Genomic DNA, 72,089 nt, shown 5'->3' with positions numbered 1-72,089 from the left:
TGCATATCCATATGGTTGTAGCAGGAAAACAGTCCTGTATTAAATTGCCACTTACCTGGCCTTGAGCAGGTTTCTGACCCTCTCTGAGGCTCTCCTCTAAGGACTGAGTATGATAATACAGCAGCTTCAAATGTTTCTTTTTTCAAAGCTGTGGAACCCTGGTTTTAAATAAACCCTCAAGGAGAATCCTAATACTTGAGTGGAGAGAAAGGGAGAATGGCTTTGGGTGGAAGCTAGTTGGAATGGGTCCCATCTAGAGTCCTGTCTGCGTGGCCTCTTGGCTTCACCTGCACCCCTGCAGGGGCAGCAGGGGGAGGCCTGGCAGGAAGCCATAATCCTTCCCCCAGGATCCAATGACTCTTACATGTAAGGGTGCTTGTCACCCTGGGTTCTGGTAAGGAAAGCAAGATTCCAGTCCTAGGACTTGGTTGAGTCAGTACACAGAATGGAATCTGGGACCACACCATAAGGTGCTTCTAGAGCTTGGTGAGAAAGAGATTGCTCTGAGGGCTGAAAGTGGGGAGTGCAGAAAACAGGGCAGGAGGTTTCTTGGGGAAGCTGGCCCTTTGCATTTCATTTAGCCCAACTCTGCATTCACTGTTGTGCCTTTTAGAGGCAGTGAAACTGGGGCCCTAAGAGAAGCCATTCACCCAGCCCCTGGAGTGAGCTGGTGGCTCTGTACCATGGCCCCTTGCAGCTCCCAACTTTGGCTTGTCTTTGGCCGCCAGGTGAGGACTTCGAGGCTGGCAGCATCACTTCTGTGTTCAGCAACCGGGCGGTGGTGAAATACAGTCATCTGGAGGATGTGCTGCATGGCTGCTCCTGGAAGGTCAACAACAAGCTGGATGGGACGTACCTGCCCCTGCCTGTGGACAAGATCATCCAGCGGACAAAAAAGATGATCAATAAGATTGTGCAGTACAGCCTGATCGAGGGGAACTGCGAGCACTTTGTCAATGACCTGAGATACGGCGTGCCCAGGAGCCAGCAGGTGTGGCATTCCACTCTCGGGAGTCCTTGCTCTGGTGCTCCAGGCTCTGTGGGCCCTGGTATGGGAGGTCTCCTGTCTCACGAGCAAAAAAGAAGATGCCAGGGAGCAAGGGGGGTGATAGGAGGTCCTCCCAAGGAGCCTGGGCCAGGCATTCAGGAGACCTAAGCCCAGGTCTGTGTGAAACTGATCCCTGTGTGACCGTGTCCAAGGGAGCTCCCCTCCCCACCTCTCAGACTCCCTGTATGTAGAATAAGGGACTCAGTGGCTGTGCCCTTCTGACTGCCACACTACAGGCAGATCCTGGGCTGAATGGCTCTGGGGGAGGAAGAGAACTAGGAGCCCAGGTTGCCTCCTGGAGGAAAGGGCTCCCCCCTGCCTCTGATGTCCATCTCAGGCAATCCTGGCTTGTCCAGGTCTCTCACGGCTCTAGCATCTTTGGGATGCTTCCTCCTAGACAGGCCAGTTCCTGAAGAGAGTGGTGAGGTAGGGGTGGGGCAGGGCGGGGTCCTAGGAGCCTCACCGAGGGTTCTGTGAGCTGGTCTCCTTTGCAGGTGGAGCATGTGCTGATGGAAGGAGCAAAGGCAGCAGGGGCAGTGCTCTCAGCCATGGTGGACAGCATAAGACCCAAACCAGAGACAGCCTGAAGGTGCTGAAAACCCCAGGCAGAGGAAGAGCGGCCGAGCTGGCAAAGAGAACCCAGGCCTCCTTCCCTCCCCTGCCTTCCTCTCTCCCTGGCCCCTTGTAAGAAAATTGTGAGCTTCTGGAAGAATCTAGAATGTACCCAATTGCCCCTCCAGAAATACATCCAATATATGTGCTCATAGGCCCCTGGACTCTGAGCATGGGAAGAACCTAATATTTGTTATGTATCTATTAGGCACCAGGCACTGTGCTAAGCATTTCACATACTTCATCTTAACTTTTTTTTTTTAATAGGAAAGGGGCCTTACTTACTTCTTATGATGAACCTAGTCTGTGATGCTTTTTAACATCCTGGAAGATCTGCTGAATGTTCCCAGGAGCAAAGAACTCTTTTCAGAAGTTCTCTTTACTGCCCTTTTCAGACCCCTCCCAGAGTGGTTCAGGGGAGGAAGCCTTTAAGGAAACCTGTAAACCTCACTGCTCAGGGCCAACTGTGCCTTCATCCAGAAGCAGGTTTCCCAAGAAATATTTTCTTTTAAAAATTATACATCAGCTTTATTCTTTATTGTCTAAAAAGTGTCCCAATGTAAAGTTTAATTGATGAGACCATTTATCTTGCATTTATGCCTCATAAGCACTAGAAAATTTAGAAATTTCCATCTTCACCAGTTTCAGAGGAATATTTAAAATAATTTAATCAATGGACTTTGGTGTGAATGAGGGAGAGAAAGGAGTGATTTTTGTGCTTTGAAGAATGTGGCCATGACAGTAAAGCTAAAATGATGGCTAGAGATTGTCGGTGCTAGCAGAGAGTTGAAGCCACCCCAGAAAACCAGAGAAGGACTCAAAATGCCTAGGAAGCATGAGAGTTTGGAAGAAATGGGGATGGAGCCCCCAGAGCATCTCAGATCAGGTCCGTTAGGATCTTCTGTGAGTCTTTCTCCCATTTGGAAGAAATAGACCTGTGGTGAAAGCATTCAGTTTCCTCTGCTCTGTTCTGTTCTTAGCCACCCAAGCTTGACTGACTCCTCCTGTCTCCCAGATTTTGGAGTCTGGATGTGTGTCTTTGATTGATTCCCCTCTGCCCTTCGTGAAGGGCCTCTCTCTCTTTGCTTTGCACAACAGTTTCAGGTGCTGGTGAGTGGAGCTCGCCCCCATCTCTGTGAATCAAGACTAGGATAAAGTCGTTGCCCCTGCTGCCATCTCCTCCTCCGTGCTCCCCGACATCACCGGAGTTCCCAGTATCCCTCCCTTCAGTCTCTTTATTCATGATATGGTCGAGGTTGGAGACTTCCTTTAGAGGACAACCCAAGTGCCAGGGTTATACTTTATACATTTTAGCTTTGAATGAACTCAGTGATAGATTAGTAAACCTTTTGATCTGAAGGTCACTTTGAACTCACAGACCATATTAATCATTAATCGAGAGAACAGGGTGTTGTTTGATTAACAAACAACTCTCTCACGCCAGGATGTATTAGGTAACTTTGAAATAAGGCACTTCTCTATTTCTTGCTTATGTTTGGAACAGAAAGACACTTCCCTGGGTCCTTTCTGGGTTGTACTAGGTGGGGCAGAGACCCTCCGAAGTATCTTCAGGGCTTATGTTCACTCAGTTCACCCAACAAGCATGTTGGAATGTCTGCCATGTGTCAAGCCCTGGCCCCGCCCACCTTTGTCTGAACCCAGGAGTGGTGGTCTGGGATGGAAGTGAGTAGTTCTGAGATGGTTGGAGGGATGCAAGACACAGTGGAGCATGGGTTGGAGACCACCTACTGGACAGTGGGCTCCCCCTGCTTCCAAGCTGTCCATAAAGTGGTGAGCTCTAGGAGGCACTCTTCACACTGCAGATGGGGAGGGGAGAGTTTCTTAAAGTGTCATTAAAAACTTGTAGCAGTTGCTGCATTCTAGGGTAAAAAGAACTCTACTTTGAGTGGGACCCCCGTGTGTGTGTGTGTGTGTGTGTGTGTGAGCGCTCCGTTGTGTCCAACTCTTTGCAACCCCATTTGACTATAGCCTGCTAGGCTCTTCTGTCCATTGGATTCTCCAGGCAAGAATACTGGAGTGGGTTGCCATTTCTTTCTCCAGGCATCTTCCCAACCCAGGGATTGAACCTGCATCTCTGGCGTCTCCTGCCTTGGCAGGTGGATTATTTACGACTAGTACCACCTGGAAAGCACTTGGGTGAGCCTGTTTAGTCTTGTAGATATAAAACACATACCCACAGTTGGAGAGGAGATCCCAAGGGAAAGCCATATGAATGCAAATATTTCTGAGATGTTAACTATTGGTTGTGTCTTTTTTTTTTTTTTAGTGTCTGTTCTTTTTTGCCTTGGCACGCGTGGGCCAAGTGGGGACAGTGGTGGCATTGGTTCGCTTGGCCTATCACGTGGAGCAGAGAACACCAATGTGCTGTGTGGTTAATGGTGGGGAGGCCCATTCTAAGTGACTCATGGGCTGGCAGCTCCTAGGCACAACCCAGATGTTTTGCTTAATGACGGAGGAGAGACGGACTTTGGGAAACCCTGAATAACCTCTGCAGAGATTACTGTGACAACAAAGGAATCTGGTTTTGCTGGCCATGCATTGGGAGATAGGAGGGGAAATATGCCAGTCAGGCGTGCAAACTGACACAATGGGAATGAACGCCCACCACTGGGGCAGCAGGCCAGAGCCTGAGGGGAGAAATGGAGGGGACCCCCTGAGTGATAGTGGGAATAGAGATAAGCTGCTCCCAGGTTCCTGGTTTTAAGTTTTTGTCTTATGCCTATAATCACCTATTGTTATCCACAAGCCTTGTATTTGCTGTGTTTGACACATGAAGGGGCCGGTATGCACGGTTTGTAGCACCTGAGAGGGCTGCAGCTAAGGGAAGAAGAGTCTCAGGGACCCCCAGAGGGAGTGCATTAGAAGCAAGCTGACCAGAGATTCCGTGGGGGGTCCTCTGGAATACTGTGGGACAGAACCGGATTTCCTGCAGGCCTGTGGGAAGGGAGCTCATTCAAAAAAGTAAAGATTTTAAAGGGAAAGTTGACTCAATTCTGCAGGACTAGGATTTTTATATCACACATAGTCAAGAGCAACATAAGGAGTGGGGGTGCTGGATACAGTCTGACCCCAGGCTGTTCCTACTGAAACTTCTGTTAACGTTGTAACAGAACAATACACGGTTAAACAAACTCTAAGAAGGCTGAGTTCAAACTCAAAGTTCTGTTCCCTGTGCTTTTGAAGCCAGCCAGCCCGTTGTCAGCCAGCTGAGCAGATGCTTTAATGAGAAGGCAGCTATTTGTTGACTGTGCCGGTGATGTTTCTTGGTGCAGAGAAAGTGGTTCATTTTTTAAAATTTGTTAAATTATGGTGGTGGATATTGAAAAGCATTTAGTTTTCTAGGTTAAATATAAAAAAGATAATTTTTATGTTTTGAGAAAAATTGCTTCAAGTTTCACTTAAAAGGTAAAGCATATGTGAGTTTGTAGCAATGTGGGGGGAATGCCTTGTAAATGAATAATTTTGGATTCTTCCAGGTGTGTTTCAAAAGAAGGGTGTTTGAAAAAGACAATCGACTGAGAAAAAAAAAAATTCGACCGAGGCCACAGCTTCCTGGCCTTTCCATCTTGATGCAGGAGGGCTCGCCCGACATTTGCATGAGCCTGCGAGCTGTGACCAAGGTGGTGGGGAGACAGTCTGAGCTGGGAAAACAAGGGAGTTCTGTCTTCAGGGGATTTTCCAGAGCAGTGCTTTCCAAGCTTTGCCTGAGCAGCGGAACCCTCCCTACAGGCACAATATCATGGAGCTGCTGAATGCCAGAAACAGACAAAATGGAGCAGCTGTGGGTGAAGCAGAGTCCAAAACTTCAAGACTGGCTAGCCTTGGAGGAGGGCATGTGCTACACCCGAAGCCTTCAGGGACAGGCTCCCAACAGTTCATGGGAGTAAAGTAATAATGCCAAGGACAGCAGTGACAGCAGAGTGCTCACCCTGTTCCAGGCACTGTTTTTTTTGTTTGTTTGTTGTTGTTTTTTTAAATTAGAGTGAATTTTATTTAATTTTAATTTAATTTTGGGGTATAGTTGATTTCCAATGTTGCGTTTCAGGTGTACAGCAATGTGATTCCCTTATATAAAATACATGTATCTATTCTTCTTCAGGGACTCGGGTTCGATCCCTGGGTTGGGAAGATCCCCTGGAGGAAGGCATGGCAATTCACTCCAGTATTCTTGCCTGGAGAATCCTATGGACAGAGGAGCCTGGCAGGTTACCGTCCATAGGGTTGCAAAGAGTCAGACACGACTGATGTGATTTAATACACACATTCTTTTTCAGCTTCTTTTCCCATATAGGTTATTACAGAATATTGAGTAGAGTTCCCTGTGCTGTATAGTAAGTACTTGTTATTTTATATACAGTACTGTGTATCTGTTAATCCCGGCCTCCTGATGACCATCAGTGACCCCGTGGGTCTATGTGTTCATTATCTCAGAGTCGCAGACTCTGTGCCCACCGTGAACAGGTTGCACCCACTCACCCAGCTTTGCCCAGTCCTTTAAGTGGATAAATGTTTATAGCAGTAATGTCTCCACTTGGCAAAATAAGGACTTTGGGATCAAGAGCTGCATTATAATGAAATTCGGGAAGAGGTAATTAAGGCCAGAAGATGCATAATGAAGAGGCCTATGTGGGGCAGGGACAAAGGGTTCCTCACCCACAGCCAAGGCAAAATCAATTGCGCATAATCTTTATATCAGACTTTGGCTGTTGGATGAATATTAACAGATATTCATGAGTAGGATAAATTTTTGAGCTGATCTATGGTAATTTTAGGCTTCCTTGGTGGCTCAGCCCATAAAGAATCCACCTGCAATGCAGGAGATGTAGGTTAGATTCCTGGGTTGGGAAGATGCCTTGGAGAAGGGAATGGTTATCCACTCCAGTATTCTTGCCTGGAGAATCCCATGGACAGAGGAGCCTGGAAGGCTACAGTTCATAGGGTCGCAAAGAGTCAGACATGACTGAGTGACTAAGCACACAGGCATGATGCCTTTGGACAGGAAGTCCCTGCAGGATACGGACATTGACAGTATCTCTCTCAGGGCTGAAGCAACAAAGTGTGTCCTCTCTACTGGGAAGTGGTGGGAGAAAAGTTAATCTTTTCTTTTTGTACCTCTTTGATGCAAATCCAGGATTGATGCTGCAGAGAGTCACATGTCACCCCCATCCCCGGCCCCTTGCCTCTCGCCTGACCTCCTGTGGCTGTGGCAGAGCTTGCCTGGGTGCTCTGGAGTCTCAGGGAGCCCATTCTGGCACACTGCATCAGGAGCAGGCTTCACTACCATCTAGGCTCAGGGATAAAGCAAGAAGTTGCAGTATGTCTTGCTCACATGCAGACTCTGAGGGTTCTGTTCTTCCATATGTCTGTGCCCGGTGGGTGGCTGTCCAGGGCAGCCCTGGAACTTCACAGGGCAATAGGAAAACAGTGCTCTAACAGTGAAGAAATTACCTTTTAGGGGCTCACACTCAGGATTTCTAATCAGCAAGGCTGGTCTCTGGAAGGGTGGGGCAGGGGTGGAGCTAATCAAGCCTCATCTAAGAGCATTGCCCAGACGCCAAACAGGAGGACCTGGCCAGATATTAATATTAAGAAAAGTATGGAAAGGATATTTGGTGTGGTTAAGCCGTCATCTTCCAAACACAGGTAAGTAATCCTGGAGTGTGAAGTCAAGTGGGCCTTAGGAAGCATTACTACAAACAAAGCTAGTGGAGGTGATGGAATTCCAGCTGAGCTATTTCAAATCCTAAATGATGATGCTGTGAAAGTGCTGCACTCAATATGCCAGCAAAATTAAAAAACTCAGCGTGGCCACAGGACTGGAAAAGGTCAGTTTTCATTCCAATCCTAAAGAAGGGCAATACAAAGAATGTTCAGACTACCACACAATTGCATTCATTTCACATGCTAGCAAGGTAATGTTCAAAATCCTTCAAGCTAGGTTTCAACAGCCCCTGAACTGAGGACTTCCAGATGTACAAGCTGGATTTAGAAAAGGCAAAGGAGCCAGAGATCAAATTGCCAAGATCTGTTGGATCATAGAAAAAGCAAGAGAATTCCAGAAAAATACCTGCTTCATTGACTACGCTAAAGCCTTTGACTGTGTGGATCACAACAAACTGTGGAAAATTATTAAAGAGGTGGGAATACCAGATCATCTTACCTGCCTCCTGAGAAATCTGTATGCAGGTCAAGAAGCAACAGTTAGAACTGGGAATGGAACAACAGACTTGTTCCAAATTGGGATAGGAGTATGTCAAGGCTGTATATTGTCACCTTCCTTATTTAACCTATATTCAGAGTAATTCATGAGAAATGCTGGGCTGGATGAAGCACAAACTGGGATGAAGATTGCAGGGAGAAATATCAATAACCTCAGATACGAAGATGATACCATCCTAATGGCAGAAAGGACTGAGGAGCTAAAGAGCCTCATGATGAAGGTGAAAGAGGAGAGTGAAAAACCTGGCTTAAAACTCAACATTCGAAAAACTAAGATCATGGCATTTGGTCCCATCACTTCATGGCAAATAGACGAATAAACAATGGAAACAGTGACAGACTTTATTTTCTTGGACTCCAAAATCACTGCAGATGGTGATTGCAGCCATGAAATTAAAAGATGCTTGTGCCTTGGAAGAAAGGCATATTAAAAAGCAGAGACATCACTTTGTTGACAAAGGTCCATAGAGTCAAAGCTGTGTTTTTTCCACTAGTCATATATGGATGTGAAAGTTGGACCATAGAGAAAGCTGAGTGCTGAAGAATTGATGCTTTTGAACTGTGGAGAAGACTCTTGAGAGTCCCTTGGACAGCAAGAAGATCATACCAGCCAATCTTTGCCACCCTACGGACTACAGCATGCCCTGCCTTCCTGTCCCTCACTGTCTGCTGGAGCTTGCCAGCGAGGTGGCAAAGAGCCAGATACAACTCAGCGACTGAACAGCAACAGCAACTATTATATTGCCTACCAGACTAGTAATTCCATTTTGGCAGCAGTACCACCATCTTTGACTATACAGCAGAGTTTGTGCACTTATAAGTCCACCCTTTGGACTACAGCATGCCAGGCCTTCCTGTCCCTCACCATCTCCCAGAGTTTGCCCAAGTTCATGTCCACTGAGTAGGTGATGCTATCCAACCATCTCATCTCATAATAGTTGCTCAGAAGAGCCAAATGCTTAACCATTGGTGTATGAAGAGCAGCCTATCAAAAGTGAATTTTAATGTTCTAATACATTAAGATTGTATGAAACCCAAATGCATGGAAAATGAAGCTGTTCCTGCCCTGTTAATACAGCATCATAATAACTACCCAGAAATGTATTAGTCCTTCCAATAGGAGGAAGTGCCAAAGAGTTGATGCTTTCAATTTGTGGTGCTGGAGAATACTCTTGAGAGTTCCTTGGACTGCGAGGAACCCTGAATATTCATTGGAAAGACTGATGCTGAAGTTGAAGCTCCAATATTTTTGCCACTTGATGCTAAGTGCTGACTCATTGGAAAAAACCCTGATGCTGGGAAAGATTGAAGGCAAAAAAAGAAGGAGGTGGCAGAGGATGTTTGTTAGATAGCATCACCGACTCAATGGACAGGAATTTGAGCAAACTCTGGGAGATAGTGGAGGACAGAAGAGCCTGGTGTACTGCAGTCCATGAGGTTGCAAAGATTCAGATACGATATAGTGACTGAACAACAACAAAAGGAGGAATTGACGGAAGGACATTTATTCAGAGAGAAAAGAGCTTATACCCTGGCTACTTATAAAAGAGCTGTGTATTCCTGGCCATGGATGAATAAGTTTGAACTAAACTGACCTATCTTAAATGGGATATCCCTGCCCTTGGATTTATCATTCACAGCTAGGGTCAACCAGATGGGAAATATGTATGAGGTTGCCAGAGAATCATTCTAAGCAAACATTTCTCTCCTGGGAATTTTAAACTTGGCTGAAGAGATGCACAGAAGGTAAACTGTTGGTCTGAGTCATTTTAATGGGTTCAGCATAAAAATTCCCAAATTCCTGCTTTTGGGGCTCCAGAGGGACCCCCACCCCTGCCTTTCTGAGACTTGCTTCTTCAAATCTTCTTTTGATTTTCTAAGTGCCCCGGGGCTCAGGGAGGTAGGGTGGGAGAAATATGGCTCCTCTTTGCCCATTGCTGGTCCTCTTCTTGCTGGAGAGTGGGGCCAGGTTCCCAGTGGGCTACAGGAAGGATTTCAAAATTCTTTGATTGTACCAGTTCCAGTGTTACTGAAATAGAACAAGCTCCCCAAACTGACTGCTGCCAGTGTCTCCAGGGGGGAGTCCCAGTTCCCTTTGCCTCTCCAAGAGGCTCTCCAAGATCAACCAGGCTCCTTTCAAACTATTGCCTCTGTGCTTCTGTGATAGGACTTGGGGCTTGTGAGATGTTGCATGCCCCATTTAAAAGCAGAGTGTCTCCTACAGCTCTCTGATTCTTTTGAATATAATCCTGCTGGTTTTCAAATGAGATGTTTTTGGGGCCTTGTTTTCCTGGTGCAGGACCCTTGGGCTAGGGAGCCTAATGTGGGGGTTGGACCCCTCAATCCTTGAGGAAGACCTCTACAATTGTGACAGTCCTCCCATTTGTGACAGTCCTCCCTAGGCCCTCACTGATCTGGGGGTCTGCATCCTGACAATATTATGTCTCTGTCCCTCCTCCTGGCTCGCTGTAGTTCCTTCTTTATGTCTTTAGTTGTGGACAGTCTTTTCTGCTAGTCTTCAGAGTGTTCTCATAGATATTTGTTCTAGTAGTAATTTTGGTGTGTTCATGTAGGAGGTGAGTTTTGGGTCTTCCTCTTCCACCATCTTGGTCACCTGCCAAATCATTGAATATTGGATTTAGGAATAGGAAAATGGAAGAAATCAAACCGACTCCTCAGTTTCTTTTTTGTGCATTGGACTGACATTGTCTAAATTCAGAATAAAAGAAAGGCAAATTTTTGCTTTCCTTTTTTTTTGATATCTATGTAGGGTTTTCTACTTGGGATTTGAAACACTTCTTTAGACAAAATAGTGAGTCTAAGCCATAGACATAGCAGGTATAATTGTTGTTCAGTCACTCAGTCATGTCTGACTTTTTGTGACCCCATGAACCGCAGCACACCAGGCTTCTTTATAGCCCAATTCTCACATAGGTACAGGACTAGTGGAAAAGCAATAACTTTGACTATATGGACCTTTGTAGGCAAAGTGATGTCTCTGCTTTTTAATACACTGTCTAGGTTCATCACAGCTTTTCTTGCAAGGGGCAGATGTCTTTTAATAGCATGGCTGCAGCCACCATCCTGCAGTGATTTTGGAGACCAAGATAATAAACGTCTGTCACTGTTTGCATTTATATAGCAGGTATAGCTGCAGACCAAGTACCTATCAGTGTCAGGAACATCAGAGAAGATCATATAAAATGAAAAGAGAAGAAGGCTAAGGATGAGCTTTTAGAACTCTGATTTTAAGTAGAGCATTGAGAAGATAGAGCCAGCAAAGACGATATCAGGAATGGCCAAACTAATAGGAGAAACAGAAATGTATCTTCCTACTGTAGACTTAAAAAAATACTTGTGAAACTTCCCTGGTGACTAGGGGTAGAGAATCCACCTGTCAGTGCAGGAGACACAGGTTTGATTCCTCATCCAGGAGGATCCCACATGGCACAGAGCAGCTAAGCCTGTGCGCCACAACTATTGAACCTGTACTCTAGAGCCTGAGAGCTGCAACTACTGAGCCCATGTGTCCGAGAGCCCATGCTCCAAAACAGGAGAAGCCATTGCAATGAGAAGCCTGTGCATAACAGCTAGAGAGTAGACCCCGCTTGCCATAACTAGAGAAAAGCCCACACGGCATTGAAGACCTAGCACAATAAGCAAAATTATTTTAAAAAATCCCAACTCAGAAGTTGAGAGTTATGTTTTATTTGGTGGGAGTTTTTAGGACTGCAAGCCTGGGAGACAGCACTTCAAGTAACTCTGAGAGAACTGCTCTGAGGAGGTGAGGGGAGGAGCCAGGTTATGTAGAAGTTTTGCAACAAAGGGCAGGTAGTTGAAATGTCAAAAGTTTTTGTAAATTAAAGAAAACCAGATATGAAAGGATCTGAGTTCACTGAAATCATTCCTTTGATATGCACCTCAGCTATCTGAGGCCAGTATCCTGCAACTCCTTTGCCAAAACCACAAGAGATGACTCTACACATGGACATCACCAGATGGTCAATACCGTAATCAGATTGATTATATTCTTTGCAGCCAAAGATGGTGAAGTTCTATATAGTCAGCAAAAATAAGATCAGGAGCTGACTGTGGCTCAGATAATGAACTCCTTATTGCCAAATCCAGACTTAAATTGAAAACAGGGAAAACCATTAGACCATTCAGGTATAAACTAAATCAAATCCCTTATGATTGTACAGTGGAAATGAAAAGTAGATTTAAGGGACTAGATCTGATAGAGTGACTGAAGAACTATGGACAGCGGTTCGTGACACTGAACCTGGAGGCAGTGATCCAGACCATCCCTAAGAAAAAAATGCAAAAAGGCAAAATGGTTGTCTGAGAAGGCCTTACAAATAGCTGAGAAAAGAGAAGTGAAAGGCAAAGGAGTATGGGAAAGATATACCCATTTGAATGCAGAGTTCCAAAGAATAACAAGAGACAAAAAAGCCTTCCTCGGTGATCAATGCAAAGAAATAGAGGAAAGCAATACTCTGGAATGTGAAATCAAATGGGCCTTAGGAAGCATCACTATGAACAAAGCTAGTGGAGGTGATGGAATAACAGTTGAGCTATTTCAAATCCAAAAGATGATGCTGTGAAAGTGCTGCACTCAGTATGGCAACAAATTTGGAAAACTCAGCAGTGGTCACAGGACTGGAAAAGGTCAGTTTTCATTCCAATCCCCAAGAAAGGTAATGCCAAAGTATGCTCAAACTACCACACAATTGCACTCATCTCAACACACTAGCAAAGTAATGCTCAAAATTCTCCAAGCCAGGCTTCAGCAGTATGTGAACCCTGAACTTCCAGATGTTCAAACTGGATTTAGAAAAGGCAGAGGGCCCAGTCACTGAGCCGCCGCCGAGGACTCAGCAGCCTCCCCCTTGAGCCCCCTGGCTTCCCGACGCTCCATCCCCCCTGCCCGCCTTCTCCCGCCACCACCTTCAGCAGGCCGTTTCCACCGAGGAAAAGGAATCCTATCGTATGTCCGCTATCCAGAACCTCCACTCTTTCGACCCCTTTGCTGATGCAAGTAAGGGTGATGATCTGCTTCCTGCTGGCACTGAGGATTATATCCATATAAGAATTCAACAGAGAAACAGCAGGAAGACCCTTACTACTGTCCAAGGGATCACTGATGATTACGATAAAAAGAAACTAGTGAAGGCGTTTAAGAAGAAATTTGCCTGCAATGGTACTGTAATTGAACATCCAGAATATGGAGAAGTAATTCAGCTACAGGGTGACCAGCGCAAGAACATATGCCAGTTCCTGGTAGAGATTGGACTGGCTAAGGACGACCAGCTGAAGGTTCATGGGTTTTAAGTGCTTTTGGCTCACTGAAGCTTAAGTGAGGCTTTCCTTGCAATGAGTAGAATTTCCCTTCTGTCCCTTGTCACAAGTTTAAAAACCTCACAGCTTGTATAATGTAACCATTTGGGGTCTGCTTTTAACTTGGACTAGTGTAACTCCTTCATGCAATAAACTGAAAAGAGCCATGCAAAAAAAAAAAAAAAAAAGAAAAAGAAAAGAAAAGGCAGAGGAACCAGAGATCAAACTGCCAACATCCATTGGCTCATCAAAAAAGCAAGAGAATTCTAGAAAAATATCTACTTCTGCTTTATTGACTGACTACTCCAAAGCCTTTGACTTTGTGGATCACAACAAACTGTGGAAAATTATTAAAGAGATGGGAATACCAGACAACCTGACCTGCCTCTTGAGAAATCTGTATGCAGGTCAAGAAGCAATAGTTAGAACTGGAAATGGAACAACAGACTCGTTCCAAAATGAGATAGGAGTATGTCAAGGCTGTATATCGTCACTCTGCTTATTTAACTTATATGCAGAGTACATCATGAGAAATGCCAGGCTGGATGAAGCACAAACTGGAATCCAGATTGCAGGGAGAAATATCAATAACCTCAGATATGCAGATGACACCATCCTTATGGCAGAAAGTGAAATAGGACTAAAGAACCTCTTGATGAAAATGAAAGAGGAGAGTGAAAAAGTTGGCTTAAAACTCAACATTCAGAAAACTAAGATCATGGTATTTGGTCCCATCACATCATGGAAATAGATGGGGAAACAGTGACAGACTTTATTTTCTTGGGCTCCAAAATCATTGCAAATGGTGACTGCAGCCATGAAATTAAAAGACGCTTACCCTTGGAAGAAAAGTTTGACTAATCTAGACAGCATATTAAAAAACAGAAACATTATTTTGGCAACAAAGGTCCATCTAGTCAAAGTTATGGTTTTTCCAGTAGTCATGTATGGATGTGAGAGTTAGATTGTGAAGAAAGCTGAGCACCGAAGAATGATGCTTTTGAACTGTGGTGTTGGAGAAGACTCTTGAGAGTCCCTTGGACTGCAAGGAGATCTAACCAGTCCATCCTAAAGGAGATCAGTCCTGGGTGTTCATTGGAAGGACTGATGTTGAAGCTGAAACTGCAATACTTTGGCCACCTCATGTGAAGAGTTGACTCACTGGAGAATACCCTAATGCTGGGAAGGATTGAGGGCAGGAGGAGAAGGGGATGACAGAGGATGAGATGGCTGGATGGCATTACCGACTCGATGGACATGGGTTTGGGTAGATTCTGGGAGTTGGTGATGGACAGGGAGGCCTGGTGTTCTGTGATTCATGGGGTTGCAAAGAGTCGGGCATGACTGAGCGACTGAACTGAACTAAACTGAATTGATGTTAAAGCTGAAACTGCAATACTTTGGCCACCTGATGCGAAGAACTGACTCATTTGAAAAGACCCTAATGCTGGGAAAGATTGAAGGTGGGAGAAGAAGGGGATGACAGAGGATGAGATGGTTGGATGGCATCACTGACTCAATGGACATGAGTTTGAGTGAGTTCCGAGTTGGTGATGGACAGGGAAGCCTGGCATGCTTCAGTCCATGGGTTTGCAAAGAGTTGGACTCGACTGAGCGACTGAACTGAACTGATCCTGTTTTCACATCCTGAACTTCCTTTCTCAAGGCTCACAGTATGGAGTAGCTACAGTCTGATGGCTGCTAGATGGCAGGTATTCTTTTCTTCCTGAATTCCCTCAGGGCTCACCGGCTTAATTGCTGATGACTGTGACAGCCTTGTTTACTGATATGGCAGGAAATATTTCATTCCTCACTACTGTCTTCTTCTGATGTTCCACTTCTTGCTATCACTTGCTCCTCTTGTTTATCTCTGTAAATAGTACTCCCTTCCACCCAGTTATCCAGTCAAAAGCCTTTACAATATCTTCTGACTATCCTGTATGCTCACACAAGGCTCAGTCAGTTCCAAATCCAGTGAATTCTACTTATCAAACATCTTTCTATCATCACAATAAGATCAGAGAGAAAATTTTAGTGCTACTTGACTTAATATGGTTCCAGCCCAAAGCGAAGTAATCATGTTCATGCTAACTTGGGCTGCTTCACTGCAGATTCATGGATACCTTATTATTAACATTTGCCTTGGGTTGTGTTGTAGCAGTCTGAGTCAGAAAGACTCAGATTTTCTGAAAAAGAATTTCCAGACACAGAATATTTCAGAAGGGGTGAATTTATTAAGAGCAATGAGCAGAGGTAATGAAGACACTGCAAATGCAGTGGACCAACCTTCTGACAGACCAGGGAGAGTTGACAGTTTTTGTGGGTTGGTGGTGGTGGTGGTGTAGTTGCTAAGTCATGTTTGACTCTTGCAACTCCATGGACTGTAGTCTGCCAGGCTCCTCTGTCCATGGGATTATCCAGGCAAGTATACTGGAGTGGATTGCCATTTCCTTCTCCAGGGGATCTTCCCGACCCAAGAATCAAACCCAGTTCTCCTGCAATGCAGGCATATTCTTTACCAACTGAGCTACAGGGGAAGTCTTTTTGTGGGTTAGTAGCCAATTTTTATAGCCTCAAGGCAAAGAAAATTCCTGCTTCAAGGTTGGCATTAGGTGATTGGTTAGGGTACTGTAGGGTGACTATTGGGGTGGGCATTTTTGCCTAATTTGGGGCCAGGAAACCTGCTGGTGATGATCAGGGAGGGGGGGGGGTTGGCAATGCTTACAAGGGGCTCAGTCAGTGCTGTAGGTGACACTTGGTTCTTGGCTTTGCCTCAGTGGCCTTGGTGAAAGGCCTCACACCTGTGGCCCTGGGCCAGGACTCCACAGGCTGGTTTCTGGAGAAAGAAGTTCCAAGGTACAAGTGTACACACAAGTTTATTACAGCATTCTTTTAGAACTACACTCCATAAGTGTGCGACAGAAGCCTGATTGTTGAGAGGTTCATGTTCAATCATGATAGACAGTTCTTAAGTCATTTCGTGGGCAGATGGAATGGCTCTTCAGAAATGTCTGGAATTAAACCATAGTGGGAACCTTTGTAACTACACATTGATTAGTCAATAGATACAGGTTTCCCCTCACTAGATGGGTGTAACTTTGGGGATATATTTCCCCTTGTGAAGTGAAGTGAAATTCGCTCAGTTGTGTCCAACTATTTGCAACCCCCATGGACTATACAGTCCATGGAATTCTCCAGGCCAGAATACTGGAGTGGGTAGCCTTTCCCTTCTTCAGGGGATCCTCCCAACCCAGGGATCAAACCCAGGTCTCCCGCATTGCAGGCAGATTCTTTACCAGCTGAGCCACAAGGAAAGCCCAAGAATACTGGAGTGGGTAGCCTATCCCGTCTCCAGTGGATCTTCCTGACCCAGGAATTGAACCAGGGTCTCCTGCATTGCAGGTGGATTCTTTACCAACTGAGCTATCAATAGTTCCCCTTGACCTAGGTCAATTCTAATGGAGGCTATAAGCTATCACTTGCCACAACTCACAGCATTTGGGAATTGCTATTTTGGCCCTGAAAGGGAGATCTAGGTGGCACATCACACCTATCAGAGCTTCCATTACAGTCCACCACTTGTGCCACACAGATCCACTTGATTTGTAAGAATTCTTCTTACCAGGGAATAGCTCCTTTAGGGAGAACTTATAAGAGAGAGTTAGAGTGGGGTCTAGTGGGATCTAGTGTGATCTAGTGTGATCTAGTGTGACACACAGATCCCTCCATTGTAGCTCGTCTCAGGGTTGCAAATGTTACTCACCATCTCTCTCCTGCACAATTCATTTTAGGCATCTCTCAACCTTCTGGTCTGGGCTGCATATGAGGAGGAATGATACAGACCCAATCCCTGAGGCATCAGGGGTCCTACTCACCATGCTCTTTTCAGGTCCTGGCAAATTCTCATGTCTCTCTATAGTCAAAATCATGCCAGGGCAAACTAAGAGATGTCCCAATGGAACACTGATAGCAGAGAAAAATGATGTAAACACACTGGGAAGATCAGCTCTACCTACTGCTGCTTATTAGGGTCTGTTAATCTAAATTGGTGACTACCTTCCCTGCCTACTAGCCTCTTAGTCCAGAAATCTGATGTGAATTAGGGGTAGGCATAACTTTACGTTTGAGTTTCTCCCGGTGTCTCCTGGTAGAAATGTTTCCATTCTGTATACCACGACTTATATACTCACAGATCCTTGATTTGAAGTGAGAGAAAGAACAAAGTTCCCAAATGGGGAACTGAGAATTTGATAAATCGAGCCATTTCAACTTCTGCCATTTTGTTCTCAGGGTAAATACCTGTGGGCGAACAAAGCACGATATACTGGTCATTGATTTGGAATATAAACTACATCCTGAAAAAAGTTTCCCATTTTGGCAGAATATCATCTCCTAATTGGAGTCTCAACTGCAGTTTCACAAAACTGTTCCACTGCCCTTGGGACTGGCACCTTCTGGGTAGCAGAGTGGGTGATAGAACTAGGGCGTCCCATGGTCATGAATTCACTGCTAGGCTTCTTTTCTTTCTATGTGTGTCTCTTGGTTCAATGAAATGTTATCAAGAATCCAGTATTTGGCTGACCATCCATTCTCAATGCCTTCAGATAGTTGAGGGTTGATTGAGGACATGAAGGTAAGAAAGAGAAATCCTTAACCCAGAATACAAGTTAACTTTATTCAAGGTGTCCCCTACTCCTCTAGAAATGAAAGGGATCTAATCTAATCAATTTGTCATCAAAGTACTGGTTGGTCTCCTTGAGGAAAAGTGCCATGTTGGTGACACACTGCTTATCTCTATTGCTTGCAGTTTAGACATTTGGCAGCAATGACAGCTAGTTCAGAGGTAGTGGGTGGGATCCCACACCATTGGACCTGTACCTAGTCTCAATCCCTGCCTCCAGTTGGAAGCCAATTTTGCTTACACTGGAGAGGCTGGTGACAGAGAATGGTGGGCATTAACTCTAAGTCAGTTGGTTACTTTGTTGTTTAGTGCCTCATCTATCCTGTTTGGTGTCTAGTGGGTGATAAAAATGATACAAAGACCTTCACAACTCATGCCACTCCCATAAGTGCCTCCTGCCCAGTCCTCCTATTCATCTATCATCTATTCTTTCTGTGTTTAGGCCCAGACTAACAGCTCAGTTGGGAAGGAATCTGCCTGCAATGCAGGAGACTGGGTTCAATTCCTGGGTTGGGAAGATCTCCTGGAGAAGCAAATGGCAACCCGCTCCAGTATTCTTGTCTGGAGAAACCCATGGACAGAGGAGCCTGGCAGGCTGCTGTCCATGGGGTCACAAAAGTCGGACATGACTTAGTGACTAAATCACCAACAAGCTAAGCCATTTGAAAACCTCTGTAATTCATATACAATGTATCTTATGCAGGCTACTTTTCTTTCCACACAAAGTGGATGATCAGGTGTCATGCCTGAATCTCTGCCCATTTAGAGAATTTCCTTGAGGCCAGCCAGTGTGGGCCAATAGTTCAGTAACAGTCAGTCTGTGGTTTGTACACATATTTGAGTCATTCCACATGTGAACCTAGCTCAGTAATCTTCTTCCACTGTTTTCCAGTCATGACAGATACCTGGGGGCAGGGGGGCAGAGTGCTTGGTGTGAAGGGAAATGAGGTGTAATAATTGGTAGATGACTGGGGCTTTGAACCACACTCTTAACATAACTTATATGTGTCCTCTGTCTCTGTCTGTGCTTGTCCCTTTCTTCAGAATTCTTGATCCTCAGAAACTGTGTAAGACAAATGTTTCTTGTTTTAAGCTGCTAAATACTGGAGTGATAGTTTTGCAGCAATAGATAACTCCACATCTCTACCAATACATCCTTTTTCTTTTTGGTAACAGTCACCCTAACAGGTGTGATATCCATTTGCAGCTCCCTGATGATTAGTGATGTTGAGCATGTTTTCATATACCTACTAGCCATTTGTGCGCCTTCTTTGGAAGAATGTCTATTCAGATCCTTTGTACATTTTAAATTAATGTATTTTATTTTGAGCAGCACTGGATCTTCATTACTGCACATGGGCTTTCTCTAGTTTTGAGTGAGCAGGGGTTACTATCTAGCTGAGCAAGGGCTTTTCATCATGGTGGCTTCTCTTGTTGCAGGGCATGGGCTCTAGGGCACACAGGCTTGGTGGTTGTGGTACTCAGGCTTAGAGCACGATAGTGGTGTGGTACATGGACTCTATAGCAAGTGGGCTTTAGTAGTTGTGGTGCACAGGCTTAGTTGCCCCATGGCATGTGGAATCCTCCTGGACCACGGAGTGAACCTGTGACCCCTGTATTGGCAGGCAGATTCTTAACCACTGGACCACTAGGCAAGCCCCCTTTGCATGTTTTTAATTTGGATTTTTTTTTGTTTTAAATATTATTGGTTGCACAAAATCCTCACATTTTCAATATGGTTGCTGTATTTTTCAGCTCCAGATTTTCTGCTTGGTTCCCATTTATAATTTCTATCTCCTGCCCTTAACTTGTTCATATGCAGTTTTCCTGATAGCGTTTAGCTCTTTCTCCATGTTTTCCTTTAGCTCTTTCAGCATTTTTAAGGAAGTTATTTTAAAGTCCTTGTCTAGTATGTCTGATGCTTGTGTTTACAGGGGATGATTTCTGCTACCATTTTCTTTCTTTGATTGTGCCATGTTTTTCTGTTTCTTTGTAGAACTTGTTTTGTTGAAAATTGGGCATTTGAAGAAACAGCCACATCTTTAAATCTTTATGCATTGGCTTTCTGCTGGTGATGTCCTTCACTAGTTAGAGTGTGTGTTTTGAGCCTTAAAACCAGCTCAAGGGGAAGCTTAAGTTCAGGTCATTCCTGAGAATGTATCCTTTGTGGGTCTTCATATGGCTTTATCAATCCCCTGTATACACTGTGGAAAATTCTGAAAGAGATGGAAATACCAGACCACCTGACCTGCCTCTTGAGAAATTTGTATGCAGGTCAGGAAGCAACAGTTAGAACTGGACATGGAACAACAGACTGGTTCCAAACAGGAAAAAGAGTACATCAAGGCTGTATATTGTCACCCTGCTTATTTAACTTATATGCAGAGTACAGCATGAGAAACGCTGGGCTGGAAGAAGCACAAGCTGGAATCAAGATTGCCAGGAGAAATATCAATAACCTCAGATATGCAGATGACACCAACTTTATGGCAGAAAGAGAAGAGGAACTAAAAGCCTCTTGATGAAAGTGAAAGTGGAGAGTGAAAAAGTTGGCTTAAAGCTCAACATTCAGAAAACGAAGATCATGGCATCCGGTCCCATCACCTCATGGGAAATAGAAGGGAAAACAGTGGAAACAGTGTCAGACTTTATTTTTGGGGGCTCCAAAATCACTGCAGATGGTGACTGCAGCCATGAAATTAAAAGACGCTTACTCCTTGGAAGGAAAGTTATGACCAACCTAGATAGCATATTCAAAAGCAGAGACATTACTTTGCCAACAAAGGTTCATCTAGTCAAGGCTATGGTTTTTCCTGTGGTCATGTATGGATGTGAGAGTTGGACTGTGAAGAAGGCTGAGCACCAAAGAATTGATGCTTTTGAACTGTGGTGTTGGAGAAGACTGTTGAGAGTCCCTTGGACTGCAAGGAGAGCCAACCAGTCCATTCTGAAGGAGATCAGCCCTGGGATTTCTTTGGAAGGAATGATGCTACAGCTGAAACTCCAGTCCTTTGGCCACCTCATGCGAAGAGTTGACTCATTGGAAAAGACTCTGATGCTGGGAGGGATTGGGGGCAGGAGGAGAAGGGGACGACAGAGGATGAGATGGCTGGATGGCATCACTGACTCAATGGACATGAGTCTGGGTGAACTCTGGGAGTTGGCGATGAACAGGGAGGCCTGGTGTACTGAGATTCCTGGGGTCGCAGAGAGTTGGACACGACTGAGCGACTGAACTGAACTGTATACACTGCTGCTTTTAAATTTTTTAATTTTGCCAAGAGTCTCACCACAGCTTCCCCTCAGAACTTTGGGTTGGCCTATTATATTTCTCCACCAGTGATCTCTGCCTCATACATCTATAGATCTGTGGGCCTCCTGAGCTTCTATAACCATTGTCCATCACTTTTAGTTTCTTTTTTCTCAGTTTGAGATCTGAGTTATACTCTTTTTCCTGCCTCAAGATCTTTGGTGAATCAGAGACCAGTACTTCAGGCAGCCCCCAGACCAGTTCAGTTCAGTTCAGTTCAGTCACTTACTCATGTCCGACTCTTTGTGACCCCATGAATCACAGCATGCCAGGCCTCCCTGTCCATCACCAACTCCCAGAGTTCACTCAAACTCATGTCCATCGAGTCAGTGATGCCATCCAGCCATCTCATCCTCTGTCATCCCCTTCTCCTCCTGCTCCCAGTCCCTCCCAGCATCAGGGTCTTTTCCAATGAGTCAACTCTTTGCATGAGGTGGCCAAAGTACTGGAGTTTCAGCTTTAGCATCAGTCCTTTCAATGAACACCCAGGACTGATCTTTTTTAGGATGGGCTGGTTGGACCTCCTTGCAGTCCAAGGGACTCTCATGAGTCTTCTCCAACACCACAGTTCAAAAGCATCAATTCTTTGGCACTCAGCTTTCTTCACAGTCTAATTCTCACATCCATACATGACCACTGGAAAAACCATAGCCTTGACTAGACGGACCTTTGTTGGCAAAGTAATGTCTCTGCTTTTCAATATGCTGTCTAGGTTGGTCATAAGCTGGAAGCACAAGCCGGAATCAAGATTGCCAGGAGAAATATCAATAACCTCAGATATGCAGATAACACCACCCTTATGGCAGAAAGTGAAGAGAAACTAAAAAGCCTCTTGATGAAAGTGAAAGAGGAGAGTGAAAAATTTGGCTTAAAGCTCAACATTCAGAAAACGAAGATCATGGCATCCGGTCCCATCACCTCATGGGAAATAGAAGGGAAAACAGTGGAAACAGTGTCAGACTTTATTTTTGGGGGCTCCAAAATCACTGCAGATGGTGACTGCAGCCATGAAATTAAAAGACGCTTACTCCTTGGAAGGAAAGTTATGACCAACCTAGATAGCATATTCAAAAGCAGAGACATTACTTTGCCAACAAAGGTTCATCTAGTCAAGGCTATGGTTTTTCCTGTGGTCATGTATGGATGTGAGAGTTGGACTGTGAAGAAGGCTGAGCACCAAAGAATTGATGCTTTTGAACTGTGGTGTTGGAGAAGACTGTTGAGAGTCCCTTGGACTGCAAGGAGAGCCAACCAGTCCATTCTGAAGGAGATCAGCCCTGGGATTTCTTTGGAAGGAATGATGCTACAGCTGAAACTCCAGTCCTTTGGCCACCTCATGCGAAGAGTTGACTCATTGGAAAAGACTCTGATGCTGGGAGGGATTGGGGGCAGGAGGAGAAGGGGACGACAGAGGATGAGATGGCTGGATGGCATCACTGACTCAATGGACGTGAGTCTGGGTGAACTCCGGGAGTTGGTGATGGACAGGGAGGCCTGGCGTGCTGTGATTCATGGGATCACAAAGAGTCGGACATGACTGAGCGACTGAACTGAGGTTGGTCATAACTTTTCTTCCAAGGAGTAAGGGTCTTTTAATTTCATGGCTGCAGTCACCATGCAGTGATTTTGGAGTCCCCCAAAATAAATTCTGACACTGTTTCCACTTTTTCCCCATCTATTTCCCATGAAGTGATGGGACCAGATGCCATGATCTTAGTTTTCTGAATGTTGAGCTTTAAGGTAACTTTTTCACTCTCCACTTTCACTTTCATCAAGAGGCTTTTTAGTTCCTCTTCACTTTCTGCCATAAGGGTGGTGTCATCTGCATATCTGAGGTTATTGATATTTCTCCTGGCAATCTTGATTCCAGCTTGTGCTTCTTCCAGCCCAGCGTTTCTCATGCTGTACTCTGCATATAAGTTAAATAAGCAGGGTGACAATATACAGCCTTGACGTACTCGTTTTCCTATTTGGAACCATTCTGTTGTTCCATGTCCAGTTCTAACTATTGCCTCCTGACCTGCATATAGGTTTCTCAAGAGGCAGGTCAGGTGGTCTGGTATTCACATCTCTTTAAGAATCTTCCAAAGTTTATTGTGATCCACACATTCAAAGGCTTTGAGCATTCAAAGTAGAAATAGATGTTTTTCTGGAACTCTCTCGCTTTTTCGATGATCCAGACCAGTTAGAACATTGCAAATAAGGTCTTCTTGTCTCTTTCCTGTTCTGCTGAAGGGATTGGAGTCTGGGATGTGGCTTCCCTCAGGTTATCACTGTGCTACCCTGGGGAAAGGATGGAGTAAATGTGAGTAAAAGTTTCTTAACCTTTTGAAAGTGCTTTTTTTCTTGATTGGTGTTCTCTTGGTTGCTGCAGTCCTTTGATTGTTTTCCAGATCTCTTGTGAAATTATTTTATCCGGCCTCTGTAGTTTTTTTTTTTTCTTCTTGGAATATCTGTTAAATCTTTTGTTTTTAATTTTTATTTTTTAGAAATTAATTTATTTTAATTAGAGGCTAATTACTTTACAATATTGTATTGGTTTTGCCATACATCAACATGAATCCGCCATGGGTGAAATTAATGTTACCATTGGGGAATGAGTGCTCTGTGTTTCCTAGTTTGCCATCTTTCTCCTTCTTATTTCATATATTTTGAAAGTCTCTTATTCGATGTGTAAATGTTTGTAATTATTAGATAGTCTTGCTATATTGAAACTTTTATTAATATAAAATGTTTTATTTTGTCTCTTGTAAAGTTTTTGATTTCGAGTCTATTATGTCTGTTACTGGTATAGCCAACCCAGACCCCATTTGCATTAAATATCTTTTTCCATCTTTTTGCTTTTAATCTATTCATGTCTTTGGCTCTGAAGTGACTACTATAAATATATTAACCCACTGCCTTTTTACCCTTGTGCCTTTTGCACATTCCTACTATAGTTTGTCTGTGCTTCTTTGTCTCCTGGAAGGCATTTTGCAGGTGAAAAAAAAAGTAGAAAAAGCTTGTAAGACTGATTGACTTTGTTTTACAAATCTGAAGTCTATAGGGATAACTAAAAGGTCTCAGGAAGAAGAAATGAGAGAAGAGGAAAGACTTTGAGTGTTTGAGATGGGTAGAAAATGGGGGACGTTTTGTGGCTTATGGAGGGGAAGGATCCAGTAGGTCCTGGGGAAACAACAGACCCATAACAGAGTGGCTGCATAAAGAGCAGATCAGTCAGACTGGGAGCTCCGGATTCTAGCGTCTGATGTGGTGGTGACTGGCAAAGTGGTAGTAACCAAATGCTTACAGGACCAGTACTAACAGATAAGGACAATCAGCTATCTTGTTTTTATCCCGTCACTGTGGCATTGCCTATGCCCATGAGATCTGGAAGTTCAGGTAGGGAAGGATTATAGTAATAATCCCCTAAACTAACTGACTTGTGATTGACTGCCAACCTAGAGGAACAGGGAACTTAAAATTATGTTCATCTGTATAAAATAAAGATGTGAGACCACACCTGCATCTGTTTTGTGCCCATCTTTTAAATTTCATCTGTGTATGCAGATTGCTTGGGCTTTGCAGGTTGCTCCTGCCAATGCAGAAGCTGCGGGTTCCATCCCTGGGTCGGGAAGATTCCCTGGAGGAGGGCATGGCAACCCATTCTAGTATTCTTGACTGGAGAATCCCATGGACAGAGGAGGCTGGTGGGCTACAGTCTGTGGGGTTGCAGGGAGTCAGAAATGACTGATCATGCATGCATGCAAGTATGTAGATTGCTTATCTTGGTAGTTATTATGTGCTCAGTAAACAGCTGCTGGATTAGCAAGTTTATTTTAAAGCTCTTGATAATGATGCCAATTCTGTGTCTTTAGCACCCATCTAGTATGAATTATTTTATAATTCCACCATCAAATAATACATTTCCATTGAACTGCATTCTCACTAGCTTGACAATAAGAACACTAATTTTGGGCCATTTGAAAATATAAGTTGATATTTCATTTTAACTTGTATGTCTTCTAATTTCCAGTGGGTTTGTATAATTTTTCATACATTTATTACTCATGTGGCTTTTTTTTCTTAAAAATGATATGGTCTGGATTTTACATGTTTCTATTAACTTATTTTACTATCTTTTTGGTAGGTATTTATGACAGAATTCTATGTATTAAAAGTACACTTTGAAAATTGTTTATTTTGTCATTTGTTCTTTCATTTCTGACACCTTATAATATTTTAAAATTTTACATATACCTTGACTAAAACTTTGAATACAGAAAATTACAAAGAACAAAGTGAAAATCACTTAAAAGTCCACCATTAAAAGTTGTTTTTATCATTTCGGTGAATGTTTTTCTAGCTTGCTCTGATAAATTGCTAGAATTTTGCCAAACATAGGCTTTAAATGAGTTATCATTCAGCTTGTTGTTCGTTGTTGTTCAGTCCCTAAGTCATGTCTGACTCTTTGCAACCTCATGGACTGCAGCATGCAAGGCTTTCCTGTCCTTCACTATCTCCTTGAATTTGCCCAAACTCATGTCCATTGGATCGGTGATGGCATCTGATCATTTCATCTTCTGTCACCCCCTTCTCCTACCCTCAGTCTTTTCTAGCATCAGGGTCTTTTCCAATGAGTTGACTCTTCCCATCAGGTGGCCAAAGTATTGGAGCTTGAGCTTGAGCTTCAGCATCAGTCCTTCCAATGAATATTCAGGACTGATTTCCTTTAGAATTGACTGGTTTGATCTCCTTGCTGTCCAAGGGACTTTTAAGATCTTGAGAATTATTCAACTTCAACTTATCTGTCTTTAAATTTCTGGCATTTGCTTTACTATTCAGAATATTTTTAATTCCAAGGTTTTCACAATGAGGTACCATTTCATGCCAGTCAGAATGGCTGCTATTCAAAAGTCTACAAGCAATAAATGCTGGAGAGGTTGTGGAGAAAAGGGAACCCTCTTACACCGTTGGTGGGAATGCAAACTAGTATAGCGACTATGGAGAACAGTGCGGAGATTCCTTAAAAAACTGGAAATATAACTGCCATACGACCCAGCAATCCCACTGCTGGGCATACACACTGAGGAAACCAGAATTGAAAGAGACACATGTATCCCAATGTTCCTTGCAGCACTGTTTATAATAGCCAGGACATGGAAACAACCTAGATGTCCATCAACAGACGAATGGATAGGAAAGCTGTGGTACATATGCACAACGGAGTATTACTCAGCCATTAAAAAGAATACATTTGAATCAGTTCTAATGAGGTGGGTGAAACTGGAGCCTATTATACAGAGTGAAGTAAACCTGAAAGAAAAACACCAATACAGTATACTAACACATATATATGGAATTTAGAAAGATGGTAACAATAACCCTGTATGCAAGACAGCAAAAGAGACACAAATGTACAGAACAGTCTTTTGGACTCTGTGGGAAAGGGAGAGGGTGGGATGATTTGGGAGAATGGCATTGAAACATATATAATATCATATAAGAAACGAATCGCCAGTCCGGGTTCGATGCAGGATACAGGATGCTTGGGGCTGGTGCACTGGGGTGACCCAGAGGGATGGTATGGGGAGGGAGGTGGGAGGGGGGTTCAGGATGGGGAGCACGTGTACACCCGTGGAAGATTCATGTTGATGTATGGCAAAACCAATACAATATTGTAAAGTAAAAAAATAAAAATACTTCTGTTATTTTTAAAAAATTCCACGGTTTTGTAGCATTTTCTATTGAAAATTGTGGTTTATTGATTCCATTTAAGTTTATTAGACTCTTTTTCTGGTTTAGGGTATGGAGTTACAAAGATGGAGAAGCTCTATACAGTCAGCAAAAACAAAACAGGGAGCTGACTGTGGCTCAGATCATGAACTCCTTATTGCCAAATTCAGACTTAAATTGAAGAAAGTGGGGAAAACTACTAGACCATCAGGTATGACCTAAATCAAATCCCTTATGATTATACAGTGGAGTGAGAAATAGATTTAAGGGACTAGATCTGATACAGTGCCTGATGAACTATGGACGGAGGTTCGTGACATTGTACAGGAAACAGGGATCAAGACCATCCCCATGGAAAAGAAATGCAAAAAAGCAAAATGGCTGTCTGAGGAGGCCTTACAAATAGCTGTGAAAAGAAGAGAAGTTAAAAGCAAAGGAGAAAAGGAAAGATATAAACATCTGAATGCAGAGTTCCAAAGAATAGCAAGGAGAGATAAGAAAGCCTTCTTCAATGATCAATGCAAAGAAATAGAGGGAAACAATGGAATGGGAAAGGCTAGAGATCTCTTCAAGAAAATTAGATTGCTTCCATGTCCTGGCTATTATAAACAGTGCTGCAATGAACATTGGGGTACACGTGTCTCTTTCAATTCTGGTTTCCTCGGTGTGTATGCCCAGCAGTAAGAGGGATGGTATGGGGAGGGAGGAGGGAGGGAGTTTCAGGATGGGGAACATGTGTATACGTGTGGCGGATTCGTGTTGATGTATGGCAAAAACAATACAATATTGTAAAGTAATAAAAAAATTTTTAAAAAGCGAAAAAAATAAAATGCAAAAAAAAAAAAAAAAAAAGGAAAAAGAAAATTAGAGATACCAAGGGAATATTTCATGCAAAGATGGGCTTGATAAAGGACAGAAATGATATGGACCTAACAGAAGCAGAAGATATTAAGAAGAGGTGGCTAGAATACACAGAAGAACTACACAAAAAAGATATTTATGACCCAGATAATCACGATGGTGTGATCATTCACCTAGAGCCAGACATCTGGAATGTGAAGTCAAGTGGGCCTTAGGAAGCATCACTATGAACAAAGCTAGTGGATTCCTCTGATAATGAGTGATGTTGAGCATCTTTTCATGTGTTTGTTAGCCATCTGTATGTCTTCTTTGGAGAAATGTTTATTTAGTTCTTTGGCCCATTTTTTGATTGGGTCATTTATTTTTCTGAAATTGAGCTGCAGGAGTTGCTTGTATATTTTTGAGATTAGTTGTTTGTCGGTTGCTTCATTTGCTATTATTTTCTCCCATTCTGAAGGCTGTCTTTTCACCTTGCTTATAGTTTCCTTTGTTGTGCAGAAGCTTTTAAGTTTAATTAGGTCCCATTTGTTTATTTTTGCTTTTATTTCTAATATTCTGGGAGGTGGGTCATAGAGGATCCTGCTGTGATGTATGTCGGAGAGTGTTTTGCCTATGTTCTCCTCTAGGAGTTTTATAGTTTCTGGTCTTATGCTTAGATCTTTAATCCATTTTGAATTTACTTTTGTGTATGGTGTTAGAAATTGTTCTAGTTTCATTCTTTTACAAGTGGTTGACCAGTTTCCCCAGCACCACTTGTTAAAGAGATTGTCTTTAATCCATTGTGTATTCTTGCTTCCTTTGTCAAAGATAAGGTGTCCATAGGTGCGTGGATTTATGTCTGGGCTTTCTATTTTGTTCCATTGATCTATATTTCTGTCTTTGTGCCAGTACCATACTGTCTTGATAACTGTGGCTTTGTAGTAGAGCCTGAAGTCAGGCAGGTTGATTCCTCCAGTTCCATTCTTCTTTCTCAAGATTGCTTTGGCTATTCGAGGTTTTTTGTATTTCCATACAAATTGTGAAATTATTTGTTCTAGCTCTGTGAAAAATACCATTGGTAGCTTGATAGGGATTGCATTGAATCTATAGTTTGCTTTGGTAATTCTTAAAGAGACTATCAGAACACCTGACCTGCCTCCTGAGAAACCTGTATGCAGGTCAAGGAGCAACAGCTAGAACCAGACATGGAACAACAGACTGGTTCCAAATAGGAAAAGGAGTACATCAAGGCTGTATATTGTCATCCTGCTTATTTAACTTATATGCAGAGTACATCATGTGAAATACTGGGCTGGATGAAGTACAAGCTGGAATCAAGATTGCCGGGAGAAGTATCAATAACTTCAGATATACAGATGACACCACACTTATGGCAGAAAGCGAAGAGGAATTAAAGAGCCTCTTGATGAAGATGAAAGAGGAGAGTGAAAAAACTGGCATAAAAATCAACATTCAAAAAACTAAGATCATGGCATCCATTCCCATTACTTCATATAATTTGCAAAGTCCAAGTTTTTCACGTCTTCATTCTGTCTTATTCCTTTTTTGCTATTACAAATGAAATTGTTTTCTTAGTTTCTGTCTTGGATAGTTCATTATCAGTGTATTGAAATGCAACTGATTTTTGCTTATTGAATTTGTATCCAGCAATGTTACTGCATTTGTTTATTAGTTCTCACAGTTTCTTTTTTTTTTATTGTGAAGTCTTTAGGGTCTTCTACAAATAAAATCATAGTCATTGAAATCATACTAGTTTTTTTCTGCAAGCACAGTGAAATAGAACTATAAATCAATAATATGAGGAAAACTGGAAAATTCATAAATATGTGGAAATTTAACCAAATACTCTTGAACAACCAGTGGGCCAAAAAATAAATCAAAAAGGAAATTAGTTAATATCTTGAGACAAACAAAAATGAAAGTGCAAGGTATCTAAACTATGGTATGCAGCAAAGTAGTACTAAGAGGGAAATTTATAGTAATAAGTGCCTTCACTAAAAAGAAGAAATATCTCAAATTAAAAAAAGTTTAAAAACAAAATAAAATTAAAAAAAAAAAAGAGTCTTCTCCAAAAAAAAAAAAAAAAAGAAAAAAAATCTTAACTTCACACTTCAAGAAACTAGAAAAAGAAGAAACTGAGCCTAAATTAACAGGAGGAAGGAAACATTAAAGATTAGAGCAGAAATAAATGAACTAGCAGACACAGTTTAAAAAACCCAAAACTAAGTAATGTTTTGGAAAAAAATAAAACCGATATTTTTTCACTAATGCAAAAAAGAGGAGACAAATAAATGAAATTAGAAGCGAAAGAGAAGAGACATTACCACTCATGCCAGAGAAATTAAAAAGCTCATAGGACACTACTATGAACAATTATACATCAACTAATTGGGTAACCTATAAGATATAAATTCCTAGAATCTGGAAGAAATAAAAAAAATTCTGAACAGACCAATAATGAGGAAGTAAATTAAATCATTAATTTAAAACCTCCCAACAAAGAAAATGGTGCATGTGCCCTCAGTTGTGTCCAACTCTTTGCAACCCCATGGACCCCTCTGTCCATGGAATTTCCCAGGCAAGAATACTGGAGCGGGTTGCCCTTTTCCACTCCAGGGAATTTTCCTGACCCAGGGATTGAATTTGCATCTCCTGTATTGACAGGCAAGTTCCTTATCAGCTGAACCACCCAAGCCTCGGTGCCAGACTTCTCGGATGGCTCAGTGGTAAAGAATCCACTTGTCAACGTGGAAGACTCAGGAGACACGGGTCAGATCCCTGGGTCAGGAAGATCCCTTGGAGGAGATCCCGCTCCAGCATTCTTGCCTGAAAAATCCCATGGACAGAGGAGCCTGGAGGGCTAGAGGCCAAAGGGTTGCAAAGAGTTGGACATGACTGAGCACATACGCACTTTGTTATAACAAAGAAAAGCTCAGGACTAGATGGTTTCACAGATGCATTCTACCAGACACTTAAAGAATTAACACAAGTTCTCAAAACTCTATCAGAAACTGAAGAAGAGGGAACACTCCCAAATTAATATTTTGAGGCTAGCATTATCCTGATACCAAAGTTAAAGATACTATTAATACAAGAAAAGAATGTTATAGGCCAGTATTCCTGATGAATGTAGACACAAAAATTCCCAACAAAATGTTAGAAAATAATTTGACAGCTTGTTAAAAGGGTTATACATCATGACCATGTGGGATTTACCCCTGATATGTAAGGATGGTTCAACACATCAGGTCAATAATGTGACATGCCACATTAACAGAATGAGGGATAAAAATCAAATGATCATCTCAATGAATGCAGAAAAGAATTTCACAAAAATGACACCCTTTTGTGATAAAACACTAATAAACAGGAATAGAAGGAAATTGCCTGAACATACTAAAGGCTATCTGTGAGAAGCCTACAGCTAGCATTGTACTTAAAAGGGGAAACTGAAAGTGTTTCCTTTAATACGAGGAATAGGGCAAGAATGTCCACTCTTGACACTTCTATTCAACATAGCACTGGAAGTCCCAGCTGGAGTAATTAGGTAAGAAAATGAGATAAAAGTCATTCAAAACAGAAAGAAAGCAGTATAATCATCTCTCTTGTTTATTTGTTCCATTTAACTTTATTCAGGTAGATTTTTCTGCTTTACTATGTGATCAAATTATTAGCAACTTCTAACCACATGGTTAATGTTATTTTTTTTTTTTTTTTTTGCACAACAGTCTATTTCCTCTAGTGACTTATGCCCAAATTATGATATATTAAATGTTAAAATACTATGGTCTGTTTCTGGATTTCTTTTTATTTGAAAATGCATCTGCTATTACTATTTTTTTGGTTTACTATTATAGTTTACAAAATTAAAGACTTGCACATGCTTCTCCACTTAACAAGCAGCTCAATCCACTCTATAATCCTCTTTTTCTGAATCATCTTGTCTACTATTAATTTCTAAATATATTTGGAACAAGTTTTAATATATCAAAAAATATAGGTTTTTTAAAAATTGTAATTCTTCTACCAGTTATTCTACCAAGTAACTGCAAAATACACTAGTGCTTTTAAGACTAATAATTTTACTATCTAGAAGCATACTAGGTTTCTACCATTGCATAAACATTTTAATATAAATATTTTTATAGTTCTATTTTCTTTCATACCTCTTACAATGATTGGTTGTAGGTATTGAATATTTAGCAATTAGTACAACAATAGTAAATGGATCTATGTTTTTATCATACAGTTTGTTTTATTTATTCTTCACATTTTGTTAATATTTAGGAAAGACACCAATTTTTTCTTCCTCTTTGATTAACAGTTCATTCCTGGAATCCCTTAACACTGTGTCACTTTCATGAAAGTATCTTCCTGCTTTGTTTTTCTTGAGCTTTTTTCCCTAGGACAAATACAAATAAATCAGTAAGCAAACACAAAAAATAAAAAGACATGGAAGAAGCCTATATGCCCTACATGTTTATTTTTTTAGAATAAGCTAATCTTTTGTCCACCAGCTTGGCTGAAAACTGTGACCTCAGCCCTGAGAGTTGGAATGAATCTTGTGAAGAAAAAGACCAAACTCCCAGAGCAAACTTTGGGAAGGCAGCCTCAATAGTTTCTACTTTTACTTTTGGACACCATTGCATTGGTCAAAAGTTTTTGGAAAAGGCAAATGGAACACAGAAAGTCATAGAATCCTTTCCCAGTCATCACTTTAAAATCCCAATATTTACTACTCTTCTTCTCTCTTTTTGTAACATTTCATTTCCAGGGAAAGTCAGATGGTCCAAATCTCACAGGCAACACAGTAGGACTCTTTCCCCCGAGATACATTGCCATCTGTGGGAGGGGAGGGGCTCTGGTCTTCTTGGTCTCCCTCAGGTCTTCAGTGACCTGGGCAGGTCACAGACCTACAGACACCAACAATCTCAGAGAGCTTACTGCCCTCTCTGGGCTGAGGTCTGCCAGGGTCTGAGGGATGAGAATCCGGTGTTTGGATCAGTGCATGTTTGTGAAACACCTTCAGGGGTGTGTATGTCACACCAGGGCATCTAATTTTGGCTTCTTCACCACTAAACCTACTGGTGCATACTGATGTTGGTCTGGGTGATCCAGGGAAGCTTGGGGGAGTCTGAGGTCACTGTGGGGAGGGATGAGACTCTAGCTAAACCAAAGGCATGGATCACCTGGAAATAGCTTAGATCTTAGTTTGTTTGGGGGACAGTGTCTCAACTCATGTTTTGCCCTTCTCATCACAGACCCTGAGTGCACAGCTCCCCCAAGGGACACTTAGAGGGTGTACTCACTCATTTTCCACATCCTGGATGGAATCAGGCAGAGGCTTATTCCTGGTTTCAGGAAGGAGTGGGACAACAAGACCAGCGAGGATGGGTAAGACTCCGTAGATGATCCAGGGCAGGTGAGGGGAATACACCGTTAGAATCATCAAGAGGGGAGCCAAGGCTGCCCCAGTATTAGCAGCAATTCCCATGATTCCCACAGATGTTACCCTTGGGGTATAAACAATAATACAAGAAAGTCAAGTACAAGTCTACAATATAATTTGTGATTTATTATTTTGCTTTGATTATGGGAGATAGCATAGCAGTAGAACATATGCTGACGACATATGCTTGCTTTTGAAATTTTCTGTTAGTCATAAGCGATTTTTTCAAATTCAAGTACATTAAGTGCATTAAAAAACAGTTTGATCATTAAAAAGATACCATTACTCATGCCATCTATCCTTTGTGTGGTTCAGAAGACTCTATAAGATGATGCATTTAAGGGCATCACCCAGTGCCCAACAAAGTCTGCTTTAAATAAATTTGCTTATAAATTGCTGGTGTTTTGTAATTATAATTGATTGCTTTGATAACTAACCAATCTTCTTTTCTTCCTTCAATAAATGTCAGTTAACTCAGAAAGGTCTGTTTTGATCCTGAAAGAGTATCCACGAGATTTCAGTATACCTGAGCACAGTAGGGATCAATTCACTTCCATGGCAAAAATTACTGGCAAATGTGGCAAAAGAAACTCCTGTTGCTAATGCTGCCAAAGCCATACGCACGGCCTGCATTTCTGGAGAGAGAAAGACCAGTGAGGCTCATGAAATCTGAGCTGAAGCAATTGCATTCCTGTAATTACAAATGGAGAAGATCTGAATGGAGGTGTTTGCAAGTATACATTGCAGAGAAGCTGCACAGGGGTTGAAAATGTGCAGTGTCTAATAGGCTGAGAAATGTGACTTATCTACTTTTTAGGACTCATGATGAATAAAAGGGTCTGGGTTATTTCATCAATTCTCCTTGAATGTCTGAGATTTGCAGAAGAGGAAAAAGAAGGTGAGACCAGCAGGTGTTCTCTGGCACTAATTCTGTTCTGTGTCTGCTCTGGCCTTGAGGTAGAATGTAGAACTCTTGTTGGCAGTTTCTGAGGGGCATGATCATCACTTAAATCCTCATGAGTTTGAAACATTAGTGCATATGCAATATTTACAAGGGACTTATATTGCAGAAGAATATAATAAAAGGGCAGGGCTGCTATGTTAATGAACAATTTGAAGAGCAACTAGATTTAGAATAATGTTAGAAAATCAGGAGTAAGGACCTTCACAAAGGAAAGAATGCTAGCCCTCGGGAAACACTGAAGGCAAGGTTCAGTCAGTTTCCACCCAGTTACAGAAAATCTCACAAGAATATTGCAACATTGGAGTGATGTTGATTGTAAGGCAACAAACTTGCTCTGCTGATGCTGTTCAAGATGAAGAGAGGAGCAAGACTAAAAACAGAGCTACCATATGACCCAGAAATCCCACTACTGGGCATATATCCTGAGAAAACCACGTGTATAACCATGGCGGATGCATGTTGATGTATGGCAAAACCAATATAATATTGTAAAGTTAAAAAAAAAATAATAAAAAAAAATAAAAGCACATCTACTCCAATTTGATTGCAGCACTGTTAACAATAGCTAGAACGTAAAAGCAACCTAAATGTCCATCAGCAGACAAATGAATTGATAAAGAAGAGGTGGTACATATATACAAGGGAATATTATTCAGCCATAAAAAGGAATGAAGTTGGACCCTTTGTAGTGATGTAGCTGATCCTGGAGTCTGTCATACAGAGTGAAGTTAGTCAGAAAGAGAAAAACAAGTACTGTATATTAATGCATATGTATGGAATCTAGGAGAAGACTCTTGAGAGTCCCTTGGACGGCAAGGAGATCCAACCAGTCCATTCTAAAGGAGATCAGCCCTGGGTGTTCTTTGGAAGGAATGATGCTAAAGCTGAAACTCCAGTACTTTGGCCACCTCATGCGAAGAGTTGACACATTGGAAAAGACTCTGATGCTGGGAGGAATTGGGGGCAGGAGGAAAAGGGGACAACAGAGGATGAGATGGCTGGATGCATCACTGACTCGATGGACGTGAGTCTGAGTGAACTCCGGGAGTTGGTGATGGACAGGAATGCCTGGTGTGCTGCAATTCATGGGGTCGCAAAGAGTCAGACACGACTGAGTGACTAAACTGAACTGATGGAATCTAGGATTAACATATATATACACTACCACGTGTAAAATAGCTAGCTAGTCAGAAGTTGCTGTATAGCACAGGAAACTCAGCTCAGTGCCCTGTGATGAGGTAGATGGGTGGGATGGGGGTGGGTAGGAGGGAGCTCCAAAAAGGAGGGGATCTCTGTATACACATAGCTGATTCACTTTTTTCGTACAGCAGAAACTAACACAATATTGTAAAACAGTTATGTTCCAATAATAATAATAATAAAAAGATGAGGAGTGGAACCTGCTAGTCAAGTATCATGTAAAATATATAACTGCACACTGGGAGTCACGTGAAGCATGGTGACCATCTGGGTTCCCCTATTTATTACACATGATTGCTTAATTCAGTGAAATTGAATCTAAGAGAGGCACTTAACTACAGTGACTTGTTCCTAATGGATATTTCTTCTCTGCCTGAAGATAAGAAATTTTTGTTTTCTTGAGGTCAAGACCACACCCCTAAACCAGAGTTGGAGAATATATATACATTCTGGAGACAGAATCATGGAATAAAATGTCATGCTTCACTGCATGAAGCAGGGCACTCAAAGCCGGTGCTCTGGGACAACCCAGAGGGATGGGGTAGAGAAGGAGGTGGGAGGGGGGTTCAGGAAGAGGGACACATGTATACCTGAGGCTGATTCATATTGATGTATGGCAAAAACCATCAAAATATTGTAAAGTAATTATCCTCCAATTAAGAAAAATAAGTTAATTTAAAAAAGAGAGAGAGAGCCTGAAGAGAGAAAGTGACAGTTTCGTGTCCTTGCACGAGATGCAGTCACAAGGTCTAGACCCTCCAGGTTGTTGTTGTTTAGTCGTTAAGTCGTGTCCAACTCTTTGAGATCTCATGGACAGTAGCTCACCAGGCTCCATGGGGGTCTCCAGGCAAGAATACTGGAGTAGGTTGCCATTTCCTTCTCCTGGAGATCTTCCCAACCTAGGGATTGAACCCACGTCTCCTGCATTGCAAGCAGATTCTTTACTGCTGAGCCACCAGGGAAGCTCCTAGACCCTTCATACTTACTATAAAAAGGCAGGGCTTCCCTAGCCATCCAGGGGTTAAGATTCCGCACTTCCACTGCAGGGGGCCTGGGTTCGTTCCCTGGTCAGGGAGCTAAGACCCCTGCATGCTGCACCAAATGGCCAAAAACAAGCAAGCAAGCAAACGCCCAAATGAAGCATGACTGGGCAAAGCCAAGTGATCAAATGCTATCTTAGAGAAACTGCCAGTAATACATGGTATCAGTTTCCAGATACTTCTTGGACATGATATCAGAGCCAACCTTGACGGGTCTTTGGCCCTTTTCCCAGCAACTTAATAGTAGAATATGTACTAAAAACACCTGGGGCTTCCTAGGTGGCGCTAGTGGTAAAGAACCCGCCTGTCAATGCAGGAGAGGCAAGAAACGCAGGTTCAAACCCTGAATCAGAAAGATCCCCTAGAGGAGGGCATTGCAATCCACTCCAGTATTCTTGCCTAGAGAATCCCATGGACAGAGGATCCTGCTGGGGTACAGTCCATAGGGTCACAAAGAGTCAGACAAGACTGAAGTGACTTAGCATGCACATGTACTAAAACTCCAGATTGGTTTCGGGGAATCGTTAGAACCCAATCTCCATTTTCTTCTTGCTTGAAATAGGTGTGACCAGTACAATTCATGAGAAATGAGGGCGGGGAAGACATTTTCTTTCTTGAATATTTGGCCTTTTCTTACCTTCAGACACACATGTGATGGTTAGAGTGGAGACTGCCAGCAGAAATATGAAAAGCATCTGGGTTATTCGACGGCCCAGGTGATTCAGTGCCAAAAGAGCGGCGTAATTAGCTGGGATGGTGACTATCCCAAAGAGAATCTGGAACATGAAAATATTACTCCCCAAGTGCTGGAGGTGGAGAGTCAGGCCAAAATGGGTCAGCACGTTTGCAAATCTGTGGTGAACAAAGGTGAAAGACACATAAGTTTAGACTATAGGCCCTACAAATCACAATAATATTGGCCCAGACAGGCAGTGTTGGCGATAAACTATTAAGGAATGGTCTATTTTGTGAAATATTTCCTTGAAAGATTATCACTTTAAAATTATCTAAAATGATTGTATGATGATGGAGGTCACAATTATTATTACACTTTCGGGGAGAGAGTTTTGCTGTAGAGGAGATATGATGGAGCCTTCTAGAATTTTAGCTTTTTTTCTATACCTTGATCTGGGTGATGGCTATCTATATATGGAATTGTTCATTGAATAGCATATATTTGTTCATTTTACTATTTGTAGTTTTACTTTAATTAAAATTAGAACAAGTGAAGAAACTTATAGCCAAGATACTCATAGCCAATCATGTGCCATGATGGACATTCTCAGCATCTGCAGTGATGAGCCTGGTAGGGTGGTGTGACAAACAGAACTCCTCATTGTATAATTACTTCTGTGCTTGCCTTTTCATAACTTTTCACTTTTAGCCAAACATAGCACCATATTCTTTCTCATACTTTGTCTCAAATCTGTCCCTCTAGCGTGTTATAGATGTTGAAATAACAAATACAATCACATCTCCACTATTTTAACATCCCTCATGTACTGTGTGAAGCCCACCTCACAAAGGACAGGAGACAGATCCTTTTACGCAGGTTGGGTGTGCGGAACAAGTCAAGCACAGAAGGTTTGGTCTCTGCTGCCTCCAGCTCCTCCTGCATGGCGGATCTCAGGACCTTCAACAAAACAAACTGTTCAGTGGTCACACAATTGTAGGCTTTGTGGGGTTCCCAACAGAGGACCAGGTAGATGACTTCCCTTTGTTTCTACTGGAAAATACAGACACTGAATATGTAATGACAGGTGTACAGTGTTATGAATGGAGAATCATGGAGTTAAAGGGAAATTGTGTAGTAACAATGGCATTTTGGCATGACACTCAATTTGCCTGCTGGGAATCAAAAGGGGTGTCAAGATTGTAGATTTAGGTCAGGAAGGCACTAATTGAAGAAAAGTTACTTGAATTTAGGTCCAAAGCTTCATTTTTATGAGAGGATCCTGAAAGTCTGGCAACCTGAGCTTGGTTCTCAGTTGGCTGCTCTTGGTAGAAAAAACATTTTTTTCAGGAAGGAGACTAATTCTCCTGACAGCCTTAACTTTGGTCCATGAGTCAGCCTCTTTAAGGGAAATCCTAGCATGTTGCGTCTTCATGAATGAAATGCCTGGCATTAAATCTAAGGACAGAATCAGAGGAGATCTTGGAGTAGTAGATTTTACGCCCAGACTTTATTACCTGGTGTTATACAATGGCTCTGCCATTTGCCAGGTATGTACCTTGAGAAGTTAATTGAATATCTTTTAGCCTCAGTGTCCTTGTCATTTAAAAGAAGAATAAGCAGATGAATAAATCAGAGAATCAGGATTAGGATATTAGGAGAATAAAAAATAATGCCTTTATCACAAAGATTTGTAGTCACAAATGTGCGTATCAGCTTACATCTTGTACAGCTGTGACCTTTATTAACTTATTAAGTAAACTTTTTATTTATTAATTTTTAATTGAAATACAGTTGATTTATAATATCATGTTAGTTTTGGGCTTACAGCAAAGTGATCCATATATATATTATGCATATAATCATATGTATAAAAATTTTGAGGTTATTTTTATAGTGGGTGTTATAAAATACTTAATATTATTCCCTGTGTTATAAAGTATACAGTAAACCCTTGCTGATTACCTATTTCATATATATTAGTGTTAGTGTTAGTTGCTCAGTTTGTGTCTGACTCTTTGAAACCCCATGGACTGTAGTCCACCAGGCTCCTCTGCTCATGGGATTCTCTAGGCAAGAATACTGGAGTGGGTTGCCATTCCCTTCTCCAGGAGATCTTCCCAACCCAGAGATCTAACCCAGCTCTCCTGCATTGCAGGCAGATTTTTCACTGCCTGAGTCATCAGGGGAGCCCATATATAATAGTGTGTATTTATTAATTCTATGCTCATAATTTACACCCCCCCACCTCACCTTTCCCCTTTGGTAACCATAAGTTTGTTTTCTATGTCTGTGAATCTGTTTTCTAAATAGATTCATTTGTATTATATATACAATATTGTAAAGTAATTAGCCTCTAATTAAAATAAATAAATTTAAATTAAAAAATGTTTAAAAAAACAGAATTTATGTATAAGTGATAAGTAGTTTGTCTTTCTCTCAGTTACTTCATTTAGTATGCTATTTTCAGGGTCCATACATGTTGCTACAAATGGCAATATTTCATTACTTATGCCAATATTCCATTGTGTATATCCCACATCTTTATTCATTCATAGGATGTAAGTGTATTAGTCACTAGTTGTGTCTGACTCTTTGCAATCCCATGGGCTGTACTCCTCTGTCTATGGCATTCTCCAGCCAAGAATACTGGAGTGGGTAGCCATTCCTTTCTCCTGGGGATCTTCCCAACCCAGGGATCAAACCCAGGTCTCCTGCATTGCAGGTAGATTTTTTACCATCTGAGCCACCAGGGAAGCATTCATTGGATACCATTATCATTAGGTGTAGTCACCATGCTGTACATTAGAGCCCCAGACTTATATCTGAAGGTTTTTACATTTTGACCTATGTCTCCCCATTTCTCCTTTTCTCCAGCCCCTTGCAGCCACTATTCTGTTCTGTGTTTCTAAGAAACTGATTTTTTCTTTTTTTAAGATTGCACATGTAAGTAATATCATAAAATATTTGTCTTGCTTATTTCCCTTAGCATCATGCCCTCCAGGTTAATTCATGTTGCTGCAAATGGAAAGATTTCCTTATATTTTTAAAAGTCAGAATAATATTCCATTGCATATGTCTGTGTATCTCACACTTTCTTTACTCATTTAACTTTTGAAGGACATCTAGACTATTTCTAAATTTTGTCTATTGTGAAAACTGCTAAATTAATATGGATGTGAAGATTTCCCTTCAAGATACTGATTTCATTTCCTTTGGATATACACCCAGAAGTAGAATTGCTGGGTCATATGGTAGTTCAATTTTTTAATTTTTTGAGAAATTACCATAGCATTTTCCACAATGGCTGTACCAATTTACATTCCCATCAACAAGTGTGTAAGGATCTCCTTTTTCAACATCCTTGTGAACATTTATTATCTCTTATCTTTTTGACAATAGGTGTGAGATAATACTTCATTGTGGTTTTAGTTTGCATATCCCTAAATTATGCTGAGCACCTTTTTACATACCTATTGGCCATTTGTTTCTTCTTTAGAAAAATGTCTATTCAGATCCTTTGCTCATTTAAAATTGAATTATTTGCTTTTTTGATACAAGTTAATAGTTTCTTTATATTTTTTGAATATTAACCCCTAATCAGATATATGGTTTGACACTTATTTTTTAATATAAATTTATTTATTGTAATTGGAGGCTAATTACTTTACAATATTGTAGTGGTTTTGCCATACATTAGTTTCTCCCAAGTTGTACATTGCCTTTTCAAACCATTGTTTTCTCAGTTGTGCAGAGGCTCTTTAGTTGATGCCGTCTTACCTTTTTATTTTTGCTTTTGTTGCTTATGCTTTTGGTGTCTTATTCAGTAAACATTGCCAAGACTCATGTCAAGAAGCTTTTTTCCTGTTTCTACCCACCCCCGCACCTCCCCACCTCAGGAGTTTTATGCTTTTCAGTTCAGCTCAGTTCAGTCGCTCAGTTATGTCTGACTCCTCATGACCCCATAAACCGCAGCACGCCAGGCCTCCCTGTCCATCACCAACTCTCATGGTCCACCCAAACCCATGTCCATCGAGTCGGTGATGTCATCCAGCCATCTCATCCTCTGTCGTCCCCTTCTCCTCCTGCCCTCAATCTTTCCCAGCATCAGGGTCTTTTCAAATGAGTCAGCTCTTTACATCAGGTGGCCAAAGTATTGGAGTTTCAGCTTCAACATCAGTCCTTCCATTGAACACCCAGGACTGATCTCCTTTAGGATGGACTGGTTGGATCTCCTTGCAGTTCAAGGGACTCTCAAGACACTTCTCCAACACCACAGTTCAAAAGCATCAATTCCTCAGCATTCAGCTTTCTTTATTGTCCAACTCTCACATCCATACATGACCACTGGAAAAACCATAGCCTTGACTAGATGGACCTTTGTTGGCAAAGTAATCTCTCTGCTTTTTAATATGCTGTCTAGGTTGGTCGTAACTTTCCTTCTAAGGAGTAAGTTTCTTTTAATTTCATGGCTGCAATCACCATCTGCAGTGATTTTGGAGCCCAGAAAAAGAAAGGCAGCCACTGTTTCCACTGTTTCCTCATCTATTTGCCATGAAGTGATGGGACCAGATGCCATGATCTTAGTTTTCTGAATGTTGAACTTTAAGCCCACTTTTTTTTTTTTTTCACTCTCCTCTTTCACTTTCACCAAGAGACCCTTTAGTTCTTCTTCATTTTCTGCCATAAAGGTGGTGTCATCTGCATATCTGAGGTTATTGATATTTCTCTCGGCAATCTTGATGCCAGCTTGTGCTTCTTCCAGCCCAGCATTTCTCATGATGTACTCTGCATATAAGTTAAAAAAGCAGGGTGACAATATACAGCCTTGACATACTCCTTTTCCTATTTGGAACCGGTCTGTTGTTCCATGTCCAGTTCTAACTGTTGCTTCCTGACCTGCATACAGGTTTCTCAAGAGGTAGGTCAGGTGGTCTGGTATTCCCATCTCTTTCATAATTTTCCACAGTTTATTGTGATCTACACAGTCAAAGGCTTTGGCATAGTCAATAAAGCAGAAATAAATGTTCTTCTGGAACTCTCTTGCTTTTTCCATAATCCAGTGGATGCTGGCAATTTGATCTCTGGTTCCTCTGCCTTTTCTAAATCGAACTTGAACATCTGGAAGTTCATGGTTCACATATTGCTGAAGCCTGACTTGGAGAATTTTGAGCATTACTTTACTAGCATGTGAGATGAGTACAATTGTGTGGTAGTTTGAGCATTCTTTGGCATTGCCGTTCTTTGGATTGGAATGAAAACTGACCTTTTCCAGTTCTGTGGCCACTGATGAGTTTTCCAATTTGCTGGTATATTGAGTGCAACACTTTCACAGCATCATCTTTCAGGATTTGAAATTGCTCAACTGGAATTCCATCACCTCCCTAGCTTTGTTCGTAGTGATGCTTTCTAAGGCCCACTTGACTTCACATTCCAGGATGTCTGGCTCTAGGTGAGTGATCACACCATCATGATTATCTGGGTCGTGAAAATCTTTTTTTGTATAGTTCTTCTGTGTATTCTTGCCATCTCTTCTTAATATCTTCTGCTTCTGTTAGGTCCCTCCCATTTCTGTCCTTTATTGAGCCTATCTTTGCATAAAATGTTCCCTTGGTATCTCTAATATGCTTTTAGGATTTACCTTTAAGTCTTTAATGTATTTGAAGTTAATTTTTCTGAGTTGTGTGAGACTGGGACTCAGTTTCATCCTTTTGCATATGAATATCCAATTGCCCCAATGCTATTTATTGGAGAGATTATTCTTTCCTCATTGTGTGTTCCTTATTAAAATCTTGTTGAACATTTATGTATGGGTTTGTATCTGGGCTTTCTATCTGATCCACCATTCTTTGTGCCTGTTTTTATGCCAGCACCATACTGTTTTGATTATTATAATTTTGTGATATAGTTTGAAATCAGGATGTGTGATACCTCCAGCTTTGTTCTTCTTTTTCAGGATTGCTTTGGCTATTCAGGGTCTTTTGTGGTACCGTACAAGTTTTAGGATAGTTTTTTTCTACTTCAAAGAAAAATGCATTTGAATTTTGATAGAGATTGCTTGGGGAGAGATTGTATATTACTTGGGGGTAGTATGGATCTTTCACAATGTTAATTACTCCAGGCCAATACATGGAATATCTTTCCATTTATTTGTGTCTTCAGTTTCTTTCATTAATATTTATAGTTTTCTGTATACAGAAAAATTGAACCTCCTTGCTTAAATTATTCCAAAATATTTTATTGTTTTTTTTTACTATTGTAAATGGGGTTGCTTTCCTAATTTCTGTTTCATATAGTTGGTTATTAGTGCATAGAAATATAATTAATTTTTAACATTGATTTTTTAATCCTTCAACTTTACTGAATTTGCTTATCAGTTCTAACAGGCTTTTTATATGGAGTCATTAGGATTTTCTATAGTATAAACTTAATAGACAGAAACTTCAATTAAATAGAATCAAGAGATTAGAAGGGGGAGCTTCCATGTCTTGTGATAGTAGTAGAGCCCAATAGGAAGAAGAAAGACTCCTTTTCTTTCCTGGCAAGGATAAACCAATGAAGCCATGGACTCTCTGTTAACTATAAAAGATCTCCTAACTGCTTTTTACTCCCTATAAAGGTGTTTTCTTTCCCTTGCCATGCAGGAACTTGCACATGGCTCACCATAGTTGCAAGCCCTGAAATGCAATTCTCTATTGATCCTGAATAAACCCATCTTTACTGGAGAGATACCTAGCAGTCTGTTTGTTTCATATCAACAATGTGCATAATCTGCAAGCAGAATTGATTTTACTTCTTCCTTTCTGACCTGGATGGCTTTATTTATTTATTTTTTGCCTAATTGTTATGGTGAGGATTTCAAACTATGTTGAATAGAAATGATGAGTGTGGGCATCTTGTTCTTGATCTTAAAGAAAGGCTTTTAACTTTTCACCATTGAGTATGATGTTAGCTATGGGCTTGTCATATATGGCCTTTATTATATTTAGGTACATTGCCTCTGTACCTGATTTTTTGAGAATTTTTGTCATGAAAGGATATTTAATTCTGTGGAATTTTGATCACAACAGTGACTGGGGTTCCTGGGGAAAGTTCTCACCACAGTGACAGTGTCAGCCTTGGAGAAGAAGCACAGTATCTAGGACTCAAGGTATCTCTGACATCTGATCAGCATAGGTGAAGCTTATCTGAGTCCTCAGAAGCAAAGTCTGTAAAAGTCCATGAGGGTTGAGGGTTGCAGAAGTATTCTGCTCTCCATTTCCTCATAGGGTAAGATCCCTGCATGGGGACTCCTCCTGTCACCAAGCTACTCTGGATTGGAGCACAGGGTGATGCAGGTAAAATGTTTCCTGCACTTCTTCTATGCAGATATCCTTTTGACTTTTGTGTTTCTGCTCTTTTGTCCTTGTAGTCCAGCCTTTTTCCAGAGCTGTTATTGTCAGTTGGTAGTTGTTTATTTTGGGCTTCCCTGGTGTCTCAGTGTAAAGAATCTGCCTGTCAGTGCAGGGGATGTGGATCAGGAAGATCCCCTGGAGAAGGAAATGGCAACCCACTCCAGTGTTCTTGCCTGGGAAATCCTACAGACAGACAGAGAGGCCTGGTGGGTTATAGCCCATGGGGTTGCAAAAGAGTTGTACACAACTTAGTGGCTAAACAACAACAACAAGCTGCTAATTATTGTTTTTAAGGGAGAGACAAGTGTTGGCCCATCCTAGCCCTTCATCCTGCTGATGATACTCTGCTGCTAGATATTTAAAGTCATGTCTATTATTCCAATTGGTGAGGAGATACACCTCATCCAAGGTAAGGAGCAATGGCTGTGCTTTGCTGGAACAGCCGTGAAGAGATGCCCCACGCCCAAGGTAAGAGAAACCCAAGTAAGATGGTAGGTGTTGCAAGAGGGCATCAGAGGGCAGACACACTGAAACCATACTCACAGAAAACTAGTCATTCTAATCACACTAGGACCACAGCCTTGTCTAACTCAATGAAACTAAGCCATGCCCGTGGGGCAACCCAAGACGGGCGGGTCATGGTGGAGAAATTTGACAGAATGTGGTCCACTGGAGAAGGGAATGGCAAACCACTTCAGTATTCTTGCCTTGAGAACCCCATGAACAGTATGAAAAGGCAAAATGATAGGATACTGAAAGAGAAACTCCCCAGGTCAGTAGTTGCCCAATATGCTACTGGAGATCAGTGGAGAAATAACTCCAGAAAGAATGAAGGGATGGAGCCAAAGCAAAAAGAATACCCAGCTGTGGATGTGACTGGTGATAGAAGCAAGGTCCGATGCTGTAAAGAGCAATATTGCATAGGAACCTGGAATGTCAGGTCCATGAATCAAGGCAAATTGGAAGTGGTCAAACAAGAGATGGCAAGAGTGAATGTCGACAGTCTAGGAATCAGCAAACTGAAATGGACTGGAATGGGTGAATTTAACTCAGATGACCATTATATCTACTACTGTGGGCAGGAATCCCTCAGAAGAAATGGAGTGGCCATCATGGTCAACAAAAGAGTCCAAAATGCAGTACTTGGATGCAATCTCAAAAACGACAGAATGATCTCTGTTCGTTTCCAAGGCAAACCATTCAACATCACAGTAATCCAAGTCTGTGCCCCAACCAGTAATGCTGAAGAAGCAGAAGTTGAACGGTTCTATGAAGACCTACAAGACCTTTTAGAACTAACACCCAAAAAAGATGTCCTTTTCATTATAGGGGACTGGAATGCAAAAGTAGGAAGTCAAGAAACACCTGGAGTAACAGGCAAATTTGGCCTTGGAATACGGAATGAAGCAGGGCAAAGACTAATAGAGTTTTGCCAAGAAAATGCACTGGTAATAACAAACAACCTCTTCCAACAACACAAGAGAAGACTCTGCATAGACATCACCAGATGGTCAACACCGAAATCAGATTGATTATATTCTTTGCAGCCAAAGATGGAGAAGCTCTATACAGTCAGCAAAAACAAGACCAGGAGCTGACTGTGGCTCAGACCATGAACTCCTTATTGCCAAATTCAGACTTAAATTGAAGAAAGTAGGGAAAACCACTAGACCATTCAGGTATGACCTACATCAAATCCCTTATGATTATACAGTGGAAGTGAGAAATAGATGTAAGGGCCTAGATCTGATAGATAGAGTGCCTGATGAACTGTGGAATGAGGTTCATGACATTGTACAGGAGACAGGGATCAAGACCATTCCCATAGAAAAGAAATGCAAAAAAGCAAAATGTCTGTCTGGAGAGGCCTTACAAATAGCTGTGAAAAGAAGAGAAGCGAAAAGCAAAGGAGAAAAGGAAAGATATAAATATCTGAATGCAGAGTTCCAAAGAATAGCAAGAAGAGATAAGAAAGCCTTCTTCAGCAATCACTGCAAAGAAATAGAGGAAAACAACAGAATGGGAAAGACTAGGGATCTCTTCAAGAAAATCAGAGATACCAAAGGAACATTTCATGCAAAGATGAGCTCGATAAAGGACAGAAATGGTATGGACCTAACAGAAGCAGAAGATATTAAGAAGAGATGGCAAGAATACACAGAACTGTACAAAAAAGATCTTCACGACCCATATAATCACAATGGTGTGATCACTGACCTAGAGCCAGACATCCTGGAATGTGAAGTCAAGTGGGCCTTAGAAAGCATCACTACAAACAAAGCTAGTGGAGGTGATGGAATTCCAGTTGAGCTCTTTCAAATCCTGAAAGATAATGCTGTGAAAGTGCTGCACTCAATATGCCAGCAAATTTGGAAAACTCAGCAGTGGCCACAGGACTGGAAAAGGTCAGTTTTCATTCCAATCCCAAAGAAAGGCAATGCCAAAGAATGCTCAAACTACCGCACAATTGCACTCATCTCACATGCTAGTAAAGTAATGCTCAAAATTCTCCAAGCCAGGCTTCAGCAATATGTGAACCGTGAACTTCCTGATGTTCAAGCTGGTTTTAGAAAAGGTAGAGGAACCAGAGATCAAATTGCCAACATCCACTGGATCATGGAAAAAGCAAAAGAGCTCCAGAAAAGCATCTATTTCTGCTTTATTGACTATGCCAAAGCCGTTGACTGTGTGGATCACAATAAACTGTGGAAAATTCTTTAAGAGATGGAAATACCAGACCACCTGATCTGCCTCTTGAGAAATTTGTATGCAGGTCAGGAAGCAACAGTTAGAACTGGACATGGAACAACAGACTGGTTCCAAATAGGAAAAAGAGTTCATCTAGGCTGTATATTTGTCACCCTGTTTATTTAACTTATATGCAGAGTACATCATGAGAAACGCTGGACTGGAAGAAACATAAGCTGGAATCAAGATTGCTGGGAGAAATATCAATAACCTCAGATATGCAGATGACACCACCTTTATGGCAGAAAGTGAAGAGAAACTAAAAAGCCTCTTGATGATAGTGAAAGTGGAGAGTGAAAAAGTTGCCTTAAAGCTCAACATTCAGAAAACGAAGATCATGGCATCCGGTCCCATCACTTCATGGGAAATAGATGGGGAAACAGTGGAAACAGTGTCAGACTTCATTTTTCTGGGCTCCAAAATCACTACAGATGGTGACTGCAGCCATGAAATTAAAAGACGCTTACTCCTTGGAAGGAAAGTTATAACCAACCTAGATAGCATATTCAAAAGCAGAGACATTACTTTGCCAACAAAGGTTCGTCTAGTCAAGGCTATGGTTTTTCCTGTGGTCATGTATGGATGTGAGAGTTGGACTGTGAAGAAGGCTGAGCACCGAAGAATTGATGCTTTTGAACTGTGGTGTTGGAGAAGACTCTTGAGAGTCCCTTGGACTGCAAGGACATCCAACCAGTCCATTCTGAAGGAGATCAGCCCTGGGATTTCTTTGGAAGGAATGATGCTAAAGCTGAAGCTCCAGTGTTTTGGCCACCTCATGCGAAGAGTTGATTCATTGGAAAAGACTCTGATGCTGGGAGGGATTGGGGGCAGGAGGAGAAGGGGACGACAGAGGATGAGATGGCTGGATGGCATCACTGACTCGATGGATGTGAGTCTGGGTGAATTCCGGGAGTTGGTGATGGACAGGGAGGCCTGGCGTGCTGCGATTCATGGGGTCGCAAAGAGTCGGACACGACTGAGCGACTGATCTGATCTGATTATTCCAATTTTCACTGGAGTGAAAAACAAAGATTTTGCTTTCTGTCTTTTTGCGAACTTAAAATTGTATCTAAGTTGTATGTGTTTTGGGGAAAAGAAATTTATTATATACTGGGCTCTCAGACATTCAAGACTGGAATAATCAATAATGCATATATGTGAAATATAGAAAAATGGTACAGGTAAACTTATTTGCAGGGCAGGAATATAGACGCAGATGTAGAAGACAGACACATGTACTCAGTAGAGGAAGGGGAGGATGGATGAATTGGGAGATTAGGATTGACATATATACACTACCATGTATAAAATAGATAGCTGCATGGCACAGGGTGCCTGTGATGATCTGGATGGGTGGGAAGGATGGAAGGTGGGAGAGAGGTCCAAGAGGGAGGGTATATATGTATACATATAGCTGGTTCACTTCATTGTACAGCAGAAACTAACACAACATTGTAAAACAATTATGCTTCTTTTAAAAGATAAAATGATATTTGAGTGGATATAAGTGGAACAAATTTAAGTTATGATTGAAATGGGTGTGTCAGGCAATTCATCAGATGAAGTTAAAACAAGATTAAGATCACAAATTTCTAAATTATTTTTACAAAATAAAAAAAATCAAATTAAACAATACTGAGCAGTCATTCATGCAGTGAATCCATTTTGTAAACCAAGTTTCAGTTGTTCCTCTTGTGCAAAACTCCCTTTCTTCCCCTGGCACTGAGGTGATTGTCAGCTGCCTTTCACTTTAATAATACTTTATTCTTGTCTTACTTCCTGCTTGTATCACTTGTTTATGTTATGTGCCTGGCCCTTGTAAGATCAAATCTTTCATTCTCTGTACTGGGCCAAACTGGTAGGCAAAATGTTAGATTTGGGCTTGACTATAAAGATAGTTCCTCAGAAATAAGTTAGTACAATTTAATTTTGTATGAGATAGGGTTATATCAATGCCGTTTTAAAAGAACCATAGGTCAATACCAATTTAGAGGTTTTCTTTTTTATTTCAGAAGCATGTACCAACATATTCTCCATCATGTCAAGGACCCTCAGGGGTATTATCCCCGTGTAATGGCTTCATAATGGGAGAAACTTTGATTTCTTCCCAGGTGGCTCAGTGGTAAAGAACCCAGCTGCTAATGCAGGAGATGTAAGAGACACACCTTCAATCCCTGGGTCAGGAAGATCTCCTGGAGAAGGAAATGGCAACCCACTCTGGTATTCTTGCCAGGAATATCTCATGGACAGAGGAACGTGACAGGCTACAGTCCATGGAGTTGCAAAAAGTCAGACACAACTGAGCATGCTTTGATTCCTTTCCCCCATCTTCAGTCAAATCTTAACTCTCAGAAGCATTTTGCTTCTCCTTATTCAAATCTCTTTTAAAAAGAGCCTCTGCTTTCTTTTGGGAGTATAAAACTTTTCATTAGATATGTCATTGAATATGCTTCCAAAAATATTGCATTTCTCTTCCTGAACCAGCTAATTATTATTTTTTTTCCAATAAAATAAAGGTAGACTCTTTTTCAGGGTCTTCAGTAGAAATCTTTCTATCCCCTATCATTGCAAACATTAGACTTAAAAATATCTGTTACTTTCCCCCCCATATCTATATGAAAGATTCTGGAAGGCTGGAATCCTGGCTTATTCTGTTATTCATGACCAAGTAACATGTCTCACACACTGTAATCTTTTTATAAGTATTTTATGTATGTGCATGATATGATGAATGAGTCACTTAATTGTCCACAATGTTTTACCTACCTAGGAAGAAAAATAAAAAAGAAAATCACTTCTTTGAGGCAAACCTATTCAGTTTTACTCTTGGGTCTTGAGGTAAGCCGACTGTCACTTTCACAAAACAGAGATTTGTATTGTTGTGTTCACTGTTATATTTCCAGGGATAGAACCAAACTTGCCATAGGTAAGCATTCAGTAGATTGCCTGGATCAAAGTGTTTGTGAGTGAATGAACAGAAATATGAAGTTCCGTGTGCTCTATTCTGCACAGTCATGGAACATTCCTTCTAGTCTTGTTGCCCTGAAAAAAGGCTATCAGAACATTGAACTGGAAAGAAAAAATTAGTTTTGGTTACTTTCTCTTACCAAGTTAATGTGTGACCAATGCTCAGTCTTTCCAGTTGTTAATAATTAGTGATCTTTTCCTCTGTTAAGTAAAATATCTGTGTCTACTTTTAGCAGCAACGTGTTCTCTGCCAATGCTAACACAAACAATGTTGATACTTGTTGAGAAACAGGACAGTGAGGTAAGAAGCCTCATAACCACCACTGTGATCTTGCTTTCCCTTCCTCTTATGGATACGAATGATATATATGACATATAAATAATATAAAGAATAACATATATGTTTTTCTTGCATTTTGTAACTAACTCCCAGCCTCCTCACCTCCATGGTTAGGGTATCTCCAGCAATCTTCCTTCCATTTCTGTGGGCTGCTTTTTGAAGTTCTTTTAAGCCCTTTTTGGGTTTGTCTATAGTAATCAACCACCGAGCAGATTCTATCAGCCACCTAAAAAAGAAGAGTAGGACAAAAGTGTAGTCAACTCTCATTTGTCCTTTTTGCACATAGCCTTTTTCCAGAGATGCCTTTCCCCTCCAGTCTGATGTCTACCACTTGTTGGATTATACCCAAATTTATAAACTTACATTCTCTTGTGCCATAACTAGGGAAAAATGAGATGACCTCTCTGTGTGGTTTACCTTCACTATTGAGATTGCAGGCTGGAGTCATATTGACTCCCTTCTCAACCAGAGGCAAATTTACCAGGGAGCTCATGAAGCTGAAACATGAGGGATCCTTACTTGTACAGGCCTTTGCCAAGGTTCTTGTAAGGGCATAAGAAATGTCTCTTCATAATGTGTCATTTTTCTAAAATAAGGGCCCTTAAGTGATTTATGTATGCCAAAGGCTCACACAGATTGGAATCACTCCTGCTCCTACCAGTTATGATGGAATCTGGCTACATAAGCGAGTTACTTATAGCTGCCTTGATTTTATCATCTGTGTAACAAGGAGGCAGTCCCGCATACTCTGCAGAACCGTCATGAGGGTGTAGTGACATAATGGATGAGCCTGCAGAGACTACATCCTCTAGTCTAAATGAACTCGCCTCACTATATTATTAATATATCTGTAATCATTTCTCTGAGGGAGAGTCATTTTCAGACAATAATCTTCTTCTGAACAGCCTTCTTAGGGAGAGAGGTGTAATTGCCATTCATATATATGGAATTTAGAAAGATGGTAACAAGAACCCTAAGTCTTTTCAAAGAGAAGGGCAAAGTTGTGCATGCTGTTCAGTCACCAAGTTGTGTTTGCCTCTTTGTGACCCCATGGACTGCAGCACACCAGGCCTCCCTGTCCCCCTCCATCTCCTGGACTTTGCCCAAGTTCATGTTCATTGCATTGGTGATGCCATACAACCATCTCATCCTCTGTAATTCTCTTCTCCTTCTGTCTTCAATCTTTCCCAGCATCAGCGGCTTTTCCAATGAGTCAGCTGTTTGCATCAGGTGGCCAGAGAATTGGAGTTTCAGCTTCAGCATCAGTCCTTCCAATGAGTATTCAGGGTTGATTTCCTTTAAGATTGATTGGTTTGATCTCCTTGCTGTCCAAGGGACTCTCAGAGTGTGCATAGAACAAATGATAAAAACCATCCAATCTGAGCTATTTCAAATCCTAAAAGATGATGCTGTGAAAGTGTTGCACTCAATATGCCAGCAAATTTGGAAAACTCAGCAGTGGCCATAGGACTGGAAAAGGTCAGTTTTCATTCCAATCCCAAAGAAAGGCAATGCCAAAGAATGCTCAAACTACCACACAATTGCACTCATCTCACACACTAATAAAGCAATGCTCAAAATTCTCCAAGCCAGGCTTTAGCAATACATGAACCGTGAACTTCCAGATGTTCAAGCTCCTTTTAGAAAAGGTAGAGGAACCAGAGATCAAATTGCCAACATCTGCTGGATCATTGAAAAAGCAAGAGAGTTCCAGAAGAACATATATTTCTGCTTTATTGACTATGCCAAAGTCTTTGACTGTGTGGATCACCACAAACTGTGGTGAAATTTGTGGATCACCACAAATTTCAGAAAATTCTGAAAGAGATGGGAATACCAGACCATCTGCCTCTTAAAAAACCTGTATGCAGTTCAGGAAGCAACAGTTAGAACTGGACATGGGCCAACAGACTGATTCCAAATAGGAAAAGGAGTACATCAAGGCTGTATATTGTCACCCTGCTTATTTAACTTATATGCAGGGTACATCATGAGAAATGCTGGGCTGGAAGAAGCACAAGCTGGAATCAAGATTGCCGGGAGAAATATCAGTAACCTCAGATACTCAGATGACACCACACTTATGGCAGAAAGTGAAGAAGAATTACAGGGCCTCTTGAAAGTGAAAGAGGAGAGTGAAAAAGTTGGCTTAAAGCTCAACATTCAGAAAACTAAGGTTATAGCATCCGATCCAATCACTTCAAGGCAAATAGATGGGGAAACAGTGGAAACAGTGGCTGACTTTATTTTTGGGAGCTTCAAAATCACTGCAGATGGTGACTGCAGCCTTGAAATTAAAAGATGCTTACTCCTTGGAAGGAAAGTTATGACCAACCTAGGCGGCACATTAAAAAGCAGAGATATTACTTTGCCAACAAAGGTCCATCTAATTAAGGCTATGGTTTTTCCAGTGGTCATGTATGGATGTGAGAGTTGGACTATAAAGAAAGCTGAGCACTGAAGAATTGATACTTTTGAACTGTGGTGTTGGAGAAGACTCTTGAGAGTCCCTTGGACTGAAAGGAGATCTAACCAGTCTATCCTAAAGGAGATCAGTCCTGAGAGTTCAATGGAAGGACTGATGCTGAAGCTGAAACCCCAGTTCTTTGGCCACCTGATGCAAAGAGCTGACTCATTTGAAAAGACCCTGATGCTGGGAAAGATTGAGGGCAGGAGGAGAAGGGGACAACAGAGGATGAGATGGTTGGATGGCATCACCAACTCCTTGGACATGAGTTTGAGCAGACTCCAGGAGTTGGTGATAGACACGGAGGCCTGGCGTGCTGTGGTCCTTGGGGTCGAGAAAAGTCGGACACAACTGAGTGACTGAACTGAACTGAACTGATCCGATCTGACTTAATTTAAACTAGAGGAACCATGCTGCTTTTTCTTTACGAAGTTGTGGAGGTGAATTTGCTTCCCATTCCTCTCTCCAATATCAGTTAAAAAAATGAAAAATGTCCATATCTTCTGTATCACATAATTTTTTTGCAAAGCCATACCTATAATCACAGATTGTAATGGAGGCTAGCTCACCTTCAGATATTTTTCTCTGTAGGGATAATATTTTTGTATCAATTCTGTTTGCTTCATACTTCTTAAGTCTTATTAGTAAGGATGCTGCTGCTGAGTCACTTCAGTCGTGTCTGACTCTGTGCGACCCCATAGACGGCAGCCCACCAGGCTCCGCCATCCCTGGGATTCTCCAGGCAAGAACACTGGAGCGGGTTGCCATTTCCTTCTCCAATGCATGAAAGTGAAAAGTGAAAGGGAAGTTGCTCAGTCGTGTCTGGCCCTCAGCGACCCCATGGACTGCAGCCTACCAGGCTCCTCCGCCCATGGGATTTTCCAGGCAAGAGTACTGGAGTGGGGTGCCATTGCCTTCTCCAATTAGTAAGGATGATAAGACCTAAAAAGAATTCCCAGAAGAAAATTCATTGCTGTCGTCTGTCTTTAGGGCTGCTGGTTTTAGCATGTAAAAATAGTGTGCCTAATTAAATTTGAACTTCAAGTAAAAAAGGTAAATTTTTAATTAGAACTATGCCCCATGCAATATTTTAGATAAAAAATTATTTGTTGCTTGTTTGAAATTTTAATACAATGGGATTTCTTGTGTTTTATTCAGTAGCAAACAAAAATACAGAACCCAGTTAGAAATTTCATATAAATCATGAACAATTTTCAGTATAATTATGTATCTTACAATATTTGGGATATAATTTCACAAAAATATTAGCTGGTTATCTTAAATTCAAATTTCGTTGAATGTCCTTAATTTTATCTGGCAACTCTACCTGTTTTGCTTCTCGAATTGTACACAGGGCACATATAAGGAGAGTACATACTCAGGTATGAAGAGAAGTGAAAGTTACCCAGTCATGTCCGACTCTTTCCGACCCCATGGACTGTAGCCTACTAGGCTCTTGTCCATGGAATTTTCGAAGCAAGAATACTGGAATGGGTTGCCATTTCCTTCTTCAATACTTCAATAGACCAGGACCAAACAGAATTCTTGTATCTGATTCCATGTACATTCTCACCCCAGACTCTCACAAGACAAAGGAGGAAAGAAGGTTCATACCTTGAGGCCAGAAACAAAACAAAGAGTGGTACAGACATCACTAGCTGGAGAGTGTGCCAGTCTCAAATGGCAAAAGCCAGGCCTCCAAGGATTGTCTGTCCCAGACTAGTGGCAGCCATCAACAGTGTTGTTGCCATAGCTTGGAATCGGGGCTCTGTCCATTCCAGTGCTGAAAGAAAACACAAGCGGAAATTTTATTCAAATAAACATGGAATTTCAAGGTCAGAGTTAAGACTTGGAAAACACCGAAGATACAAAGCATTGACTTACTGAGCAAAACATTATTTGTCAGGAGACATGTAGCAGACATTCCAGCCAAGAAACGTAGTGAGCAGTAAATGAGGAAATTGGGGGCAATGACTGTAAAGGTATCAACAATGGCAAGCTGGAGGAAACACAACCTGATTATAGACTTCCTCCCAAACCTGAGAAAGAAAGCACCAAATTAGGCTATAGGAACAATAACAACCTCTTGTAAAAACTAGCAAAAAGAAAGCACTTGGAATCCTTAGAAAGTCAAAGTGAAGTTGCTCAGTCGTGTCCAACTCTTTGCGACCCCATGGACTGTAGCCCACCAGGCTCCTCCATCCATGGGATTCTCCAGGCAAGAGTACTGGAGTGGGTTGCCATTTCCTTCTCCAGGGGATCATCCCAACCCAGGGATCGAACCCGGGTCTCCCGCATTGCAGGCAGACGCAATGAATCCTTAAAGCATCAACAATAAATGGCAGATCTGAGAAGCAAACTTCCCGTGTGTAAACAGAAACTGAATGTATCAAAGCCTCTTCTCTATTCTGTTACTAGTATTGGGTTGACACCTGCCGGGGTCCAGCCCCGGCTGATCCAGGGTATTCGAAGCGGGGACGGTGTCAGCGACCTATTTAATTATTTATTCATCAAAGACATAAAGAGTAATAGAATAAAGATAGCTCAGTGAGAAAATTCAGTGGAGAAAAGCGGCTAAAATAAGGATAGCTCAGTAGGAAAATTCAGTGGAGAAAAGAAGCTGAGTGGCTTGGTTTACGCGGAAAATCAATATAACCCGTGACACCAGGTTAGCTCTGACCACGGAGGCCGCAGGCGCCCTCTCGAATAGCGGAAGGTGCCCCACCTTAGACACCTTCTCGAGTGGGTCTTAGAAGCCCAGGCAAATAAATGGTCGCAGAGGACATCCGCGCTCCAGATGGACACTCAGCTGGAAGTTAAAGGGAAGAATGACATGGGGAGACCAAGTTTCAGTGAACAAGGCCCGCACTTTATTTTCCAAAGTAGTTTTTATACCTTAAGGTATGCATAGAGGATAATGGGGGAAGGGGTGGAGTCATGCAAGGACAGCAGTTCCTGGTTCTAATCTAAGCCAGGCTTTCAAACTTATCATATGCAAAAGTTCAGGTGATTGACATCATCTTCTGGCCCGGAGGCCTGTTAACATTTTAAGAAACTTATTTTTCTCTAAAGGTGATTATTCCAAAGTCAGGCACCAGCCTCCAAAAAAGCATTGGACAAAGCTGCATTTTACATTTCTATACACCCATTATATCAATCAATACACTGCCAAGGACACAGTAGGTAAGGAGTATGGAGACTTAGCAGCAAACATTGGCCCAACAAGTGAAAAACCCTTCACCAATACATTTTCTAATCAATCTTTTAACTACTCAAAGGAATCTGTGTTTAGGCAGTTTAGAACATCTCCTGCCTCTCACAGTTGGGAGGCTCTGAACAATCACATGTGGCCGGAAAAACCTATTCAGGCAGGCTAGAGGATTTCCAAAGGAGTTTGTAGGTTAAACACTGTCACACCCAGGAATTATTAACTGGAGCTGTAAGCTAACTCTTTTTCCAGAGAGAGGTAGTGGGAGACAGCCCCCCGTAAAGTCAGAGGTGTAGGTGAAAGCACAAAGCAGAAAGTAGGCAGACTCTGGTTTTGGGGGTAGATGCTCGAGAATTTCCAGGGGGACTCCTGAGGCTCGATCCCGCCTTTGCGTATGCCGAGCCTCCTTCCTCATGACCTTTGTCATGGGCGGAGTGCCTCACGCTGGCTCCCGGCAGTGATAGAATTCCAGTTGAGCTATTACAGATCCTCACTCAATATGCAATATGCCAGCTCCCAGCAGACACCAATTCAAACCATATAGGCAGGTTGCAATATTTTGGAATTTTAAAATATTATAACTGTCCCTTCTACTAACACATGCCTTTAGCATAGGGATTCTGTATAAAACCTACACTCAGGGAATCTAAAGTTGTACTTGCTAATTTAGGCTCACACAGTTTACAACAGAACTTATTTGAAAACAACACCTGTGGAATAAATCCATCACAGTGGCTGATGGGTTGCATACGAGACCCTCCTTGCTGACTTTGGGTTTGTTGGCTTTGGGCAACAGGTTTCCTTCTAAAACAATATAGAAGACAGTCATGACAGAAGCAGAGGGACTTAGAAAATTCTGAGAGGAATTTGATAAGATGGAGAAGGAAGAAACACAGAAGCAAATATTTTAAAAGAGGGATTTAAAGAGGCAGCCCCCCAAGTCCCAGGCAGCAGGGCAGCCACCTTGATCCGTGCAGCTGCAGCACAGCAGCTCCCAGAGCCGCTATAGTACTACGTTAGGATGGACACAACAGAGAAGAGATGAAAATTTGGGCTGCTACTGGGCAGAACTGTGAATGCCTGCATGGGAGGTACATAAGTTCACTGTGATCACACAGGCCCCACTTGCTATAGGACTCAATTCCTTTGGCACAAAGCTTGCACTTAAGGGCAATGGAGCCTTATGGAATCTGACCCTTAGGGCTTCTATTCCAACAACTGGGGATCAGATCCCAACCCTGACAGGGCTATGACAGTCACGGAGCAAAGAGGAGGATCTACCCAACATTCAGTGCAGGCTGTGAACCTTGCAACATCAATTACACCTCCTATCAAGGGCAAAATGACCAGCACACTCTGAGGAAAGATGTGGTAGGCATCCGTACCCAAAACAGCCCTTGCACCAATAATATTAGAGGGCTGCTACCAATGCAGCCTTCACTTGGTGGAGCTGCATGGAGACTACTGGACCTTCCTCACAGCTGGAATTGGCACACCCCACTCAGCTGGTACCTGCTCATTCCCCCACAGGTGAAGGTCTTTCTCCAACAAATCTAGTCTATAAAGTTTGGAAGAGGTAATTGTTCCGAGAAATGTGCATATATCAATGCAACACTATAAGAAACATAAAAGATCAAGGAAACAGGACACCAACAAAGAAACAGAATAGTTTTACAGCAACTGACCTCTAATAAGTGGATGTCTTTGAACTGCTTCATGAAGAATTCAAGCAAACTGTCTTAAGGAAACTCAATGAGCTACAAGAGAATGCAGGTTGGGAATTCAATGACATTAAGAAAATAATACATGAACAAAATGAGAAGTTGAACAGAGAGCTAGAAATGATAAATATGAACCAAATTCTACAGCTGAAGAATACAATAAGTGAAACTATACAGAGCACCAACAAAAGATGTATAAAATGGAGGAAAAATCTGTGAACTCAAGGACAAGTCATTTGAAATTTTCCAATCAGAGAAGAACAAATAAAAAGTATTAAAAAGAGTAGAGAATGCCTGTTGGATTATGAACACCAACAAATAAAACACTATTCTCATTATGGAAGTCCCAAAAGAAGAAGAGAAACAGAAAGACAAATTAAGAGAAGGGCAAAATAAAATACTGAGCAAATAGTAACAATCTGAAGGCAGAAATAGACAGCAGTGCAATAATAGCAGGGGACTTCAATACCACTTTCAACAGTGGAAAATGGAAATGTAAAAACAATAGGAAATAATGGTTTGAACTATATTTTTTTTCTCCCAGTCTTTCCCTCCTTTCCACCCTTCCCCACTGGAAACCATAAGTTCATTCTCTAAGTCAGTGTTTTGTGAACAAGTTCATTTGTATCATTTTTTTTTTAAGATTCTGCATATTCAGTTCAGTTCAGTTCAGTCACTCAGTCGTGTCCAGCTCTTTGCAACCCCATGAATCACAGCATGCCAGGCCTCCCTGTCCATCACCAACTCCCGGAGTTCACCCAAACTCTTGTGCATCGAATTGGTGACACCATCCAGCCATCTCATCCTCTGTCATCCCCTTCTCCTCCTGCCCCCAATCCTTCCCAGCATTAGGGTCTTTTCCAATGAGTCAACTCTTCGCATGAGGTGGCAAAAGTATTGGAGTTTCACCCTCAGCATCAGTCCTTCCAATGAACACCCAGGACTGATTTCCTTTAGGATGGACTGGTTGGATCTCCTTTCAGTCCAAGGGACTCTCAAGAGTCTTCTCCAACACCACAGTTCGAAAGCATCAATTCTTTGGCACTCAGCTTTCTTCACAGTCCAACTCTCACATCCATACAAGACCACTGGAAAAACCATAGCCTTGACTAGACAGACCTTTGTTGGCAAAGTAATATCTCTGCTTTTTAATATGCTATCTAAGTTGGTCATAACTTTCCTTCCAAGGAGTAAGTTTCTTTTAATTTCATGGCTGCAATCACCATCTGCAGTGATTTTGGAGCCCAGAAAAAGAAAGGCAGCCACTGTTTCCACTGTTTCCCCATCTATTTGCTATGAAGGGATCGGACCAGATGCCATGATCTTAGTTTTCTGAATGTTGAGCTTTAAGTCCACTTTTTCACTCTCCTCTTTCACTTTCACCAAGAGGCCCTTTAGTTCTTCTTCACTTTCTACCATAAGGGTGGTGTCATCTGCATGTCTGAGGTTATTGATCTTTCTCCCGGCAATCTTGATTCCAGCTTGTGCTTCTTCCAGCCCAGTGTTTCTCATTATGTACTCTGCATAAAAGTTAAACCAGCAGGGTGACAATATACAGCCTTGACATACTCCTTTTCCTATTTGGAATCAGTCTATTGGCCCATGTCCAGATCTAACTGTTGCTTCCTGACCTGCATACAGTTTTCTCAAGAGAATGTCAGGTGGTCTGGTATTCCCATCTCTTTCAGAATTTTCCACAGTTTATTGTGATTCACACAGTCAAAGTCTTTGCCATAGTCAATAAAGCAGAAATAGATGTTTTTCTGGAACTCTCTTGCTTTTTCGATGATCCAGCGGATGTTGGCAATTTGATCTCTGGTTCCTCTGCCTTTTCTAAAAGCAGCTTGAACATCTGGAAGTTCACAATTCATGTATTGCTGAAGCCTGGCTTGGAGAATTTTGAGCATTACTTTACTAGTGTATGAGATGAGTGCAATTGTGCAGTAGCTTGAGCATTCTTTGGCATTGCCTTTCTTTGGGATTGGAATGAAAACTGACCTTTTCCGGTCCTGTGGCCACTGCTGAGTTTTCCAAATTTGCTGACATATTGAGTGCAGCACTTTCACAGCATCATCTTTTAGGATTTGAAATGCTCAACTGGAATTCCATCACCTCCACTAGCTTTGTTCATAGTGATGCTTCCTAAGGCCCACCTGACTTCATATTCCAGGATGTCCGGCTCTAGGTGAGTGTGAGTTATCACACCATCCTGATTATCTGGGTCGTGAAGATCTTTTTTTGTACAGTTCTTCTGTATATTCTTGCCACCTTTGTCTCCTTAGGTAGGATTGTTTCTTTAATTTCTTTTTCTGTTCTTTTGTTGTTAGCATATAGAAGTGCAACAGATTTCTGTGTATTAATTTTGTATCCTACAACTTTACTGAATTTGTTGATGAGCTCTAGTAGTTTTCTGGTAGCATCTTTAAAATTTTCTATGCATAGAAATCATGTCATCTGCAAACAAACATCACGATCCAAAACCTATGGGATGTGGAAAAAGCAGTTCTAAGAGGGAAGTTTATAGCAATACAATCTTGCTTAAGTGAGCAAGAAAAATCACAAATTAACAACCTAACCTTACACCTAAAGCAACTAGAGAAAGAAGAAGAAGAACAACAAAAAAATCCAAAGATAGTAGAAGGAAAGAATCATAAAAGATTAGAGAAGTAAATAAAATAGAATTGAAGAAAACAATAGCAAAGATAAAACTAAGAGCTGGTTCAAAAAGATAAGCAAAATTGATAAGCCTTTCACTGGGCTCATCAAAAAAAATGAGAGAGGACTCAAATCAATAAAATTATAAATGAAAAAGAAGTTACAATGGACACCACAAAAATACAAAAGTTCATAAAAGACTGCTACAAACAACTACATGCCAATAAAATGGACAACCTGGAAGAAATGGATAAATTCTTAGACAGGAGTAGTCTCCTAAAAATAAACCAGGAAGAAATAGAAAATATGAAGTACACTTTAGATTAAAGGAACTTAATAAATATGTAGAACATCCCATGTAACAATTGCAGAATATACATACTTCTCAAGTGCACATAAAAGATAGATCATAAATTAGGTCATGAAATAAGCTTTAACAAATTTAAGAAGATTTAAATCATATCTGGAAGAGTGAAGGACAGGGAAGCCTGGTGTGCTACAGTCCATGGGGTCTCAGAGTCGGATATGACTTAGCAACTGAACAACAACAAAATCATATCGAGAATCTTTTCCAACCACTTTGTAAATTGGAAGTTATTTATTATAAAATTTGAAATTAATAACAAAAGGAAACTGAAAATTCACAAACATGATGAAATTAAACAGCACTCTCCAGGACAATCGATGGATCAAAGAAGAAATCAAAAGAGAAGCAAAAATATGATACCCAGGAAAATGGAAGTACAACATAAAAAACCTCATGGAATGCAGCAAAAGCATTTAAAAACAATTTTTAACACAGTTTATAACATTAAATTCCGATGTTAAAAAAGAGGGAACTCAAATTAGCACCCCAACTTTACACCTCAAGGAACTAGGAAACTAAACCTAAAGCTAGCAGAGGAAGGAAATAACAAAGATCAGAGCAGAGATAAATAAAATAGAGATTAGATGTACGGCAAAACCAATACAATATTGTAAAGTAATTAACCTCCAATTAAAATAAATACATTTATATTAAAAAATAAAATAGAGATTAGAAAATATAAAATATCAATGAAGCAGAGTTTTTTTTTTTAAATTAACAAAAGTGACAAACTATTAGCTAGACTGACAAAAAACTAGACTTCTTCATTGAGAAGACTCAAATGAATAAAATCAGAATGAGAGGAAACATTAAAACTGATACCACAGAAATACAAAGGATTATAAGCAAGTACTACAAATAATTATATGCTAACAAATTGGATGGCCTTTAAGGAATGGATAAATTCCAGAAACATACAACCTACTAAGAACCAATCACGAAGCAACAAAATATTAGCAAGCTTAATTTAATGGTACACTTAAAGAATCATACACCCTGATAAAGTGGGAGGAACTAAAGAGCCTCTTGATGAAAGTGAAAGAGGAGAGTGAAAACACTGGCTTAAAATTGAACATTCAAAAAACTAAGATGTATCCAGTCCCATCACTTCATGACAAATAGATGGGGAAACAATGGAAACAGTGGCAGACTTTATTTTCTTGAGCTCCAAAATCACTGCAGATGGTGATTATAACCATGAAATCAAAAGATGCTTGCTCCTTGGAAGAAAAGCTATGACAAACTTAGACAGCATATTAAAAAGCAGAAACATTACTTCACTGACAAATGTGCATCTAGTCAAAGCTACGGTTTTTCCAGTAGTATGGATGTGAGAGCTGGACCATAAAGAAAGCTGAGCACCTAAGAATTGATGCTTTTGAACTGTGGTGTTGGAGAAGATCTTGAGAATCCCTTGGACAGCGAGGAGATCAAACCTGTCAATCTTAAAGGAAATCAGTCCTGAATATTGATTGGAAGGATTGATGCTGAAGCTGAAGCTCCAATACTTTGGCCACCTGATGTGAAGAACTGACTCATTGGAAAAGACCCTGGTGCTGGGAAAGATTGAAAGCAGGAGGAGAAGGGGATGCAGAAAATGAGATGGTTGGATGCCATCACTGGCTCGATGGACATGAGTTTGAGCAAGCTCTGGGAGTTGATGATGGACAGGTAAGCCTGGCATGCTGCAGTCCATGGGGTTACAAACAGTTGGACACAACTGAGTGACTGAACTGAACTGAACTGATAAAGTGGAAAGTGGGATTTATCCCTGGGATGCAAGAATAGTTCAACATATACAATCATTAATGTTATACATCACTTTAACAGAAAGAAGGATAAAAATAGTATGACCAATTCAATAGATACAGGTAATGTAGTTTTATGCATATGTCAAAACATCATGTTGTACACTTTAAATATATATAGTTGTATCTGTCAATTATAACTCAATAAGAATATTGATCTCTGCATTTTCTCATGACATTTTCACAGATGCCTGGGTTACAGGTTTGTTGAAAGTGAATGCTCTGATTCTGAACTGTTTTCTAATTTACATTTATTATGATATATTCCAATTTCATAGGGGCTTCCTTCAAGCTCAGTTGGTAAAGAATCCACCTGCAATGCAGGAGACCCCAGTTTGATTCCTGAGTTGGGAAGATCTGCTGGAGAAGGGATAGGCTACCCACTCCAGTATTCTTGGGCTCCCCTTGTGGCTCAGCTGGTAAAGAATCTGCCTGCAATGTGGGAGACCTGGGTTCGACTCCTGGGTTGGGAAGATCCTCAGGAGAAGGGAAAGGCTACCCACTCCAGTATTCTGGCCTGGAGAATTCCATGGGCTGTATAGTCTATGGGGTCACAAGAGTTGGACATGACTGAGCTTCACTAATTCCAATTTTATAGTTTTTAGCTGAGCAACAGTTACCATTATGCAGATGGATGATAAAACTCTCCTCAGTTCTCCAATATGTCTGTGGGAGACATACTTCAGTGGTGGCAATGATTGTCTATTTCAGAAGAAGTACTATTACAGGACTTAAAGATATTGAAACAGCAGTTATTGGATTAATTGTATGGTTGTCAAAGTTATCTTTAGAGAACTGCTTTTGCAAAATCAAAATCAAAATTATGGCATACTTTTTCAATAGACCACCAATGACACATTGCTGTGTACCCATATGTTTAGTTTAATAGGATTTATACCCATCACACATGGGCAGCTATGATGTGATGACCATTCTCTGAGCATCCATAACCATTCAGCTAACAGATCTTAGGAACAAATCAATACAATACTCATGGCCAAGGCTAAAAACACTTTTAGCCATACGATGTCTGCAAAGAAGTGGAATCCCATGTCATGGAACATCTTTCTGTTCCCATAGATAGCTGGTAATTTCCAAATTAACATGTTATGGCATTCCCTCTCTAAATTCTGTCCAGAAACGCTTCCAGGTCTGATGGAGATGGTGCTTTTGTATCTTGTATGCAGAACTTAGTGTTGACAAAATGACACTTAGCACACTGGTTAATTCTCCATTTGTGTATCTATATCCCTGGGGCGATTACATAAGTCCCACAATATTGTAATTGTAATTCAGTTCAGTTCAGTCGCTCAGTTGTGTCCGACTCTTTGCAACCCTATGGACCACAGCACGCCAGGCCTCCCTGTCCATCACCAACTCCCAGAGATTACCCAAACTCATGTCCATTGACTCAGTGATGCCATCCAACCATCTCATCCTCTGTCATCCCCTTCTCCTCCCGCCTTCAATCTTTCCCAGCATCAGGGTCTTTTCAAATGAGTCAGCTCCTCCCATCAGGTGGCCAAAGTATTGGAGTTTCAGCATCAGTCCTTCCAATGAGCACCCAGGACTGATCTCCTTTAGGATGGACTGGTTGGATCTCCTTGCAGTCCAAGGGACTCTCAAGAGTCTTCTCCAACACCACAGTTCAAAAGCATCAATTCTTCAGCACTCAGCTTTCTTCATAGTCCAACTCTCACATCCATACATGACCACTGGAAAAGCCATAGCCTTGACTAAATGGACCTTTGTTGACAAAGTAATGTTTCTGCTTTTTAATATGCTGTCTAGGTTGGGCATAACTTTCCTTCCAAGGAGTAAGCGTCTTTTGATTTCATGGCTGCAATCACCATCTGCAGTGATTTTGGAGCCCAGAAAAATAAAGTCTGACACTGTTTCCACTGTTTTCCCGTCTATTTCCCATGAAGTGATGGGACAGGATGCCATGATCTTAGTTTTCTGAATGTTGAGCTTTAAGCCCACTTTTTCACTCTCCTCTTTCACTTTCATCAAGAGGCTCTTTAGTTCTTCACTTTCTGCCATAAGGGTGGTGTCATCTGCATATCTGAGGTTATTGATATTTCTCCCGGCAATCTTGATTCCAGCTTGTGCTTCCTCCAGCCCAGCTTTTCTCATGATGTACTCTGCATATAAGTTAAATAAGCAGGGTGACAATATACAGCCTTGACGTACTCATTTTCCTATTTGGAATCAGTCTGTTGGCCCCTGTCCATTTCTAACTGTTGCTTCCTGACCTGCATACAAATTTTTCAAGAGGCAGGTCAGGTGGTCTGGTATTCCCATCTCTTTCAGAATTTTCCACAGTTTATTGTGATTCACACAGTCAAATGCTTTGGCATAGTCAATAAAGCAGAAATAGATGTTTTTCTGGACTCTCTTGCTTTTTCAATGATCCAGTGGATGTTGGCAATTTGATCTCTGGTTCCTCTCCCTGTCCTAAATCCAGCTTGAACATCTGGAATTTCACGGTTCACATATTGCTGAAGCTTGGCTTCAGCAGGAGGATTATTTATTTAAATTTTATTTTATTTTTAAACTTTACAATATTGTATTAGCTCCGCCAAACATCGAAATGAATCCGCCATAGATACACCCGTGCCCCCCATCCTGAACCTCCCTCCCTCCCCCCTCCCCACACCCTCCCCCTGGGTCGTCCCAGTGCACCAGCCCCAAGCATCCAGTATCGTGCATCGAACCTGGACTGGTGACTCGTTTCATACATGATATTATACATGTTTCAATGCCATTCTCCCAAATCTCCCCACCGTCTCCCTCTCCCGCAGAGTCCATAAGACTGATCTATACATCAGTGTCTCTTTTGCTGTCTCGTACACAGGGTTGAGCATTACTTTGCTAGCGTGTGAGATGAATGCAATTGTGTGGTAGTTTGAGCATTCTTTGGCATTGCCTTTCTTTGGGATTGGAATGAAAACTGACCTTTTCCAGTCCTGTGGCCACTGCTGAGCTTTCCAAATGTGCTGGTATATTGAGTGCAGCACTTTCACAGCATCATCTTTTAGGGTTTGAAATAGCTCAACTGGAATTCCATCACCTCCACTAGCTTTGTTCATAGTGATACTTCCTAAGGCCCACTTGACTTCACATTCCAGGATGTCTTGTTTTAGGTGAGTGATCACACCATCGTGACTATCTGGGTCATGAAGATTTTTTTTGTATAGTTCTTCTGTGTATTCTTGCCACCTCTTTTTAATATCTTCTGCTTCTGTTAGGTCCATACCATTTCTGTTCTTTTACTGAGCCTATCTTTGCATGAAATGTTCCCTTGGTATCTCCAATTTTCTTGAAGAGATCTCTAGTCTTTCCCATTCTGTTGTTTTCCTCTGTTTATTTGCATTGATCACTGAGGAAGGCTCTCTTATCTCTCTTTGCTATTTTTTGGAACTCTGCATTCAAATGGGTATATCTTTCCTTTTCTCCTTTGCCTTTTACTTTTCTTCTTTTCACAACTACTTATAAGGCCTCCTCAGACAGCCATTTCATTTTTTCGCTTTTCTTTTTCTTGGGGATGGTCTTGATCCCTGTCTCCTGTAGAAGGTCACAAACCTCCATCCATAGTTCATCGGGTACTCTGTCCATCAGATCTAGTCCCTTAAATCTATTTCTCACTTCCACTGTATAATCATAAGGGATTTGACTTAGGTCATACCTGAATGTCTAGTGGTTTTGCCTACTTTTCTCAATTTGGCAATAAGTAGTTCATGATCTGAGCCACAGTCAGCTCCCAGTCTTGTTCTTGCTGACTGTATAGAGCTTCCCCATCTTTGGCTGTAAAGAATATAATCAATGTGACTTCGGCATTAGCCATCTGGTGATGTCCATGTGTAGAGTCTTCTTTTGTGTTGTTGGAAGAGGGTGTTTGCTATGACCAGTGCATTCTCTTGGCAGAACTCTATGAGCCTTTGCCCTGCTTCATTATGTACTCCAAGGCCAAATTTGCCTGTTACTCCAGGTGTTTCTTGACTTCCTACTTTTGCATTCCCGTCCCCTGTAATGAAAAGAATATCCTTTTTGGATGTTAGTTCTTAAAGGTCTTGTAGGTCTTCATAGAACTGTTAAACTTCAGCATCTTCAGCATTACTGGCCAGGGCATAGACTTGGATTACTGTGATATTGAATGGTTGCCTTGGAAAAAAAAACAGAGATCATTCTGTCGTCTTTGAGATTGCATCCAAGTATTGCATTTTGGACTCTTTTGTTGACTATGATGGCTACTCCATTTCTTCTAAGGGATTCTTGCCCATAGTAGCAGATATAATGGTCATGTGAGTTAAAATCACCCATTCCAGTCCATTTTAGTTCCCTGATTCCTAAAATGTCAATGTTCACTCTTGCCATCTCCTGTTTGACCACTTCCAATTTGCCTTGATTCATGGACCTAACATTCCAGGTTCCTATGCAATATTGTTGTTTATAGCATTGGACCTTGCTTCTATCACCAGTCACATCCACAACTGGGTGTTGTTTTTGCTTTGGCTCCATATCTTCATTCTTTCTCAAGTTAGTTCTCCACTGATCTCCAGTAGCATATTGGGCACCTACCAACCTGGGGAGTTCGTCTTTCAGTGTCCTATATTTTTGCCTTTTCATACTGTTCATGGGGTTCTCAAGGCAAGAATACTGAAGTATTTGTAATACTGAAGTAATTGTAATAAGTATTCTCTTTTTGTTGTAATTTTCTGAGTATTTAACTATATGGACACAATGATTATTCAAAATTAAATAAAACACTTCTCAATTGTTATGATTGATGCTTCATAAAACTAAGTTGAAATATATATTTCTTAATAAAAGAATAATTCATAAGCTGAAAGTACTTGAGAATAAAGAAAGCTATGATTGAGAGATACTCACCTGTCTGATAAATAACCATATATGATGCCTCCCACCAGAATTCCACTCATGACTAGGAATTTAGCCACTGAGATCAGTGACTCAGATTTACATACCAGGTCCCACTGAAAGAGAAGGACACCATCACTGCAGAGCTTCACAGCAGCTTAAAATCTCATTACCATATGTAAATAGCTAGTGGGAAGCAGCTATATAACACGGGGAGCTCAACCCAGTGCTCTGTGACAACCTAGAGGGGTAGGATGTGGGTGTGGGAGGGAGGTTCAAGAGGGAGTGGCATATGTATACTTAGGGTTTATTCTATTGTTGTATGGCAGAAACCAACACAACTTTGTAAAGCAATTATCCTCTGATTAAAAATAAACTTAAACAATCTCTCAGTGGAAATCTGGTCAAAACTTCTTAACATAACTTGCAAAGTTCAATATTTTGGGCCTTTATCACCCTCTTCAGCTTCTTTTTTTTCTGCATTAGTTCAGGTCTCATTTAAACAAAGCTTCCTTAGGGAAGTGTACTCTAAATCTGTTGGTTTTAGTAATCTCCAGTTTACATCAGACTAAGTAGTTCTCAGTCTTGGCCACAGAGAGAACTCATTTGAGGAGATGTAAAATTTTACTGATTAGAACTTTATAGTAGATGTAATATGACTGGTCGGAGAAGGCAATGGCACCCCACTCCAGTACTCTTGCCTGGAAAATCCCATGGACTGAGCAGCCTGGTAGGCTGCAGTCCATGGGTCGCTAGGAGTTGGACATGACTGAGTGACTTCACTTTCTCTTTTCACCTTCATGCATTGGAGAAGGAAATGGCAACCCACTCCAGTGTTCTTGCCTGGAGAATCCCAGGGATGGCGGAGCCTGGTGGGCTGCCTGCCGTCTATGGGGTCGCACAGAATCGGACACGACTGAAGTGACTTAGCAGCAGCAGCAGCAGCAGCAATATGACTGCTCCAGAATGTAGTCTGGGAATGGAGTTTTTCATCAGTCTAGTAAATATTTGTAATATACAACCAAATGATGAGCATTACTGACCTGGTATAACATTTTAAACACATTACATAAATTACTTGTTTAGACTGTGGTCATCCCAAGAATAAAAGTACTATAATAGAAGGGTTCATTTCTATTTTGGAGTTTGTTAGACGGTGGAGCCTGGTAGTCTGCTGTCTATGGGGTCGCACAGAGTCAGACATGACTGAAGCGACTTAGCAGCAGCAGCAGGCTCATTAAATATGTAGGTGCCTGGCATTTAATAGAGAGGCAATTAATATTTCCTGAAAGGATGAAGAATGAACACCTACCTAGTGACTAAAGGCTAGAAGCATGTTAATTATTCTGTTACCCCTAAACACTCAGATCATGTACTCACAAGAGGTAAATGGGGCCTCTTACCTCAGTTACAATGGTGGAGGAGAAGGAACTTCGATCATACATCCAGCCGTCCACACAGGGCTCTGTGCCCAGGTCAGTCATGTTGCGGAAGGTCCCATTCAGATAAAGGAGCTGCCACTGGGGGCGGCTGAAGCGACGACACTTCTCTGGCCTCAGGTTTGAGTCCAGTGGGATGGAGATTCTCAGGAGGGCATCAGGGCTGAGGGTCCCAGTGTCATTAGCAGAGTCAGTGTCATTGTCCAAGATGTGGACCCAGCAGCGATGATCAGGGATGGCTGCAGTGAAGTTCTCCAGTAGGATGTGAGGGTACACTATGAGGCTAGAGATACAAAAGAAAACCATCTGAAGGATCTGGAATCTCCCTAGGCCTCCAACTTGATCCAGAAGGTCCTGAAAGGCCATCAAGGCTGAGCAGGTGGTCCTCAAAAGGAGGCAAAATGACTATCTAGAAAAGCTCAAGGGAAAAAATATTTCCAGCTGCAATGTCACACTAAGTGTGTGTTGATCCTGGCCACACTTTCTCCTCAACTGGCTCTTCCATCAGGATAGTGGAAGCTGTTTCTCTGTGTTGTTTTAAGGTCAGGTAAGTAATTAGCGATTTATTAGAGATCAATAATTTGCTGAGTAACTCTAGCCATTGATGATCACATCTGTTACATGTTTACTTTGTAAAAATTCTTCCAGCAAGATCCAAAGTAGCACTGAACTTTGACTTGTAGATTCTCTAGTAAATAAACTAAAATAACCTTCTATATTGGATGCACAGTCCTTTTTCAAAGTGTAATATGTGAGACTCAAATGTTAAGTGCTTTATGACTTTTTGTGTGTGAAAAGAAGTGAAAGTAGATTTTTGCTCAGTTAGTACTAAATCTTTATTAAAAGAGTTAATGAAAATAATCCTGCATTAAATTAAAACAAGTAAAATATGATGAAATCCTTCTCTTCCAGTAACTGCTTCAGTTCAAATCAGATCAATGAAAATCAACACAATGAAAATTGTTGTTGTTCAGTTGCTAAGTCGTGTCCAACACTGAGACCCCTCGGATTGCAGCACACCAGGCATCACTTTCCTTCACCATCTCCCAGAGTTTGCTCAGATTCATGTTCATTGAGTTGGTGATGCTATCCAACCATCTTATCCTGTTGTCCTCTTCTTCTTTTGCCTTCAGTCTTTCCCAGCATCACAGTCTTTTCCAATGAGTCAGCTCGTCACATCAGGTGGCCAAAGTATTGGAGCTTTAGCATCAGTCCTTGATACAGGGTGCTTGGGGCTGGTGCACTGGGTCGACCCAGACGGATGGAATGGGGAGGGAGGTGGGAGAGGGGTTCAGGATGGGGAACACATATGCACCCATGGCAGATTCATGTCAGTGTATGGCAAAACCAATACAATATTGTAAAGTAATTCAGTTCAGTTCAGTTCAGTCACTAAGTCGTGTCCGACTCTGCAACCCCATGAATCGCAGCACGCCAGGCCTCCCTGTCCATCACCAACTCCCAGGGTTCAGACTCACGTCCATCGAGTCAGTGATGCCATCCAGCCATCTCATCTTCTATTGTCCCTTTCTCCTCCTGCCCCCAATCCCTCCCAGTATCAGAGTCTTTTCCAATGAGTCAACTCTTCGCATGAGGTGGCCAAAGTATTGGAGTTTCAGCTTTAGCATCATTCCTTCCAAAGAAATCCCAGGTCTGATCTCCTTCAGAATGGACTGGTTGGATCTCCTTGCAGTCCAAGGGACTCTCAAGAGTCTTCTCCAACACCACAGTTCAAAAGCATCAATTCTTTGGCGCTCAGCTTTCTTCACAGTGCAACTCTCACATCCATACATGACCACTGGAAAAACCATAGCCTTGATTAGACGGACCTTTGTTGGTAAAGTAATGTCTCTGCCTTTCAATATGCTATCTAGGTTGGTCATAACTTTCCTTCCAAGGAGTAAGTGTCTTTTAATTTCATGGCTGCAGTCACCATCTGCAGAGATTTTGGAGCCCCCCAAAATAAAGTCTGACACTGTTTCCCCATCTATTTCCCATGAAGTGATGGGACCAGATAGTAATTAGCCTCCAATAAATAAATTAATTAATTTAAAAAAAAGAATATTCAGGGTTGATTTCCTTTAGGATTGGCTGGTTTGATCTCCTTGTAGTCCAAGGGACTCTCAAGAGTCTTCTACAGCACCGTGATTCAAAAGCATAAATTCTTGGGCTTCATTTATGATCCAGCTCTCACGTCTGTAAATGATTACTGGATAAACCATAGCTTTGACTATATGGACCTTTGCTGGCAAAGTGATTTTTTTGAAATGGGGGGAGAGTGGGCAATGATGGAGGGTAGAGGGCTATAACAATGGCAAGTTCTTATAGAGGTTTATTTATTTAGCTTGTTTACTCATACAGATAGCATTTGTAAGGATCTTTTCTGTGCTAGTTTAAGGAACTATAACTCCATGGCATTTATAATCCAGTGAGTACAGGAGAAATAAATAACTAATTATATTCTCATGTCATAAGATACATATATGGCAGATGCACAAAATGCTATGGAATAATTGAAGAGAATAAAGTGGAATAAAATATCACCTTGAATAGCATTAAATATTTTTGCTTCTTTAAAGGAAAGATGCTTGCTCCTTGGAAGGAAAGCTATGACAAACTTAGTCCGTTAAAAAGTAGAGACATCACTTTCACAATTTTACTGCTGTGCAGTAAAGTACACAAAAGCACAACCACTTGTAAAGGATGTACATATTTGACAATGTATGCCAGACAGATGAACAAACTATGTGGTTGGACATGCAAATGCACACTTGCATCGTTGCAAGTTCTCAACTTGAAGGTTTGTATGTAGGGGATTCACTGTACACAGAACATTTCATCCCAAAGCAGCAGAATACACATTCTTTTCAAGTATATGGGTAATATTATTCAGCATATCACATGCTAAGCTGCAAGAAAAATCTTGATAAATTTAAGAAATTTCAAGTCATATCAAACAGTTCT

At 41.4% G+C, this 72,089-nt stretch overlaps 3 protein-coding genes across 3 annotated transcripts in view; 2 read left to right on the top strand and 1 right to left on the bottom strand.

Annotated features, from left to right (window-relative positions):
- The window catches only part of PLAAT5 (phospholipase A and acyltransferase 5), a 23,013-nt gene extending 20,031 nt beyond the window's left edge, over positions 1-2,982 (top strand). Inside the window, exons 5-6 of the mRNA XM_006050965.4 lie at positions 729-991; positions 1,543-2,982. Coding sequence (XP_006051027.3) covers positions 729-991; positions 1,543-1,635 — 356 coding nt within the window. The 3' untranslated portion in view covers positions 1,636-2,982. The remainder of the gene's footprint in view (positions 1-728; positions 992-1,542) is intronic.
- A 9,883-nt stretch (positions 2,983-12,865) lies between these two features.
- Positions 12,866-13,425, top strand: LOC102413749 (eukaryotic translation initiation factor 1-like). Its single transcript, XM_044942559.2, has one exon. It carries the CDS (start codon positions 12,890-12,892, stop codon positions 13,229-13,231), a length of 342 nt encoding a protein of 113 aa, XP_044798494.1. The 5' UTR covers positions 12,866-12,889; the 3' UTR covers positions 13,232-13,425.
- Positions 13,426-31,395: 17,970 nt separating this feature from the next.
- On the bottom strand, positions 31,396-70,186 carry LOC112585203 (solute carrier family 22 member 9-like). Its single transcript, XM_044943635.2, is given in 10 exon segments — positions 31,396-32,206; positions 33,114-33,317; positions 33,780-33,888; positions 37,095-37,309; positions 37,975-38,090; positions 50,682-50,805; positions 54,661-54,829; positions 54,931-55,085; positions 67,699-67,802; positions 69,090-70,186. Coding segments are annotated over 10 exon segments (1,659 nt in total). The 5' UTR covers positions 69,492-70,186; the 3' UTR covers positions 31,396-32,145.
- Between the last annotated feature and the right edge of the window lie 1,903 nt (positions 70,187-72,089).

This window comes from Bubalus bubalis, chromosome 5 (genome assembly GCF_019923935.1).
Source record: "Bubalus bubalis isolate 160015118507 breed Murrah chromosome 5, NDDB_SH_1, whole genome shotgun sequence".
Taxonomy (NCBI): Eukaryota; Metazoa; Chordata; class Mammalia; order Artiodactyla; family Bovidae; genus Bubalus; species Bubalus bubalis.
Note: the sequence above shows the minus strand (reverse complement) of the source record. Positions and strands in the feature narration are given on the sequence as shown.

Coding starts and splice junctions, on each gene's coding strand:
- LOC102413749 (XM_044942559.2), top strand. CDS start 12,890: ATGTCCGCTATCCAGAACCTCCACTCTTTCGACCCCTTTGCTGATGCA.